Here is a 70,447-nt window from a genome sequence, read left to right as displayed (position 1 = left end):
TGGCTGGTCTGGTGGGCAGAAGCTACCGGTAGGAGGTCCAGCGTCCATGAGGGACGCCTAGGGCCCCCAGCACCCTGTGGCCTTGGGGAAGCCCAGGGAGGAAGCAGCTTCACCCCCCAGACAGGAGGAGCATCTTTCACGCAGACCCGCGTCCCCTCAGGCCGAGGTCTCCCCCGGGCCTTCCCCACCGAGGACCGGACGTGTCTGAGTTTGCTCTTCTCTGCAGGCCCAGGAGAGGGCAGAGGGGGCTGTCAGCCACGTGGGGTACGGTTTTTGGAGATGCTTGTTTTCAGCTGCGGGAGGCCCGAGTTCGGGCAGAAGGGCCTGGAGATCCTCCAAGGGCCGTGGCAGCCAGGAGGGCCGTGTCTGCCCAGCGGGACGTGCCGGGGCATGGGGGTGGGGGGAGCCTGGCTGACCTGGCAGCGGCTGACCTCCCTGTGGGGCTGGGGTGCAGGATCCAGAGTGTGTCCGGCTCAGGGTGGGGAGGGCTCTGGGTTCGGGCAGCTGCGAGAGGGGCTGCAGGAGCTCAGAGTGGGGCAGGCTGGTCCGAGGTCTGGGCTGCCAGCAGTGGTCAGTGCCTGTGGGCATGTCCGCAGGCCTGGGGTCAGCGCTGCTGGCTCTTGCAAAGGGTGGTGTGTCTTGGAGGAGAGGGTCCCAGTGCCTGTGGGGGTACTGGTTGGGGAATAAGCCCTTAGGAGCCTCAGATGGAGCCGGTTTCCAGCAGTACTCAGTGCTCAGGGAAGGAGGGCAGGGGCTGGGGTGAGAGGAGCTGCTGGCAGGGCCTTTTCTCCAAACCCTGGGGGGGCCCGAGCTACCCCGGTCCCCACACCCTCCATGGCTCGGCCGGGCAGGGGAGCCGGGTGACGGCCGCCCTGGAGCCACGCGTGTCTTGGGCCATCCAAGCCGCAGGGTGGAGGGGAGAACAGAGCAGGAGCCAGAGCACAGCGAGAAAGTCTCCTTTGTGCTCCGGCCAAGCCGAGCCCGCAGACGCGAAATAGCGAAGCCAGGCTGTGGGCTGCACCCAGGTCCTGCAGGCGCGGCCCAGACGCTGCGGCTCAGGGGGCCGCCTACCCGGCTCCCCAAAAGCTCCCAGCCTCCCAGACATCTGTGTGTGGTCGGGAAGGTGAGGAGGGGGCTGCCCGCCTGCCCCAGGGTGTCCTGACAGCCGTGTGGAGGCGTAGGGTAGACGGGGAATATGGCAGGGCACTGAGGTTCCCTCGAGGCGGGGACCCCCGACCAGACACACAGGCAGAACCCGGGGGACCCCAGCTGCCGCCCCTCTGCCCCGTCGCTGCATGACAGAGGCCACCAGCAGGAGGGCCGGGCCCCTCTCTCCCTGCTTCCCAGGAGGCGGGAGGCCCAAGCCGGCGGCCTTGGGGACCTTAGGGGGCAGGGGTGCAAAGGGGGCCTGGTGTTCTTGCTGGTTCTGACAGAGGGGTGGCAGAGCCCTCAGCGCGGCCCACCAGGGCCCCCGGCAGCACGGCCGCCCCCGTCTCTGGCTCCCCGGCCCAGGACTTGCACTCAGCCCCGCGGGCGAGCTGCGTCTGCTCTGGTTACCGCCTGACGAGACCCGGAGCCTTGGGAGCGGCTCCAGCCATCCTGTTCCGACCGCAGGCCGGCTCGCCGGGGAGCCTGGCTTTGCTGTGAGCTGGTGGGAGGGGACCGCGGGGTGGCAGGGCTGGCGCAGGGCAGCTCGGGAGGGGAGGTCAACCCCGTAGCCCGTGTCCCCAGAGGCACGCCCCTGCAGCCTGGCCCCAGTGAGCCCGGAGCACGGGAGGCGGGGCACGTGCTCTTGGGGTGCTGGGCAGTTTGGGGGTTCAGAGCTGGGCTGTGGCTGGACACGCACATCCCATTGAGGTGATCAGCAAAGCCTCTGGAAGCTCTCCCTGCCCACCAGCTGGGCAAACCTGCCAGAGTCACTCAGCCTCTCTGAGCCCACTTCCCCCTTGAAAACAGGGGTGTCCCTGCCTCTGGGGACGGGGCAGTGTCTCTGTGATCTGTCCCTCTGCGGCTGGTGTCAGCCAGGCCGGGAGGACAGAGGGACCTCACCAGGTTGGGGGAGAGGGCTCAGAGTCGGGTCTGGTGGAGGTGGCAGGTGGCAGGTGCGAGGCCATCCGGAGAGCACTGAGCATGTGGCTGGGGTGCAGGGAGGGAGGGTGGACCGAGACGCAGCACCCAGCTACTCACGGGGCCGTGGCCGTGGAGGCCGCCAGCTCCCTGCCCACCACTGCGCTGGGTGCCGGCCAGAGCTCTTAAGCTGGACACGCGGGTGTGGACTGGGTGGGGCTGCCCTGCAGATTCCTGCCGAGTGATCACCATCTCTTCTCTTTTTTATAAAAGCCATCTTTTTATTTTGTACTGGAGTACAGCCGACCGCCAACGTCGTGGCAGGGCACTGCAGAGCAGCTCAGCCACACGTGGACACGCATCTGTTCTCCCCCAGACTCCCCCTGGTCCAGGCCACCCCTGCTGTACGGGAGGCACTGTCTGTCTTCGGAAAGCAGAGGGGTCAGGCGGGGAGATCTTCCATGATGAGGGTTCACGGTGGACTTGGGGTCCGGGAACCCAATGAGCTCGGTGCTGGCAAGGACACCCTGTGTGCCAGCCGGGCTGGGGACTGGCAGGACGTGGGGTGCTCCAGCCAGCCTCTGAAAAGAGACCTTTTGAAATCTAAGGGCCACAGAGTAAAAGAAAATCAATTTCCAATTACGCTGAAGCCCCAAGCTCACACAGACAGACCAGCTCGGGGAGTGGCCTCACAGGAGAGATGGAGGCAGCTTCTCCCGGGCTCAGCCCTGCGTCCCACCCCGGGGACCATGGTCGGGGCCCTCCCCTCCTGTCCACCAGACGTTGGGGCTGGACGACAGCTGGTCGCTGCGGTCCCGTTCTCCGATGCTTCATTTAGCCTGTGATGGACGTCCAGCCTTGGTGGCGGGGAGGACCTCGGAGTGGCTCGTGGCCTCTGCTGCCCTCAAACCCAGCCTCTGTGGTGGGCAGTCAGGCTCAGCAGGGCCTCACTACTGGCAGGGACAGCAGCGTGATTTCCGGGTACATCTGAGCTCCAAATGGGCTTGGCTTTGGGGAAAACACCGTTTTGTTGGCCTCGGAAATCAGCCACATTTGCTGGGCAGCCAGTGCTCGAGGCCCTTCAAGTCCCTCTGCCAGGCCAGCCTCCCATGCGGCCGAGAGTCTTGCTGCTCCTCTTTCCTCCGAGGAGCCCCTTGCTGGGGGCTGAGTTGCGCCCGAGTCCCAGGCAGGTGCGGGCCCCTCGGTCATGTCTCCCTATCTGACCCGGCACCACCTACTCCTCATGCAGCCACGCGCCAGTGTTGTTTAAATGAGCCCCGGTGCTCAGTCTGTCGTCTCTGGGCACTGCTGGGGCACCTGCCACCTGCCGCATTCTGCAGAAGCGCATTCGGCCCCGGGCCAGCTGCAGACGGGCCTCAGGAAGCGCGAGGGAGTGAATGAGCAAATAAATGAATGGAAGGGTGAGGGAACCCAGGGAAGACCCCCAGGCCCCCGCCTCAAACACACACCTTGGAGGAAGCAGCCTGTTTTCTTCAGTGGCCGCTCTGCAGACATAGGTGATCCCACCGCCATAGCTGGGGGGCCTGGGTGTACCAGGAGGGACCCCGGGTGAATGGGCACGAGACAGGGGCCTCGAAGGGGCCCCCCAGGCTGCCCCTGAGGAGGGGGCAGCGTAATGCTCATTTTCCAGAAGTGTCCACGAGACACACAAGTGTCTGGGGCTCAGGCAGCCTTTCAGTGACAAAGCCCACCCTCCCACATGCACACCCAGAGCAGGGCGCCCCCGGGACAGTGGGAGGGGCCTGTAAGGTCACAGCCTGCCCTCCCCACACACTTCCTAGCAGCTCCTCCAGGGGGTCTTCACGCACTTGCTAGTTGGCATCTAAAAATCATGAGTTATTTCACCTGCGATTCCTTAAGTGTGGTTGGAAGCCCCTGCAGACAGCCTGCTCCCCAGGATGGATGCCAGGACCACCTTCCAGGCTGCCCTTGGAGGGGCGCATCCAGCGGCAGATCCTGGGCTCTCCTTGGGGACCCTGGGGTGTTGGGGTCCCCAGGGCGCCCCCAGCTGCAGGGACAGCCCGAGGGAATGGGGCTGCACAGTTCTGGCAGGGCTTCACCCTGAGATCCCCTAGCTGGCGCTGTGCTACCCAGGGGCCTGCGTGCCCCTCAGGCTCATGTCCTTGTCTGTCGGGAGGGAGCCTGGCTGAGGTTCCTGCCCCGAGGGGAGAGCACAGCCCTTGAGGACAGTGCCAGGATAGCCGGGCTGTGGCCCCACTGCGGCTGGGACACACAAGTATGCTGGCGGAGCTGGGCAGGCGGGCTTTCGTCCCCATGACTTCCCAGGCCTCTCTGACCCTTTGTGGGGCCAGGCAGGGTGGCATCGCTCTCTTAGGCAATTAACCCAGAGCCACAGGCCTGAGCCGGAGCCCTAGCCCCTGCGGGAGGATGGACAGATGGGACCCCACCCTAACCCCGTCGGATCCTGGGGAGATGTTCTCCAGACCCGCCTGACTCCTGAGTTCTCCTTATTCGTGGGGGCCCTGGATGTCCTCCAGTGAGGCCCCACTGCTGGGTAGCTGAAGAGACTTGGTTCTGGTCCCCCGGGGCAGCGTTTCAGCTCTTGCTGATGGCACAGAAGGGCCCCATGGGCCGGGGAAGCAGGTGTACACTCAGCCCTCATCTCCCCCACCAGAAAAGGGGGTGTGGGGTGAGCAGTCTCTGAAGGCCTCACTGCTGCATAGGAAAGCTGGTTCTTTGAAGATGGTCCAGCGAGAGGAGCCTGACTCCCGTGGAGCCACCTGACTGGTCCAGCCTCTGTGATCCGGCTTCTGGGGGAGGGGCAGGACCCAAAGATGCTCTCCTGTCTCTGCCCTCCCTCCAGCCGACTTCCGCGCACCAGGCCCGGAGGCTCAACAGATGCTTGGGGTTGAGTTTTTGGATGCAAGTCTCTGAATTCACAGAGACTTCACTTTGCCGACAAAGGTTCGGAGGGTCAGAGCTATTATTTTTCCAGTAGTCATGTATGGATGTGAGAGTTGGGACTATAAAGAAAGCTGACAGCCGAAGAATTGATGCTTTTGAGAGTCCTTCGGACTGCAAGGAGATTAAACCAGTCAATCCTAAAGGAAATCAGTCCTGAATATTGATTGGAAGGACCGATGCTGAAGCTGAAGCTCCAATACTTTGGCCATCTAATGTGAAGAGCTGACTCATTGGAAAAGATCCTGATGCTGGGAAAAACTGAAGGCAGGATGGATTGAAGACAGAGGATGAGATGGTTGGATGGCATCACCGACTCTATGGACATGAGGTTGAGTAAACTCCGGGAGTTGGTGATGGACAGAGAGGCCTGGCGTGCTGCAGTCCATGGGGTCACAAAGAGTTGGACACGACTGAGGAGAGCTAGAGGGTCGCCCCCAAACTCCTTTGCCTAATAATATGGCTTTGTCTCCCTGGGAGTGAGGACACTGACACTTAGCTTTGTCCTTGAGTTTATGTGGCTGTTGGGAGGGTCTTGTTCTCCTGACTCCAGTTCCCCGCTCTTGGGTGATGGTGATGATGGCTCAGGGTCACTTCTGGACCCGTGTGGGGGTTAATTTCTGGCCAGGAGTCCAGACTTGAGTGATTTGGAGTATGATCTAGCCAAGGCCTCTGCCAAAATTGCCAAGGACGCCCTCCAGGCTGCTAAAGAAGTTTTTATTTATTTTTTTTTAATTTAATTTAATTTAATTTTTTAACTTTACAATATTGTATTGGTTTTGCCATATATCAAAATGAATCCGCCACAGGTATACATGTGTTCCCCATCCTGAACCCTCCTCCCACCTCCCTCTCCATACCATCCCTCTGGGTCGTCCCAGTGCACCAGCCCCAAGCATCCAGTATTGTGCATCGAACCTGGACTGGCGACTCATTTCATATATGATATTATACATATTTCAATGCCATTCTCCCAAATCATCCCACCCTCTCCCTCTCCCACAGAGTCCAGAAGACTGTTCTATACATCACTGTCTCTTTTGCTGTCTCGTATACAGGGTTATTGTTACCATCTTTCTAAATTCCATATATATGCGTTAGTATACTGTATTGGTGTTTTTCTTTCTGGCTTACTTCACTCTGTATAATAGGCTCCAGTTTCATCCACCTCATTAGAACTGATTCAAATGTATTCTTTTTAATGGCTGAGTAATACTCCATTGTGTATACGTACCACAGCTTTCTTATCCATTCATCTGCTGATGGGCATCTAGGTTGCTTCCATGTCCTGGCTATTATAAACAGTGCTGCGATGAACACTGGGGTACACGTGTCTCTTTCAATTCTGGTTTCCTTGGTGTGTATGCCCAGCAGTGGGATTGCTGGATCATAAGGCAGTTCTATTTCCAGTTTTTTAAGGAATCTCCACACTGTTCTCCATAGTGGCTGTACTAGTTTGCATTCCCACCAACAGTGTAAGAGAGTTCCCTTTTCTCCACACCCTCTCCAGCATTTATTGCTTGTAGACTTTTGGATCACAGCCATTCTGACTGGTGTGAAATGGTACCTCATAGTGGTTTTGATTTTTAATAGGAAGAACTTCTTTCCATCTTACAAAAGCAACGTTTGCTTGTTTTAAACAAGGCAGAGGATACAGAGACACGTGAGCTGATGCTGCCCTGATCTTGGCACCTCCCAGTCCTGTTGCCGTGGCCCCTGGCACATTGCCCTCCTGGCCTTGCCGTGCTCCCTGCATCCAGATGAACACACATGAAAGCGTGATCGGATTGCATGTGCCGTTTCCCCAGCGTGGTGCCCGGGGGCCCTTCCGTGCCACGGTGCCCACAGTATTGCCCTGTTGGTGCCCGAGTGGCATCTGTCGCTGGCCATCCACTGCCGGGCCCGTTTCTGATAGCTGCCCACCAGGAGCTGGAGACGGAGGACACTCTTAGACACGATCTCTGCACAATTCTCGGGTGGTTTGCTTACAAGAAATTCCTAAAACTGGAATTTATGGGGCAAAGGGAATTCAACCTACAAAGACCTTTAACATTTTCTGCCAAGCCCCGCCCCCTGCTCCCCCAGAGCAGGATCAAACCTCAGGCCCCATGTGCAGGGTCCCTGGACCCCCCGCCCCCACCAAGGCCGTGGCCATCCTTGCCGTCCCATTTTCCCGCTGGCAGGACTGAGAGGACGTTTCGTGTGGCTCTGATTCAATTTGTAGAAGTCCTAGCAAGGGAAACATCCTTCTGGAAGTTTCTGACGTCCCTCACTGCCTCTGTCGCAGCAGTTTCCCTTCAGGCCCCTCCGCCTGGACGCCCCCGGCCTGCCCACTGTGGCCTCCTCAGCTCTGCCCAGGCTCGCGGCCGCACCCGTCTCTGTGGGCCTCTGGCTTCAGGGCCCGTGTGCACTCCTGGGGGCCTGCAGTCCACCTGCGTTCCTCCCCCTTTTCTTCAGCGTTTCTGGGACGCTGTTTTCAAGGACACATTGGGGTCACCCGCAGGCTCCCCTCCTCACATTTGGTTGCTGGTTTGAAATTCTAGGTTAGTTTACTTTCTTTCAGACCTCTGAAAACACTGGTTTGCAGAGTTTCGCCGGGCCACTGGATCATCTGATAGCAGCTGTCTCAGAGGTTAACAGATTTGCTGTGACCGTCTAGAGTTTTATCTTTCTCTCTGATGCCCCCGATCTCCTGGTGATGTGCATGTGTGCCTGTTTACCCTTCCAGCCCGAGGCCGTTCCTCTTCCCGCACGATGAAGGCATTCTCCTTCTCTGACTCTTGAAACGCGCTCCCCTTTGCGTCCCTGGCGATTCGGGGCATCCCGCCTCTGGCTCTGGCCCAGCTCTCCACCCTGACCCCTGTGTGTCTCGTTCCTGTCTCTGAGCCTTCCCCCCTCCGGTTTCCACTCTACTCTGGCCTTTCCTGGTGTCTTTGCTGCCTATCTCGACCTGGCCTCCCGTCTCAGGAGTGTGTTCCCTGAGTTCCTAGCCGAGGCCTCCCTCCGGTCAGATTCCTGCTCCGGGTGCCCGGGGCCCTCCCGGCTCGTGGATGGTGTTCCCGAAGCCGCCTGCTGGTTCTGGTTGCCCGGCGAGGGGGTGCTCCCTTGTTGCATCATTTCCCTGGTGCGTTTATATTCCCGGGGGTGGGCTGGGGTGGAGCCCTGTGGGGGCGGGGACGGGGGTGTGGAGGGAGGTGAGAGGGGCTGAGCTGCTGGCTGCTCCCTGGCCCCTCGCCCACCTGGGTGCCCTGTGCCCTGGACTCAGGCTGTGGCTCTGCCTTCGTCTCCCTCAGCTGCGAGGGCTCCCCACTCCTGGGATGTGGGCCCCCGCTCCTGCTCAGCCCCTCCCGCCCTTGGACACAGGACTTCCGCTCAGGTTGCAGTGTTCACACCGGGGAGGGCGCTGGTGCCTCCCCAGAATCTGCCCATCCGGCTCCTATGGCCCGCACCTCAGGTCACAGTCAGAGCCGCACGCCCCTGCCGCTGCCGGCGGGCTGAGGCCCCGGAGGTGGACGGCAGGGGATGGGGCGTCTGCAGCCGAAGGGCTGCCCAGAGACACTGGCTAGGGCTGGAGGACCAGCCTGCGGCGGCCACTTCTGGGCACTCAGCCTGCCGGCACCTGTGACCGCCTCCAAAAGCCACCTCACCTCCAGGGAGGGGAGCCTCAGGAGGGGTCTGCAGGGCTCACACGCAGTCCTGGCGATTCGGGGCATCTCTCCTCAGTCCTCAGCGCTAGCTGGGCTGCCCTCTCCCTCCGAGGCCTTGCAGAGCCTCTCCCCTTTGACCTCTGAGTCAGCGTGGAAAGTTCCCTGTTTGTATCTAACCCAAGGTTCCCCCAAGTGTGGCCTGGGTCATGGGGTTGGGTGCTGAGTCACAGGTTGGCCTCAGATCAGGACTCCAGCGGTCCTGGGGGATTCACACCGTGCCCCAATTCCCAAATGTCTTGGGAGAGAGGCTCTGACTAGCCACAGAGCTCAGGGATGGGAAGGTTCCCACAGGACCACGCGGAGATCCCAGTGACCTCTGACCTGTGCTGAGGCCTTGCGGGACCCCTGGGAGGAAGGAAGGTGGGGGTGCTCTGGACTTGCTCTCAGGGGACCCCAGTTTTCCTGGAGCAAGGGATCACTCACAGCACCAAGCAGGCCACAGCGGAGGCTGATCGCGGCCCGGGGCTGTGCGTGAGGACCCGTGTGGAGGAGGAGGTGTCTGGGAGGGCTGGGCCTCTGGGCAGTGCTGACCTGGACTGGGCGCAGCAGCATCGTGGCTCCACACGTGACGGGGGTCTGGGCTTAGGCAGAGGGCTGTGCTGTTGATCTGGGCTTGAGAAAGTCAGGGTCTGTGCCTAAGGCTCCAGCAAGGCCGCCAGGGCCCAGGGCTGGGAGGCCGGGGAGGAGGGGGAGGAAGGAGAGGATGAGGAGGGGAGGGGGATGGGGAGCCTCCTTTCCATCCCCTGGGGTCCCCCCGCTTCATTCAGAGAGTCTGCCAGGCGGCTATAACCTGGGCAGCCTTATGCCGGTGCTGGCTGAGGCTGGCCACCGAAGGCCTAGCCCACTGCCCCTCCGGCCCCTGGATAGTGGTTACACTTGCCGGGCATAAGGCAGGGACGGTGCTGGCTTCGCCACTGATGGCTCACAGCCGCCAGGGAGCTTTGCATCCTTGGAGAGTGGGCGACACCTGGGGAAACTGAGCTTGGGCACCACCAGGGACTCCCCAAAGCCTCCCAGCTAGTATCCCACCAAGTGGGCGGCCCGAGGTCAGAGCTGGGCTCTGCGCCTCCCACCCCCTCTCAGAGTGTGCTTGGTTATCCCGTGCTCACCAGGTCAGCGGGATGCAGAGAGCAGGCACCGCCTGCAGGGGACGCCGGCAGCCCCGTCCGTCCCAGGGATGCTCCGCCAGGGCACCTGGACCCTGTCCCGTCTGTGGCTGGTCCCTGCAGCACCACCGTCTGTGCTGAGGCCTCTGGGACGACCCCCAGGAGGCCGGTACAACCGGACCGAGAGCCGGAGACCATCCGCGTACAGCCTTACACGGGGCATAGCAAACCCCGGGGCCTCTCTGACCCTCGGTCTCTTCTTCCTCTTCTGGACTCTGGGAGGCTCCTATACGTGTGTGTGAGCCCGGGGCTCAGGACCCTGGTGGCCCTGCTCTGGGATCTGCTATCAAGTTAGCTGGAACTTGTAACCGTGGGCCCTGACTCATGTGGAGAATCATGTGGTTTCAGAGGTGATGCTTAGAGGCCTGGTGCGGGTCCTATGATCAACGCGAGGAGTACACACCTTCCTGTCTTAGAGCAGAAGGAGCAGTCACAAATTATCCAAGCCGTCGTAAAACAAGGGCATGAATTGGGCTGAGAAGACAAACGTTAACTGCTCTCTGGGTGCTTTCTGAGTCTTGTCAGGAAGGGGAGTCTGGCTTCAAGTCACACTGAATTAAGATGCTGAGCTTGCGGCGACCTGGTTACACGCTTGCACCAGCCACTTGCAACACGAAGCCGGATGACGGCGCTCAGATGGAGAAGGCTGCCTGCCGGCAAGAGGCCAGGACCGGGCCGTGTACGTCACCCAAACGTGGCCAGAGTCTCCAGCCCACCAACCCTGTGCTTTCTCTGCCTGTTCTGTGTGGGTGTCCCACCTTTGCATGCCTCCCTTGACGGTAGGCTCACTACTTCACAAACAATGCGCTTACGTAGGAGCCTCCCATAGTCGCTCCTCAGGGCTACTGGCGAGTCCAGCAGAGTCATCTGGACGCCAGCTGCCAGCAGGCTTCCCATGCTCTTCTTAAGGGTGCACCAGCGCGGTGGGGGAAGGGGGAAGCCTTGGAAAATGAAAAAAGCCTATTCTAAAGAGCCGGGAGCTTCTGATTACTAATCCCCAAAGCAGGCCTTTTACTGGTGGTAGGGTATTTAGAATTTGGCCCTTGGGAAGCACGCCTTGACCGCAGGCAGGGGAGCAACACCGCTTGAGTCTCATTCCAGTGTGAATCCTCTCTGCTCTGTTCATCCTGCGCCCCCAGAGCTCCTGCTCAGCACCTAAGCCTCACTCGCCCACTGGGCATGGCCCCCCACCTGTCTCTGGCCTCCCAGTCCGGGGCACAGCCATCCGCGTGCGCTCAGCCACATAGGAGCAGCCACGTCATGGGGAGAGACACACAGCCAGAGGAGCAGATTTCAGCAGAGAGACAGCAGCTGACACGAAACAGACGCGGTTTGTCTTCATCAAGGGCTTTGCAGAAAGAAACCCAAGCCGGATCGGATTCTAACAAGATGCAAACAGTTTGCACACGACCATCGGTGGGAGGCGCTTGACATGACAACAGCAGCTCACGAGGCCGGCTTGGGGGAGCCCGCCTGCAGATGGCCCGGGGGAGCCCGTGTGCAGATGGCTTGGGGGAGCCCGTGTGCATGGATGATCCCCCAGAGCCGGCCCTGTGCTGCTGAAGTTCATTTTTTCCAGAGTGGCGCATGGACTGAAACGATCTCAATTGTAAGCTACTATTAACATGCCACAGTCCCCACATGCCTTTTTTTTTTTTTTCACAAAAGTAATTCAGCACAGATGTGGCTGTACCAGGGGCAGGAAGCTTGCACGCTCGGAGGCTCAGCGGATGCGGAAGCTCCCAGTGCCGCCTAGTTCTGGTTACCGTGCGCTCATGTGAAATGCAGCCGAGAGACACCGCGGCTCCACCGCCCCAGAGTGTTCGAGGCCCTCAGGGCTCCGGTTTTCCTTCGGCGCCGTCCCCGTCAGGTGACCTGCAGGGTGCTCCTCACGCAGAGGTTTCCTGTGGCTCCTGTGACAGGTGGTCACAAATGCAGTGACCTGAACAACGTAAGTGTATCACCTTACAGTCAGAAGTCCTCAAAGCAAGGTGTCTTCAGCGCTGCCTTCCTCCTGCAGGCGCCGAGGGAGAAGCCGCTCCTTTGCCTTTTCCGGCTTCTGGAGGCGCCTGTGTTCATTGGCTTGTGGCTGCGTCCGTCGTCTTCAAAGCCCCTGGCAGGGCTTTGTCATCTCCCGTTCTCACCCCGGCTTCCGTTTCTGACTCAGACCCCCCACTTCCCACTTTCCCTTGGAAAGATCCTGGAGACAACACTGGGCCCACCCTCATAATCCAGATCTCCTGATCCTTCCCTTAGATCACATCTGCCAAGGCTTTTGATGCGGACGGTCACACGGTCACGGGTTCTGGGGACTGGCGTGCACACCTTGGTGGGAGGCATTATTCTGCCAGTTGTTATAGGAAGGGGCAGTGCGCTCACTGGACTCTCTGCAGCTTTGGGGCTGGTGTGTGCACTTACGTGCCGTGAGACTCCCTGATCACACAATGCGTCCATTCGGCCATTAAGCCACCGTGGATGCAGAGCCCTCGGTGGAGTGTCCTAGACCCTGGGTGTTACTCAGAGAGCACACAGTCTGCTCTCTGTGACCTGCGTGAGCTGGCCCACTGAGATCCCTTCAAGGATGACGTTCTGCCAAAGCCAGAGATGAGAATGCAACATTCAGAAATGAGGGAGCCATGGAAGTGTTTCAGTACAAAGAACAACCACACACTGTGATGCAGGAAATGGGCGGAAAAAAAAGCACCAAGTCAGGTGGAAAACAAAATGACAGAAGCGAGTCCCTGTTTATCAGTAATCGCTTTACACGTAAATGGTACTCTCTCCAATCAAAACAGAGACCGGCAGAATGCACAGAAAGTCACGATTTGACTATATGCTGTCTACACGAGACTCACTTGAGGCCTAAGGACACAAATATTAATAGAATGGAAAAGGATGGAGAAAGGTGTCCTGTGCAAGCAGCAACCGAAAGAGGGCAGGGGTCGCTGTGCCAGGGTCAGTCCCTAAACCCTAAACCACAAACACTGCAAGACACAAAGGACATTGCTGCTGCTGCTAAGTCGCTTCAGTCATGTCTGACTCTGCGACCCCATAGACCCAGCCCACCAGGCTCCCCCGTCCCTGGGATTCTCCAGGCAAGAACACTGGAGTGGGTTGCCATTTCTTTCTCCAATGCATGAAAGTGAAAAGTGAAAGGGAAGTTGCTCAGTTGTGTCTGACTCTTTGCGACCCCATGGACTGCAGCCTATCAGGCTCCTCCACCCATGGGATTTTCCAGGCAAGAGCACTGGAGTGGGGTGCCATTGCCTTCTCCGAAGAAGGACATTATACGTTAATAAAAGCTCAATAAGGAAGGAAGATTCAACAATTATCAACACTTATGCTCCTGACTGACTATAAAACGTCAGATGCAAAAACTATCAGACCTGAAGGAAGAAATAGACAGTTATACAATAGCAGCTGGAGACTTCACTATCTCACTCTCAATAACGGATAGAACAGCTGGACAGAAGATTCGTAAGGAAATAGAGGACTTAACAATAAACTAACCAGTTGCAACAGACATATACAGAACACTCCACCCAACAACAGTATACGAGTTCTTCTCAAGTGCTCATGGGACGTTTTCCAGGATAAACCATCTGTCAGGCCACAAATTAAGAATCAATAGGTTTTAAAAGATAGACATTATACAAACCATCGTCTCTGACCACGATAGGATGAAGTTAGAAATCAATAACAGAAGGTCAACTGGAACATCCACAAATTGTGGGAATTAAACACCACACAGTTAAACAACCAGTAGATGAAAAACAAGAAATCACAAGTGAAATGAGAAAATACTCAAAGATGAGAGAAAATGAAAGCTTGGCATGCAAAAACTTACAGGATGCAGTGAGCGCTGTGCTAAAGGGGACATTTATAGCCATAAATGCTCGCATTAAAAGACAGATCTCAGCATCACCAATCATCAGACAAATGCAAATCAAACATAATGAGCTATCACCTCACACTTAAAACGGTTATCACAAGCAAGAGAGGAGGTAAGTGCTGACAAGGATGTAGAGAAAAGGGAATCCTTACACATTGTTGGTAGGAACACAAATGGGTGTAGCCACTATGGAAAATGGTGTGGAGGTTCCCCCCCATATTAAAAACAGGGCTACCATGTGATCCAGCAGTTCCACTTCTGCTATATATCCAAAGGAAACACAGTTGCTACACTGACGATATCTGTGCCCCCACGTTTATTGCAGCATTAGTTGCAATAGCCAAGACATGGGAGCAACCTACGTGTCTGTCCAGTGGATGAGTGGATAAAAATGTGTACATAGTGAATATTATTTAGCCATAAGAGAAGGAGACACTGTCATATGCAACGATATGGATGGAGTTTGACGAGTTATGCTAACTGAAATGCATCAGACGGAGAGAGATGAGTACTGTCTGACCTCATTTATGCATGGAATCTAAAACATCTGGACTCCTAGACACAAGGAGCAGGCTGGTGGTTGCACAGGTCTGAGGTGGGAGCTGGAGAACGCTATGAGAGTGGCCACAAAGCACACACTTCCAGGTACAGGATAAATGAGCTCTGGACGTGTCGGGCACTGCACAGGGATTGTACTTAACACTGCCACAGTGTATGCTCGAAAGTCACCAAGACTGCAGAAGGGCTTCCCTGGAGCTCGATGGTCAAGAATCCACCTGCAGTGTGGGAGCCCTGGGTTCAATCCCTGGGTTGGGAAGATCCCCTGGAGAAGGAAATGGCAACCCACTCCAGTGTTCTTGCCAGGAGAATCCCATGGACAGAGGAGCCTGGCGGGCTGCAGTCCATGGGGTGGCAAAGAGTCGGACATGACTGAGCAACTGAACTGAACTGAAGGGACTTAAACAATCCCTGTTTTCAAAACTTACTATAAAGCTACAGTGATCAAAATAGTGCAACATTAGCACAAAGACAACTTATAGACCAATGCAGCAGGACAGAGAGCCCAGAAACTAGCCGTCATGTTGTTGTTCAGTCCCTGAAACCGAAAGTGTTAATGGCTCAGTCGTGTCAGGCTCTTTGCAACCCCATGAACTGTAGCCCGTCAGGCTCCTCTATCCATGGGATTCTCCAGGCAAGAATACTAGAGAGGGTTGCCAGTCCTTTCTCCAGGGGATCTTCCCGACCCAGGGATCAAACCCGGGTATCTCGCATTGCAGGCATGCTCTTTAGCATCCAAGCCAGCAGGGAAGCCCCATTCAGTCACTAAGTAATGTCCAACTCTCTGCGACCCCATGGACTGCAGCATGCCAGGCTTCCCTGTCCTTCCCTGTCTCCCAGAGTTTGTTCAGACTCATGTTCATTGAGTCGGTGATGCCATCCAACCATCTCATCCTCTGTCATCCCCTTCTCTTCCTGCCCTCAATTTTTCCCAGCATCAGGGTCTTTTCCAATGAGTTGGCTCTTCACATCAGGTAGCCAAAGTATTGGAGCTTCAGCTTCAGCATCAGTCCTTCCAGTGAATATTCAGGGTTGATTTCCTTTGGGATGGACTGGTTGGATCTCCTTGCAGTCCAAGGGACTCTCAAGAGTCTTCTCCAACACCACAGTTCAAAAGCATCAATTCTTTGTCCCTCAGTCATATTTATGGTCCAACTTTTACATCCATATACACGGTCAAATACATTTTGATAAGAATGTCAAGGTCATTTAATGGGGAATAGATGACGTTTTCAACAGATGATGTGAGGAATACTGAATATTCACAAAAGAATGACACTGGACTCTTGCCTAACACTGTACACAAAAAGTAACTCAAAATGGGTCAGAGACCTAAATGTAAGACCTAAAACTATAAAAACCCTGTGAAGAAATCGTAGTTCAGAAGCTCGATGACACAGGATTTGGTGATGAGACGTGACATGAAGAGCAAGGGCGATAAACCAAAAAAATAGTAATAGACAAGTTGGGTTTCGTGAAAGTTTTAAAACATTGTGCAGCAAAATATAATATCAACAGAGCAAAAAGGTAACCCACAGAATGGGAGAAAGCATTTGCAAATCCTATATGTGATAAAGGGTTAATATGTAGAACCCCTAAAACTCAACAACAGCAACAAAACAAACAACCCAATCTAAAAAGTGGACCAAGGAATTCAACAGTCATTTCTCCAAAGAAGATACACAAGTGGCCAGTAAGCACACGAGAGGATGCTCAGCCTCAGTGACCACTGGGGGTTCAAGTGGAAACTGCAGTTAGACACCACCTCATACCCGCTCAGATGGCCTCTGCCACTAAGACAGGGTAGGGAGAAGGTGGAGCACGTGTGCGCTGTTGGTGGGGGCATGAAACGGTGCATCTGGTATGAAAATGGCATGGTGGGTCCTCAAAAAATTAAAAGTAGAATTAACATATGATGCAGCCATTCCGCTTCTTGGAAAGGGCCAAAAGAATTGAAAGCAGGGACTCAAAGAGATGTTTGTACACCCATGGTCATAATAGCATTATTCACAATAGCTAAAACATGGAAGCCACCCAAGTGTCCACTGACAAGTGGACGCAGAAGCAAAACGTGGTCTAAACACAGTGGAGCATTATTCAGCCTTAGGAGTGAGGAAACAGGCTTCCGCACGGCGGACCTGAGTGAACTCAGCCATCCCAGAGACCAGTGCGGTCTGATCCCATACATGAGGCGCTGAGACCAAACCATAAAGGGAGGGTGGGAGGGTGGCTGCTGGGGGCTGCTGGGCAGGGAGTTCTTATTTAACGGGCACGAAGCTTCAGTTTTACAAGATGGAAAGAGCTCTGGAGATGACGGTGGTGACGGCTGTACGACAGTGTGACTGCACTGATGCTACAGAAAGTGAGAGCCGTTCAGTCGTGTCCGACTCTCTGTGGCCCAATGGACTTAGTCCATGGACTTCTCCAGCCAGAACACTGTAGTGGGTAGCCGTTCCCTTCTCCAGGGGATCTTCCCAACCCAGGGATCGAACCCAGGTCTCCCGCATTGCAGGCGGATTCTTTACCAGCTGAGCCACCAGGGAAGCCCTGATAAGCCACAGAACTGTGCACTTAAAAAGTGGAAGTGTTACCTGCTCAGTTGTGTCTGACGCTTTGCAGCTCCATGGAACCCACCGGGCTCCTCTGTCCATGGAATTCTCTAGGCAAGAATAATGGAGTGGGTTGCCATTCCCTTCTCCAGGGGATCTTCCGGACCCAGGGATCAAACCCCAGTCCCTCGCATCAGGGGCAGATTCTTTACTGTCTGAGCCTCCAGGGAGGCCCTAAAAGGACTAAGATGCTGAATTGCATCATATGTATTTTACCACAATAAAAAAAAGTAGGAAAGAAAATTTGGTGGCTTGAAACAACCCTGGGTTATTATTTCATGTGGTTCTGTGGATTTGTGCTGTTCGGTGTCCGCATGGGGTCTTCTCTTGCGGTTGTGTTCCCAGTGGCAGGAGCTGGAGGCGGCTGCAGGCTCAGCCGGGCCCATACGTCCAAGATTATCAACTGCTCGCCTGGCGCCTTGTCTGGATCGGAAGGCTGGGCTCCCCGGAGTCTACTGACGAAGCACGCACGCAGGGCCCCCCCACCTTTCCGGGTGGGTGGGCTGCAAGAGTCCCGGTGGAAGCTGTAAGCCTGCACGTCCCAGGACGTCTCTCCTGGCGCCTGCTCTCAGGCACGCAGGTCATGAGGGCGGCTCCGATTCCACCCGACAGCCTCAGAGAAGGCGTGGTTCCCTGGAATCTGCTCCGCCCCCCAGCCCACATCAGGGTCCAGCCGATGCCCTGCCCTGCAGCGCTCACACAGGTCGGGTGGGGTCCCACCTCCAGCTCTGGACGTGTGCTGGGCACAGGCTTCGCCCCGTTACAGTGACTAGGGGAACGGACAGTTCCTCCCGCCCTGATAAGTGATTGAGGTTAGAAAGTGGAGGGCGTGGCCTGCTTGTGTTTATGCCCGGACAGGTGACACGCTCTTCCTCTTGCCTCAGGCCAGGGCAGCCCAGGAAACAGATTGAGAGCCACAGGAGTGACTGACAGCTTTCTAGTCATCACATTAAAATATGGAAAAAGGAACGGACGAAAATAATCTTAATGTTTTATTTAAATTGTGGTGTTGGAGAAGACTCTTGAGAGTCCCTTGGACTGCATGGAGATCCAACCAGTCCATCCTCAAGCAAATCTGTCTTGAATATTCATTGGAAGGACTGATGCTGAAGCTGAAACTCCAATACTTTGGCCACCTGATGTGAAGAACTGACTCCTTGGAAAAGACCCTGATGCTGGGAAATATTGAAGGCAGGAGGAGAAGGGGACTACAGAGGATGAGATGGTTGGATGGCATCATTGACTCAAAGGACATGAGTTTGTGTGAACTCCGCGAGTTGGTGATGGACAGGGAGGCCTGGCGTGCTGCAGTTTATGGGGTTGCAAAGAGTTGGGCATGACTGAGCGACTGAATTAAACCCTAAAAATTATTATTTCAAAAGACAATTTGAAAATTGTGACTAAGATACTTTGCATCTTTTTACTACATCTTCAAAATCAGGCGTGGACTTTATTTCCCACACATCTCAAGTTCAGTTGACAAGCCTCATTGCAGCAACCAGTGGGGCCAGCGGCTGCTGTGGTGGACGGTGCCGCTTCCAGGGCAAGGGGGAAAGCTGAGGCTGACCTCACGGCCCCGGAAACATTACCACGAGCACAACAGAAAGGCCGGCAGAGGACCCGAGCACAGCCCTGTGCGACCCTGACCTGAAGGCCACTCTGAGTCTGGACTTTGCAGCAACACAAGTCAGTCCCTTCCTCGTTGCTTCAGCCCACTGGAGCTGTGTTTTCAGTGCCACACCCAGAGGCCCAGCTGTCAACCAGGCTCACTGGCTGAGAGGGTCACCCCTTTGATGGGGTTCTGCTGGCTTTTGGGGGGCCTCAGGCGAATTTACGGGGCCCCACTTCTTTCAGAGGAAAGAAAGACTACAAGTACAGATCAGGTGAGGGGCTCTGTGAGAGCTCTCTGCAAACGAGGCCCTGAGGCTGGAGCTGTGATACCCACGCACAGCACTCTGGTCTCTGGCCCTGGGTCTCCAGGCAGACCCGGGAGATGCTCAAGTCGCTCTGCCAGGATTTCTCCTCAACCCTCACCCTCGCCCGCGCCCTAACCCTAGAAGCTCTTTATGGCTGGCCTCTCAGTATCATCGGCGCACGGGGGGGTGACGTGAGGGGGGGCAGAGTCGGTCCAGGAGGAAGAGAGAGTGCGAAGCCACACCCCAGGATGGGAGGCCCAGCTTCCGCTGGACTGGACACTTCAGTTCAGTTCAGTCTCTCAGTAATGTCCGACTCTTTGTGACCCCATGGACTGTAGCGTGCCAGGCCTCCGTGTCCATCACCAACTCCGGGAGTCCACTCAAATCCATGTCCACTGAGTCGGTGATGCCATCCAGCCATCTCATCCTCTGTTGTCCCCTTCTCCTCCTGCCTTCAATGTTTCCCAGCATCAGGGTCTTTTCCGATGAGTCATCTCTTCGCATCAGGTGGCCAGAGTACTGGAGCTTCAGCTTCAGCATCAGTCCTTCCAATGAATATTCAAGACTGATCTCCTTTAGGATGGACTGGTTGGATCTCCTTGCAGTCTGAGGGACTCTCAACACCACAGTTCAAAGGCATCAGTTCTTCAGTGCTCAGCATTCTTTATGGTCCAACTCTCACATCAGGGTCACTTCAGGGCCCCCTGAAACCTGTAGCCTCTGGCCGCCTGGGTTTTGGGTAGAAGGTGGCTTCTGGCCTCCCTGGCCCTCTCCTGAGGTGGGGAGCCCCCAGAGGACTTGCTGCCACCCCCATTTCCTCCATCCCCACCAGACTGGCGTCCTCACTGGCGGGCCGGGGCTCGTTGGCCCAAACCCTAACCTGGCTAGGAGTCTTCAGCCTCTTTTCTGGCTGGAGGAGGGGCTTACCCACCGGGGGTGCTGACCCTCTGCGTGCCCCTTGCATCCTTGGGGCTGGCTTGCAGGCAAAGGTGACCAGCAGCCTCCTCTGGCTACACAGAGCCCTCCTTGTGGTGCCCAGGGCGCCCCCCGCTTGCCTCCTGGTTCGCTCATCCCCCCAGGCCCGCCCCCAGCCTCCTGGGACCCTGACCTCCTGGGCCTGGGAGGAGAATGACCACCACTGTGGCGCTGGGCACTGCTCCCAGGTCTCCAAGCCCCGCACGCCTGGGGGCCAGCAGCAAAGCCAAGCCCTGACGAATGTTCGCAGAGCGAGGGTCCAGGGGGGCGCTGGCGTCAGAGCACCTCCAGCCTGGGCAGCCGGGCCGCGGGGCTCCTGTCACCCAGCCTCCTGGTGGTGCTGGAAGGTGGGTCTGGGGAGGCGGGCGGCCTGGCGGGGGTGGAAATAGGAGCTGCCAGGGAGGCGGAGGGGCTGTGTCTGCCCCCCATCACTGTCCTCTCCCGCCTCCTGGGACACCCGAGCTGGACTCGCGTCCAGTTCTCAGTAGGAACCGGGACAGGGACCCGGCTCCCGAGGGGGCACCACCAGCCTGGCTCCTGGAGATGCCCGTGCTGGAGGGGTGTTGGGGAGGCGAAGTTTAAAACTGGGGCTCAGAGTCGTTGTAATAATTGGACATTTGAGCCATGACTGGAGGGGGGGTGGTTGTGGGGTGGGGGGTGGGCCCTGGCCGTGGTGGGGGCTCCTACTGTGTCCTGCTCTGTGTCCCTGTCACACGGGCAGTGATGGCTTAGGGGCCCAGTGTGGATCTCAGGGCTCATGGCCCCTGGAGGGGTGCAGTGTCAGGACTGAGGGCCTGCCCCCTTCCTGGGATGGAGCAAAGGGTTTTCAGGGAGTTGGAAGCCAGGGCACAGAGGACAGGCCTCCCTGGACCCACCCGCCTCTCTCCAGCCAGGCTCCTGTTCTGGTGCCCGCTGGGCTCACCTTCTCTCTGGTGAAGGGTGGGGACCCCTTGCCTTGGTGGGCATCCGGACATGCCCTGCCCAAAATGCCCAGTGCTTGGACCCTGAGAGGGTCTGGGTGCTGACCTGGGGTGGGGACCCTCCCCCCCTACCCGTCCCGCCAGGCAGGCAGCTCCCTCCTCCTGGGGCTGGCATGCCAAGGGCTTCTCACTCACCCTCACAAACCAGACCCCACAGTGGGTGGGAGGGGTGGCAGCCGGGGGCCTCCCAGGCCAGGTCCCTGGTCCCAGGTCCCCACCTGCGTGTCGCTGGGAGGCCTGGGGTGGAGACAGCTGCAGACACTGGCCCAGTGTGGCCCTGGGGCTGGCCTCACCCTGTGGGAATGTCTCCTGCCTCCTGGGGTCAGAGAGCCCTGAAAGGTCACATTCGCCTTGGAGTGTGGAAAGCGTGTTGGGAGGAGGCTGCAGCCGCAGGGCCGCCCTGTGTCCTCTCCCTGCTCACACAGAGTCCCATTCATCCTGTGCACCCGCCCTGGGAGGGCCATCTGACCACACCAGCCAGCCTTGCTCCCGGGGGCAGCGACCACAAGGTCCCTTTAAGAAGACACGGCTGGGCAGGTGCTGCCGGGGACCAGCGTGTGACCCTACCTGGCACCCGCGGAGGCCCCGCCTCTGGAATCTGCAGCTGCGTGGGCCACAGGGAAGAAGCCCTGTGGGGATGGCCCGCGCCCAGCCCCTCACCGTGTCTGACGGCCCTGCCCAGAAGCAGTACTGACCACCCCTGGGAAGGCCGAGTGTCTGAGCCCTGCTCAGGCCCCTGGCAGGGGCTGGCACTTGGTTCAAGGGAGGTGGCACCTGGACAGCACCCCCCATCCAAGACTGGGGCTCCCAGGCCAGGAGCTGGAGGTGTTGAGGCCAGGCACTGCCTTGCCAGACTCAGTGTCTGAGACCATGGTCAGCACTGAATGTGATAGCTTCTGGTGAACAGAGTCAGATTTGTGATCTCCGAAGGAGAGAACTTCACTCTGGGACCAGACACATGGCTCCAGGCCCTCAGAGCTTCCAGGAGTTTCATTATAGTGAAAAAGGCCAGAGAAAGCTTCTGACCTCTACTCTTACCAAGGCCTTACGCACTTTCTCAGTTGGTTACTAACAATAGAAAGGTCTTAGCAGACCCACTCCCACACATCTTAAGATAACAGGATTAGTCAGAAGCTTCCTGTTAAGAAGGAGAAACAGGTCCTCATTAGTACAGAGCTTAAGGAAGAACATAAGAGAAAGTGAAGTCGCTCAGTCGTGTCCGACTCTTTGCGACCCGGTGGACTGCAGCCCACCAGGCTCCTCCGTCCATAGATGGAGAATCCCATAGGATTCTCCAGGCAAGAATACTGGAGTGGGTTGCCATTGCTTTCTCCAAGGAAGAACATACCCTTGAGCAAGAGGAGTTGTTTTGTTGTGTAATCATTAGCTCTGGGCTTAAAGAGAAAACATGTGACTAAGATGAAAGAATGTAGAAAAAAATTTTGTCCCTGTCTCCTCCTTGAGGACCCTGGACTCCTATCAACCTGTCTAAGAATTAACTGTCTTAAATGGATGCTGGTGTTTGCTGTGTGGGCCCGGGTCTCAGCATGTCAGGGGAGGGAAGGGGGGCCAAGACGGCCTGAGAAATGAGGCAGAGGCGAGCCCTGGTCTGGAGAGCAGCCCCCACCCCCACCCCCACCCCGAGTCTGAGTGGCCCTGGCTGGAGCTGGGCTTGCCTGTGATGGGAAGACCTTTGAGCTTCTCCCAGGCATCATCTGAAGCTTCCTTTTTATCAACCAATAAACCTCCTCATCTGACTTTAGAATCAGCTCTCGGGCCAGAACAGCCCTGATCCGGCAGCACCCACGTGTGTTAGACTAGAGGGGGTCCTGCACACCCTTCCTCCTGTGACCTCCACCCTCACACCCCCCCACTGTAGCCCCTGAAGGACCTCCAGGCCACCTGCAGGGAGGGGCCTGGAGCCTCCACTGGACGGGGACCCCCATGGGGACCAGCCGACTGCATCACGAGCCCATGTGAAGGCCAGGTGGTTTCAGGTCTCCTCAGCAGGCTGAGTCCTGGCTCAGGGGGCTCCCCAGGAGCAGAAAGGCGCCTCCAGAGGGAGCTTGAGCCTGGGCCAGCCTGGCTTTTCCAGCCCCCAGGGCTGCGAGAGGGCGAACTCTTAGGGAAGGCCCCCCCTGTGCTGCTGTGTGCTGGCTGCCCTGCACGCTCGGCCTGCTCCCCGGGGCCCTGACAGGAAGCACAAAGTTGGTTGTGGGAGCCAGGACTGGAGGGACGTGACCACACACCAGTCTCTGCCTCTGCCTCCAAGTGGCTCCTTCCCTCCAGGTACTGGAGCCCTGAATTTCCTCTTTCTTCTCAGGTAACGACACCCCTGCTTCGGGTGTTGCTGTTGTTCAGTTGCCAAGTCGTGTCTGACTCTCTGCAGCCCCATGGACCGCAGCGTGCCAGGTGTCCAGCTCCCGGAGTCCACCCAGACTCATGTCCATTGAGTCGGTGATGCCATCCAATCATCTCATCCTCTGCCGTCCCCTTCTCCTCCTGCCTTCAATCTTTCCCAGCATCAGGGTCTTTTCAAATGAGTCAGTTCTTCGCATCAGGTGGTCAAATTATTGGAGCTTCAGCTTCAGCATCCGTCCTTCCAATGAACACCCAGGACTGAACTCCTTTAGGTTGGACTGGTTTGATCCCCTTTCAGTCCAAGGGGCTCTCAGAAGCCTTCCCCAGCACCAAGTCTGGAAGCATCAATTCTGCAGTGACCTGCCTTCTTACGGTCCCTCTCTTTTCGGTGCTTGGATTCAGGTCCCACCTAATCCAGGATGATCTTGGCTCAGGAGCCTTATGTTAACAATGTCTGTATGGTCACACTCCCCGTTTCTAGTGCCGAGGACCCACAGTTCAACTGACTTCAATCACCACCCACTGAAGCAGAAGGCAAGGCCCGAGCAGCCTGCCCCCCGGGCAGTGTATCCCCAGGTGTAAACTGAGTGGGGTTGGGGGCTGGGGGACCCCCTCTGACCCCTCTGCTGTAAGCCCCTCCCGCCCCCATCCTGCAGATGGGGATGTAGCCGGAGCTTAGAGACGGTGCCAGGTGTCCATGGCAGGTCTGGAGGACACGGGGCATCGGGGACCTCCTGGGAACCGCCCTCTGGGTGGGTCCCACACGGGGAGAGACCACGGGAAGTGGGGGTGGCCTGAGCAGGCGGCCACCGGGAGGCAGGAGGCGGGAGCAGGCCTGGAAACCTCAGGAAACCAGCACCACATTCGGGACTGAGGAAACAACAGGAGAAAGTGTGTAGCTATCTACACCCTGTAATCTCGGTGACTCGGAACACGGTGCACGAGGCTTCTCACCCCCGAGGGCGTGATCCCTGCCCTTCAGCACTGGTCCAGGTGTGGGCGGGCTGCAGCCGGATGGGCAGGGTTCTTCCACCTCAGGGCCTCTCGGTCAGCCCTACTCACACCCACAATCAGTCTGCTTGTTCTAAAATAACCAGGGTGGCCCTAAAAGCTCTCCCCGGGGTGACCCCCAAGCCTCCGTGGGGTCAGCAGAGTCCTCGGTGCGTCCAGAGCCGCAGGTGAGACGCCCGGGATCACGTTCACCTCTTACGCACCACCTGTAAGATGCTCCAGGTTAAGCGTGGCAGCCTTAGCAACATCACGGAATCTCAGGGGTTCAGACAGCACGCTGGCCTGTCTCATGGGCAGCCCTGGGACGCTGCGGCTCCCTGGGGACAGGGGGAGCTGGTCCCATTCTGCTCCTGCGTCCTGGGCGCTGCCTCTGCCTGCGTGGTCTGAGGCTGCTCACGCCCGCCCTGTACACCCTGGGTTGGCTCCGGCTGGACGGCCCTGGTGGGCAGGGCCCTGCTCTCAGAGGGCATGCTCTGGACCATCCACGTGCACTTCTGCTCACACCCTCGGGACAGAACAGAGTCACACGTCCACCCCAGCAGTGGTAGGGGTGCCAGGAAAGCCAGTGTTTCTTCTGGGCAGCCACGTGCCCATGATGGATGCTGCTCACTGGGGTGAGGCGAGGAGGAACGTGTCGGGCACAGCCAGTGGTCTCAGCCACACTCGGGCTGCCCTTCCCCAGTCAGAGGAGGCAACGTGAAGACTGAGGAAGTGACCGTCTTACTGTCCGTCTGTCTTCAAGACAGACTCTCATGTGGAAGGACTGCACATCCCGGGCTGTCCCCTCTGAGGCTGCTGCGGCGTCTTTGGCCAACAAACATGAGCAGGAGGAGCGTGGTCACTTCTGAGGTGTCCAAGGGCCAGTGGGACCCCTGCCCTCTGCTCTGCCATGACCGGCCGTGTTTCCCATGGAGGCAGCTTCCTGGGCGGCTGCCAAGGAGGGTGACGCAGAGCAGCCTCTCCACCGGCCCCGGTGGGCCTTGATGTGAAGGACAGGGGCTCTTGGCTGAGCAAGCCGCTGGGGTCTGGGTGTTGGGGGCTGCCCAGATCTAACCCAGCCTCTCAACGCTGGTGTGAGTAGTCCACTGTGTGAGATACTTCTGTGAGTGTGTGTGTGTGTGTGTAGACTTGACGGCATACACTGTAGGCTGTTCAGAATTGTGCTTTTTTCCAGTTAACTGAGTTCAGAACCTTTCCCGTGTTGCCCAAGTTCTTGAACCATTTTTAGTGGCCTGAGGACACTCGAGCGCCCAGATAGGCCCTGTGTTGTCCAACCTGCCCTGCTTATGGATGCAAAGATCACAATAGAGTTTGTGTTGTTTTGCACAATGATGTGGAGATTATCTTTGTATATATGTACTTGAATTTCTTGTTATTTGTTTAACTTAATTTCTGGAAACGGAATTTCTGGGACAAGGTATGTAAACAACTTGAGTTTCTTTCTACACATTTGCCAACTAGCTTTCTAGAAATACTGTGTTGATTCTGCCTTTAGGTGGCAAATATTAGTTGATCTTTCACCCCAAGCTCACCAACACCACCGTTGCTCAAAGTCTTGGCAATGTTGAGAGACAAAATGTGCTCTTTTGTTTGTATTCCATTGATTAGCATTGATTTTAAATGGATTTTAGAACTGCCTCTCATGTTTCTTTTATTGTTTTCTCTCTTGTTTGCCCATGTTTTCTATTAAAGTCCTAGAGTTGCAAAAAGCATCTGCTTCGCTCTGACATCAGGATGTTCACACGGTTAAGATGTGTTGACGGGCACTTTGAAGCAGGCTCTGGCTTACAAGTGCCCTCGCCTTGCTCCCACGAGGACGGCTTTTCACTCTGAACGCCTGGCTTTTGTCTGTCTGCCGATGACGTCTGCACTCTGGTATGCTGCGTCTGGAAACGAGGCGCTCACCCTGTGTGATGCCCGCACGCTCTGCCTTTCTGCCGGGCCCGCTGTCTTCCCGTGCCGCTGCTGGCGGAGAATCTGGGGGCTCAGGTTTCTTCTTTGGCTGCACTGCGAGGCTTGCGGGAATCCTAGTTTCCCAACCAGGGATTGAACCCCGGGTCCCAGCAGTGAAGGCGCCGAGTCCCAACCGCTGGGCCGGCAGGGAAGTCCCTGCTGCGCTCAGTTCTTCCACTCCAGTCCCCACAGGTTACGTTCACCGCTATCCCCGTGTACGCCCTACAACACGGATGAAGCCTAAAAACACTATGCGAACTGAAAAAAAGATATATATAAAGGCTACATATTGTATGTATATTTCCATTTTATTGGAAATGTCCAGAATAGGACAATTTTTAGAAACAGAAATTAGATTAGTGGTAAAGAGTCCGCCTGCAATGCAGGAGACCCCAGTTTGATTCCTAGGTCGGGAAGATCCCTTGGAGAGGGGATAGGCTACCCACTCCAGTGTTCTTGGGCTTCCCTGGTGGCTCAGCTGGTGTATGAACATGGTTGCATGCAAGTACTAATAGCCACTGAATAGTACATGTTGAAACAGGATTTTATAAAATGTAAATTGTATATCAATACCAATTAAACAAGCCCACATCTTTGTGTGATTTCCTTTTAAAAAAGGATCTGAGAACAGTCTCTGAGAACTCGTGTACACGTCTTTATTCTCCATTCAAGTCTACTGCTTGACTGATTGCGCTATATAAAGGCAACCTCCCAGACTCTCCCTGGTTAGTGTTTTCCTGGTAAATGCCTCTTGGATTTTAATAACAATTGGTAGAAAGTATGTATCTCTCAATACAAAGTTGGTGTTTGATTATATAGGGGAAAATCTGCATTACTAGCCTCAAAATGCAATACAATATTTTAAGCAAAACTACGCCTTCAATTACCCTCCATGCAGGTAATTGTCAAATGCAGGTGACTGTCAAACAGCTGGGTGTCAAATGTCAGCAAAGGGGTGCAAGGCTTGGGTGTCGCCGCCTCGAGGATGCTTCCCCGTTTTCCTGGCAATCGTGCCTCAGAGCCAGGCTGTTTCCCAGCAGGATGTGGCGCTAACATTTCCTTCACAAACAGAACTTGTCACCACACAGGGTCTCTTGCGTTTCATTCGATGCTGAGTGGGGATTTAGGGTTGGTGTGTAATACATATAATTGCCTCTTTTAAAATAGTGGAAACCTGTGCCAAGTGGCATTCCCAGGTGAAACAGCTGACCTTCAGGACCGCTTGTCGATGCTGCCTGTGAGACGTCTGTCCTGTGGTGGGTTCAGAAAGACCTTCCTCAGTCCGAGGCAGGGGTTACTCCGGAGTCTTCCCAAATCAGGATGTGGATGAGCTCTTTGCTGCAGGCTGATCTTTGTTCTTGTTAAGTGACCTACTGCCTGTGAGAGTTTCCAGAAGTTTCCTTCCCTTGCTGTTGTGGATGTTCACCTGTTACTCTGGGACCCGTGGACAGTGATGCTCAACCTCCCAGGGTTGCCATGACGATGGGCAAGGTGCCGTGCCTGCGGGGCTGCCTGTCCATGCCGCCTGGCCCCTCACTGTCTTTTGAGGTGGGCCCCGCTGTCCCCTGGTCCTGGTCTGGCAGAACTGCCCCCAGGTTGAGTCCAGAGGAAAGAGCTAGTGGAGGCTGTGAAGCCGGAAGGACAGCGGGGCTTTCCCTCTGTATTCATCTCTCATGTTCTCTTCTGCAGGTGAAGGGGGCAGGTGACTAGAGCAACACAGGAAGAAGACACAGAGCCCGCCAGGGCCTGGCAGGACCACTTGCAGAGGTTTAGGGAGCCCGGTTTAGCTGGGTGGATCCTCCCACCTCCCCAGGGTGGACCAAGTCCCCGGGAACAATACTGCTCCAACAGCCACTCCTGGAAAACTGGCATCTCAGGTACCAGCGCTGGGCCAAGCCTGGGTTTCCAGCTCCTGGGTCCATCAGCCACAGACCAGGGGTTTGTCCTGTCTGCTTACTCTCACCACAGAACCAGACAACTAATTAGCAGAGCCATGACGTCACGAGCAGAGGCTTCCCAGGACAGGAAGGGCCAAGTGATTTGGGTGGAACCAAGAAACCCATTGAGCGGATTCAGGATGCAAGGAGGCTGTGAAGAGTGGCCTTGGGAAGGCTCCGGGCAGCCTGGGGGGGCTCCTGCAGGGACCCCAGCTGGGGTGGCCTGTCTCTGGAGGGAAGCTCTAGACTGCAACAGGACACATTTCTGATGTGGTCAGCCACCCACCTTGTGGCCATTTGCTGTGGCGACCCCGGGAGATGAGTCCTCCCAGAGTCAGCATCAGCTCTGTTCTGAAGACAAGGAAGGTGTTAGAAAAACAGCAAGAAAATGTTAAAATGAGGAAAGTCATCATTTTCCTTAAAATTGCTACTTTGATAGCAGCTCTGCTGCAGAGCTTTGCAGACAGTGGGGGGTGATTATTACCTGCCTCGCCCCCTCCTCCCCGTGGGGACGCCCCTCTAACAATTGCAGGGACAGGTGGGCTTGCTGGAGGGTTTTTTGATTTTCTTTGATAAAGACCACGAGATCTTTTCAAATAATAAAAAAAGAAAAAGCCAATCCCTGTTACTTTCAAATGAAAAAAGCAAAATTTAACACTGCCTACCTGCTTGATTTTCTGTGCTTTTACTGTCAGGCTGATGAAAGTTCCACGACAGGGGGACTGAGTGGTCTTTCCCGTCACTCAAACTCTCAGCTAATTATTCTGTTGAATATCTGCCCTCTCCCTGCCCCTTTCCCACCTGCATTCACGTTACTAGATTTTCAAGTGTTTCATTTATACCCGACCTGTCGCTTTCATTTCATGAACTAGACACAGAAATGTCGTATCCTTAAGATCAACATCAGAGAATGAAGATGCCTCAGTGTCGCAGAGTCCTCCAGGGACGTGGATTCTCTCCTGCGAGGGGCCTCCGCCCTCCGGCCACCCCAGTACACAGCCCCACCCTGCTCCTGCCATGGTGTCTGCAGGGGTGCTCCACGGTGCCGAACCACAGACCTGAGGGGGCTTTCCTTCCACATCAGCTTTCACTGAAACACTCTGAAAGTGAGCAGAGATTTCTGCGGGGATGTCAGGTGACTTCAGAGGCGTGGACACAGGCCACGTTCAAAGAGTGTGGCCTGACATGGCTGCTGTGGCTGCTGCTATTGGAATAGGGGAGGGGGATCATGGGTGGGGGGATCACTGCCCGACTCCACAGGGTGAGGGGGTGCTGGGAGGCCCTGTGGGAGTTGATCAATCCCCACTTGTGTGCACAGACAGACACGGTGCCACCCTGGTGCACGCTGGCCTTGCAGAAATCCTTTTCACCTTTCTGATTCTGTCTCCTCTTGGCTCAGGTGGCCTGTCTCCCAGGCACATCGGGTCCCCACCAGTCTGGGTCCAGCCCGTGTGTGGAAAGAGTGTGGAAGACAGTGGGAGTGTGTAGGGACCTGCACACTCCATGGATGTGAGCCCCACAGCACCCCACTTGCCCCTCTGCTGCCTCACCCAGGGTTTGGGTTACCCCTCGTGGGTCCACTCTTCGCACGTGGCCTGAGCTCTGTCTGACCGTGTCACCTGCTGGCTCCCGCAGCCCTGGGCCCGGGGGTGGGAGGCTGGGCATGGGTAGAATTCGTCCTTGCTGCCCTGGGCAGTGGGTGCCCCGCCAGTCTCCCCGTTGGCATTCACACCGAACCTGCTAAGATCTTGTGTCCAAGAAGGTCCCTCCACTCCTTCCTTTGTGAAGAGGTCCGTCTGGTTTAAAAATTCACTCCATCATTTCAGCTCGTCTCTGGACCCAGAGGAGCTAACTGACGCTGGGCCATCTCTGATGGGAAGTCAGGAAAACCCACCCCGCACGCAGGCTCCCCACCCGGCTGGGGTGGGAGGCAAATTGAGGACCTGGGCTCACTCCTGTTCCCGGTGATCACACGGCAGGCTCACGGTCTCCTGTCAAAATGGCAAGGCTGCGATCTGGCCCTGCTGGTCTGAGGCCCTGCCGGCCGTTCTCCTAGGTCAAGGGCGTGCCATTTTCAGAGGCAGCCTGACTTAAAAAAGAAGCACCCCCGCATTCCCAGCCCTGCTGCACTGTGAGCAGAGGTCCTCTGGATTGGCAGGACCTCAGGAGCGCGTGGCGTCCTGGGTGGCACGGGGCACCTGGCTTGTCACCCTCGCTGGCTGCAGGCAGGGGTCTGGGCTGGTGCCGGGCCTTTTTTCTGCCCTGGGTCTCCCAGGCCTTGGAACAGGTGCCTGTTGTCTGCTGGGTGTGAGGGATCATGTGGACGCGGGGCCCCAGGGCAGTGAGTTACCGCAGTGTCGGGGAAGGCTCCTCGCAGCTGCTTTCCCGACACCTACTTTTAGCAGATTTCAAAGAAGCAAGAAGCACTGGTGTCTTCATGCCCCCTCCACGCGGTGTTGGGAGTGGGCACACACCTCCAGCTGGCCATCTCTGGCTGGGCTGGGTGAGAACGCCCCCCGCCCAGCACCTCCTTCCCGCTCCCCCCCACCCCACGTCCCATGAAGCAGGCACACACCTCCTCCTGGTGGGAATCTGAACAGAGCACCCCTCCCTCGCCTCGCCGTCCTCCCCAGGGCCCTTACCCCTTGGCTGTCCTTCCCGGCGGGCTCCCACGTGGCGTGTCTGTGCCTGTACAGATGGGGTGTGTGTGTGTGTTGATGGATGAGGCTTTAGTTCTCATGAACAGTCACCTCTAAGTGCTCACCCGCAACTTGCTTTTCTCGCTCAGCTGTTGCTGGGAGTCTTCCCGTCTCACACTTCCTTGTCAGTGGGCATTTGTGCTGCGGCCGTTTTTCACAATCAGTGACATGCTTCCTTCAGTGTGTGGGAGAGTCCCTCCCTGGAGAGATGCTTAGTTGTGGGATTTCTGGGACACCCCTGCAGACTTCACCCCCTCCCCACTTCCTACGTGAGCCCTGACTGCAAACACCAAATCTGCCAACTGAAGGGCAACGTGAAGAGCTGAGTAGGGACTGGGGCCACAGTCCTGTCTGATGCCAGCATGGGGTTCCCCCACGACCAGGGGCTCTGATGGTGCACCCCAGGGTCGGGCAGTGGCTGAGATAGAGAATGGTCACTGGGGCTCAGAGACAGCCTGTCCCACGGAAAGGGCTCCACTGAGGGGAACTTTGTAGGGTCTTCTCCTGTGTTAAGGGACTACACCCCGGAGACAGTGCTTCCAATAGGGAGCAGCCCAGCCCCCAGAAGCCCACCCCCAGGTGCCGGACTCTTCTTAGTTGGAGACCTGTGAAGGAGGACCTCGACGATGAGCTTCAGGGACCGGGGGTGGGGGCAGAGTGGGCTCTGCAAAGAGGGGGGCTGGCCGGACTGGGTGACAGCAGCTGGGGAGCAGGGGAGGATGGTCACTTTCCCAAGATCCAGACAGCCCAGAGGGAATGAAAACTCCTGTGGGGAAGTAATTGTCTTTGCATGTTGACATGGTTTTCCTGAGCCCAAGAAACGGGTTTTTCCACCCCCCAAGGTGACCTGGCAGCTCCATGGTGCCCACTCCCTAATTCCTTCTGGGCCTCAGTTTCTGCGGGGCCCCCTCCTGTCTCCCCTCTCCAGACCTTCCCCGTGACTCCTGCCATGGACTCTTCCCTCCCTTCCCCCTGGGCCAGTCTTTGACTTGGTGGGTGAACGGCCCCAAGCCCATCCCTGCACTCTCCTCATCGATGGCCCCTGCCCTTTCCTGGATACTGGAAGGAGGCAGAGAGAATGGGCTCCCCAAGACACAGCCCCAGCATGGAGCGGCCGAGGGAGGATGCCACCCAGGGCCACAGTAGAGAGAGTCCTCCCAGGCACAGACAGGGAGTCTTCCCAGGTAGAGTGAGTCCTCCCAGGTAGAGAGAGACTCCTCCCAAGTAGACAGAGTCCTCCCAGGTAGAGACAGTGAGTTCTCCCAGGTAGAGTGAGTCCTCCCAGGTACAGCGAGTTCTCCCAGGTAGAGTGAGTTCTCCTAGGTAGAGCCAGTCCTCCCAGGTAGAGAGAGAGTCCTCCCAGATAGAGTGAGTGCTCCCAGGTAGAGTGAGTCATCCTAAGTAGACAGAGTCCTCCTGGGTGGAGAGAGAGTCCTCCCAGATAGAGTGAGTCCTCCCAGGTACAGAGAGAGAGAGTCTTCTTAGAGAGAGTCCTTCCAGACAGAGAGAGTCCTCCTAGGTAGAGCGAGTCCTAGATAGAGTGAGTCCTCCCAGGTAGAGTGAATCATCCTAGGTAGACAGAGTCCTCCTGGGTGGAGAGAGAGTCCTCCCAGATAGAGTGAGTCCTCTCAGGTAGAGTGAGTCCTCCCAGGTAGAGATAGCGAGTCTTCCCAGGTAGAGCGAGTCCTCCCGGATAGAGCGAGTCCTCCCAGGTAGAGATAGCAAGTCCTCCCAAGTAGACAGAGTCCTCCTGGGTGGCGTGAGTCCTCCCCGGGGAGTGCTCTGCCCACGGTGAACCGGCTCAGGGCCTTCTGAGGGATGCAGGGGGGCACTCGGTCCGTGTGATGGGGACGTGTCCAGAGCTGCCTAAAACACGCAGACAGCAGCTCCTCTGTGTTCTGGGCCCAGCAGAGGCAGCTGAACATTCCTGAAGCCTGACCACAGCATCCGGCTGCCCCTCCCCGGGGCCATTGCTAACAGCTGGGCCCCACCCCCAGCCAGGAGGGCACAGGCCAGTGTGGGTTGGGCTGCCAGAAATAGCGCAAGGAGATGCGGACAGCCGAGAGGCTGAGGAACGTTTTCGACAGCCTCGTCTCCTTCAGTGCGTCTTCAGGGACACTCACCGAGTGCGGGGCTCTGGGGTGCTGGAGACCCGTCTGTCTGCTTCAGCAAGCACTCGTCTGATGCTTGTTCCGTGTGTGGCTGTGCTCTGGGCACGGGGCGAGGCGAGGACCAGCCTGCTCTCCTGGTTCTTGGGCTCATGATCTGGTCAGGGAGGAGGACGAGGGCAAGGCCGGGCCGCGCAGAGTCCAGGAAGGCCCTTGACTCCAGGGCCAGTCCTGTCCTTGTGTGAACCAGCAGAGGACGCCTCCATAAACTCTGGCCGTCTAATTGGCTGCTAAATTGCCTGTTTATTTCTTAATTTCAGTTACTGAACATTTCCGTTCTAGAAACAATTTAGTTCCATCTGATTCTTTTAAAATACATTCCAGCCTCTCATCATCTATTTTCTTGAACGTATCAGTTATTTAAAATTTCACCTATCTGACAAATATAATATCCAGGCCATCTGAATTTCTCTTTGTAATGTTTGTATTTTTCTGTTGGTTGCTGTTCAAATGATCTTGTCTTCTGATATCCCTGGTGATTGTTAATTAGATGCCAGATACTATGGTTTTTTTTTTTTTAAGAAGTGGATTTATTTAGAGAGAAACACACTCCACAGACTGAGTGTGGGCCATCTCAGAAGACGAGAGAGGCCCTGCATTTTTTAAATTACTGAGTTTAATTGAAGTTCTGGCTGGTTTTAACTTTGTGCAGACGGGACTTACTTTTGCTTAGGCAGGTACCTGGGTTTCTTCTGGTGAAGTATCCTGATGCTGTGTGGACTGTGGGTTGCAGTCGACTTCTGTCTTTGAGAGGCCTGGTCTGTTTCCTTCTGGGCACTGGGGCTTCTAGACGGTCCTCCGGGAGCCTGTGCAGGGTCCTCTGTCTGCCCCCTGAAGCTCCTCACAGGGACACGGAGCAGCTCAGTTTCTCCAGTCCTGCTCCAGCACTGGGACCTCTGCCTGGGTTCCCAGACTCCAGAGGTGCTGAAGTTGGGACCGTGTTTCTGAATCTGCCTTTTCTCTAGAATCTCTTCTCCTTGCTGAGTTAGCATGTCTCCCAGTGCCTCCAGACAACTGATCTTCTGCTTATTATCCAGACTTTCTAAGCTGTTTTCAGCAGAGTGGTTAGTCGAAGAAATAGCGCAGCCACCTGAAAGTGGAAAAGCGGCCTCACTTTAGTGAGTGGCCAGCGTCAGCACTGCCTCCTTCCTGGACGGCGCTTTATGGCGTTGCTGCGGTTTTCCAGGGACGCTGTTGCTGCCCCCAAGCCGTAAAAATGTCCTCCCCTGTTCCTTCCCAAAGCACCTTGAGCTTTTTCTTTTGTGTTTAATTATCTACACTTGCTTTTCAGTGTGGCTCTGGTGGGGAACTGGGAGGGTTCAGAAGCATGAAGACTGAGGACAGGAGCCATGTCACTGCCTTCAGCTGTCGCGAGGCCCCGATGTTTCTTGGCCTTTTGTTTTAAAAATACTAATTCACGTCTACAGTCCTCCCTGGATCAAGGCGTTTTTCCTTCCTGGCCTTTTGATGGACCATATAGAGCGCTTGTCATTCTTGCCACTCACCTGTCTGGCTGGAAGGTGTCCGGCCCAGGACCTGGCTGCTTTTGTTAAATCCTGGGACGAGGGATGGGGAGGAGCCCAGGGTGCTGTGAGCACTGGTCCGAAATGGGGCTGCTGTAGGCAGGGCCGGACCAAGCAGGTGGGTTCTCAGAACACAGAGTCTGTTCCAACCCAGCCCAGGCTCTGGGGCATGTCAGCTGCTGCAACGGGGGGTGACCCCCAGGCCCAGGGAGGGGACAGGGGCTGAAAGACAGCCAGGTGTGGGCCTGAGCCGAGCACCCAGAGGGAGTCCCCGTGTTCAAACGGGGCCTGTGGGCTTGGATAGGGCCCCCCCTGCACCCTTCCTCCTCCCCGAGGACCAGGTGGGCCCCACAGTCCCAGACAGCAGCCAGGACAGGCTGAGGACGGCGGCGCTGAGGGGCAGCGTCGGAAGCTGGCAGTTCTGCGGGGGCCGGCCTCCTCGAGGCATGTTGGGGGCCCCACGTCGTCTCCACTTTCCGGCCAAGAGCGCCAACAGCCAGTCCAGCCTCCCCGCCTCCTGCGTGAGAGCCGCTGTGACTGTGACGGCTGGAGTTCCCGTGGCGTGGACTCCTGGCCCAGCTCACATGGTGTGAACGGGGGTGACACACAGGTGGGGGGCAGGCAGTGGCCAACATGGCCAGTTTGTTCTTGCTGCTGGCCTGGAGAGCGTGGCCCAAACCTGCAGCCAGAACCAGGCCTCCAGGAACCCACCCCTGCCCTCACGGGCCACAGCGGGCTGGACTGGGTCAAAGGAGCAGATGGCTACCCTTTGAGAGCTGAGTTAAGTCTGCTTCACAGGCCTGCCTGGCTGAGAGTTCTCTGACCCAGAGCCCAGAGCCACGGTTCCAAACACCACTCGCAGCGAGAACCAGGCCTCCAGGAACCCACCCCCCTCCCTCCCCCCACCCTCCACAAAGGCCCTGGAGACTTGGGGCATGAGAAGGAGCAGCGGTGAGGAGGCCCTGCTCTGGTCCTGGGGAGACCAAGGGGCGTGTGGGGTGGGGAGGGGCCCGGGAAGGCATGCAAGGGACAGAGGCCCCATCCTGATGCTGCGTAGATCCAGCGACTGGACACAAAGGAGGCAGCTGGGACGGCCGGAGGCAGCTCCTCCTCACCGCGGGTGGACCAGCATCCTCATTCACATCCACGCAGAGCCTCAGGATGGAAGCCTATTTGGAAATAGGGTCTTGGCAGAGGTAATCACAGTTTAGGGTGAGGTTGTGCTGGCTTGGGGGGCAGTACAGGACCTGGTGTCTTCATAAGCAGAGAAGCAGAGACAGACACACACGGTGGAGAAGCCACGTGAGGATGGAGCAGAGCTGGAGCGGGGGAGTCTATCCGCCAAGGAACCGCACGGACTGCCTGCAGCCTCCGGAACCAGGAGAGAGGCCCAGGACAATGCTCTTGGGCGGCCGCAGAAGGAGCCGACCCTGCCGACGCCGGGATCTCAGACTGCCGGCTTCTGAACGTGAGAGAGTGAGTTCTGTTGGTTCCCCCAATCACCGTAGTTTGTTACGGCCACTCTCGGAAACAGTTACAGCCCCCACTGACCCTCACTGCCCCGTCTGCACCTGGAAGAGGGTCAGGACTGCCTGCAGGTCACCTGAGCTCCTGAGGTCAGCGAGGGGAGCGGGGACTTGGGCTTCTCGGGGATTGGTGAGGGCAGAATGCCGGGACAAGTTCAGAGACCCCAAGGAGACACTCGGCCTCTGTGTGCTGAAGGGCGGCCTGGGCTGACCACCTGCTGGATGGTCGGCTCGCAGATGAGAGTACCCCTGAGCTCCAGAGATGTCCTGGATGAGGTCTCCCTCGTAAGGCCCAGAGACAAGGGAACACTGCTTTGAAACGCCGGGGTCCCGTCTCTTGAGCAGTGAAAGGCAGGGAGAGAAGGGGGCGTGTGAAGCTGCACCCTGTGGTTCCGGGACCCCAAGGCCTTCCTGAGGTGGTCGGGGCCGGGCCCTTCCTGAGGGTGTGAAATAGCAGCAGGCCGAAGCAAGCAGACTAACGCTGCCCGAACTGAAGGCTGCGGGGAAACGCCGAAGCGCTGTGCCTACTACCCCACTCCACTGTTCTACTCCAGGGAGGAGAACTCGTTCTCTATTTCTCTTCTGTATTTTCTAAATTTTCTATAATGATGACGTGTCTCTTTGAAAATGAAAAAGAAAAATTCTTTGTAAAGGGTCTTGGCCTATGGGAACGAACACTGACTCGCAGGTCACAATACCCACAATTACAGGAACGGGACAATGGCCTGGCAGCCCTCCCGTATGGGGGATGACTTCCTGTCCGTTGCCAGACATGACTGAGCAGCCTGTGGGCAGGATGCAATTATGTGCTGGTTTGGAAACCAGTGATTCATGGTTTTAGATCAGCAGTTCTCAAAAATGTTCTCAGCTGATCTCCAGATCACCTCAGCATGTGTTTGGGGTCTATCTACCGTATTTATCCCACTAGAAATTAGAGTAGAAAAAAAATTAAAATCTTTACTTGTCAATTCATTAAAAATTAACCAGAACAAATCTACTACATGTCACCACAAATAATACTCTTGATGAAAAAGTGTCTATATTTCCCAAAACAAAGCAAGGGAGAAACTAGGCTTAAATTTTTTTTTTTTTTTTCCCAGATCTCTTTAGCCTATGACTTTAATAGAAGATGGTTGGATTTTCCAGCTTCTGCATTCAATCTCTTGCTGTATATTACCTGGGTTAAAGTATGTGAAGAAAAGCTGCCCTCACATAGATATGGAATTGGAAAAGAGAGGAGCATTTTATTAGCATTTTTCAGGCTTCCCAGGTGGCCCTAGTGGTAAAGAACCCGCTGTCAATGATGGAGACATAAGACATATGGGTTCGATCCCTGGGTTGGGAAGATCCCCTGGAGAAGGAAATGGCAACTCAGTCCAGTACTCTTGCCTGGAAAATCCCATGGACAGAGGAGCCTGGCGGGCTACAGTCCACGGGGTCACAGTCAGACAGGACTGAAGCAACTTGCACTATAGATATTGTCCTTTGATACTGGTCTAACTTGACAAGCAGGAGCTTCTTGAAATCAGCTGTGACCTGGATTCTGACGGCCCTTGGAGCACCTCACCTCTTGTTGTTGTTGCTCAGTTGCTCAGTCGTGTCTGACTCTTTGCTACCCCACAGACTGCAGCACGCCAGGCCTCCCTGTCCTTCGCTGTCTCCCAGAGTTTGCTCAAACTCATGTCCATTGAATCAGTGCTGCCATCCAAGCATCTGATCCTCTCTTGTCCCCTTCTCCCATCTTCAATCTTTCCCAACATCAGGGTTTTTTCCAATGAAAATACCCAGGGCTTTCCAAAGAAAAGACTGCATCAGGTGGCCAAAGTATTGGAGCTTCAGCTTCAGCATCAGTCCTTCCAATGAATATTCAGGGTTGGTTTCCTTTAGGATGGATTGGTTTGGTCTCCAGAGTCCAAGGGACTCTCAAGAGTCTTCTCCAACAGCATACTTTGTAAACATCAATTCTTTGGGGCTCAGCCTTCTTTATGGTCCAACTCTTACATCCATACATGACTACTGGAAAAACCATAGCTCTGACTAGACAGACCTTTTGTGGCAAAGTAAAGTCTCTGCTTTTTAACATGCTGTCTAGGTTGATCATAGCTTTACTTCCAAGAAGCAAGCACCTTAATTTCATGGCTCTAATCACCATCTGAAGTGATTTTGGAACCCAAGAAAATAAAGTCTGTCACTGTTTCCATTGTTTCCCCATCTATTTGCCATGCAGTGATGGGACCAGATGCCATGATCTTAGTTTTTTGAATGTTGAGTTTTAAGCCAGCTTATTCACTCTTCTCTTTCACCTTTATCAAGAGGCTCTTTAATTCTTCTTTGCTTCCTGTCATTAGGTTGGTGTCATCTGCATATCTGAGATTATTTATGTTTCTCCCAGCAGTCTTGATTCCAGCTTGTGCTTCATCCATCTGAGCATTTCACACGATGTACTCTGCATATAAGGTAAATAAGCAGGGTGACAGTATACAGCCTTGACGCACTGCTTCCCAATTTGGAACCAGTCTTGTTCCATGTCAGGTTCTAACTGTTGCTTCTTGACCTGCATACAGCTTTCTCAGGAGGCAGGTGAGGTGGCCTGGTATTCTCATGTCTTTCAGAATTTTCCACTGTTGGTTGTGATCCACACTAAGGCTTTAGTGTAGTTAGTGAAGCAGAAGCAGATGTTCTTCTGGAATTCCCCAGCCCTGCCCCATTCTAACAGCATGGGAAGTCAGGGCAGTGAGCTGGTCTGTGGGATGCTGCACTCTGACGGCGCAAGGGCAGTGGGGGCAGCTGGTCATTTTCAGGAGCCCTCGGCTATTGCGTTGACTACCTAATGAGATAGGACAGCCTAGGGAAGAAAGGGCAAAATGTGCTAGGGGTTGAGTATTCTCAGCTGCAAGTGGACAGTGTCACAGGTGAAATTCTTGCTCCTTGCTTGGAGAGAAAGCTCCTAACCTGGCCTCAGAGCCCTGATAACTGGCAGGCCATCAGCATTACTGAGTGAGCAGTGGTCTCTGGAGACTCAAGGGTGACTGATGGTGGTCAGGGTGGCAGGTGAGGTGGGAGGGCATAGTGCCCAGGGTGTCTGTGCCAAGGAGGGGGACACCCCTCCCTGGGGGCGGGGGAGAGAGAGGAGCCCGAGAGGCAGGCAGCCTTCCTCCAAGCCTGCTCCCATCCCGGCTGGAGTCCTGGTCACCTGAGCACAGGGAGTCCCGGGGTCTTGTTCCCCCGCCCCACCTGGGGACCACATCAGTCTGTCGAAAAGAGGGATGAACAAACAGGTAAGTGACTCTTGAATAAGTTAGGAGCTTGGCGGCCGGAGGGCTGGCCGGAGCAGGCTGCCCAGGTCCGGGGCCGGGGCTCCTTGAACCCGTCAGAAGGGGCCTCCTGGGAGTCGCGAGCCGTCTCCTGGTGGACTCCGCCCACCTCCTTGACCAGAAGAAGGCAGTACACGGACATGGCAGAAGGTAAGAAAGGAGGGAGGGAGGCGTTAAAACCAGGAAGCATGCAAGCACACCCGGCTCGGACCCCTCTCAGTCCCGACCTCCGACCTCCGACCTGCGACCTCCCTGGAGGCCGTGCCTGTCTGTAGCCCCTCGGAGCACGAGGTGGTTTGCAGCGAGCACACTCGCGTGTTGATCTATTGATACGTATGAACATGTAGAGCTTTTTGATCTTCGGGGCCTCCCTACGCCTGTTCTGCCTCTGGGCAGGTTTCCCAGCAGCACGAACTGCTCTAAACCCGTGGAGGACAATTCCAGCATGGAGTTTTTGTGACAAAAACACGGAGATAATGAGAGAGAATGCTGCATCCTTGGGCTGCGTCTTTCAGCCTTCTTCTCCTAAGAGGTTTCGGCAGCTGCGTTTCCGGGTCAAAGGGCAGAGGCCCTGAGGCCCTGGGTAGTGGCCACATTGTTGGACGTGCCTCCCTGAGGCTGTGTTCACAGGCGCTCCTTGGCATCGGGGTGCCCAGCGACTGGTCCACTTTGCCTGGAGCTCCGATGTGCGTTGTCACCCTGACGGGGTCTCTGTGGTTCTGGGTAAAGCTGAGGGGTTTTCCATGTTCACTGCTGGGCTGAATTTCAGTTCCCATTTTTGTTTTCTAGACTGAGACAGCCTCCCTCCAGGGCAGGACAATTTAATTAAGCTAATTGGAGTGCCTGGAGACATAGCTTTCTGGGATCCAGAGCTGAGGGGCGTGTTCATGCGAGGCCCCCTGCCCCAGCCCCACTGTACTCCTGAAATTTCCCGAGTGAGGCTCAGCCATCTATCCGCTCGTGCGGAGTGAAGGTCCTTGGGGTCACAGGCCAGCCTACGGGCCCTGACCCTGTGGCAGACGCCCTCCTGGGTCCCTGGTGGGCCATGCTGCAGACGGCCCTCAAGCCCCCAGGGCCCTGCCTTCCTGCAGGTTTCCGTGAGTTCTTGCAGCTCCTCGTGGCCCTCTGCATGGGTGGGATGTGCCGGGCAGCCTGACCCGGTGCCCGCCACTGGGTCAGCCAGACCCCCGCTCTCGTGGCAGCTGCTTTATTCCACATGGACAGAAACAACCCAAGAGAATCCAGAGTGCTGTGCCTCCCGCGATGAGGGCTGTCATGACGGGAGCTTGAGTCACTGGATGGCTACTGCCAGGCAGTGGCTGCCTGCCTCCCGGGCTCCTCTCGTGCCCCCATCCCCAGGGAGGGGTGTCCACCTCCTGTGTGAACTCCTTGAAAGATGGCAGAGGAGGTGATGCCAGCTTCATCCTGCAGAGGAGGAAACAGAGGCCAAGATGGAGGAGGAGGCCTCTGGACTGCAAATGGGGCTTCGAAACGGGGCTCTGGCACAGAGGGTGCTGTCACAGCCTGGCAGGGAGGGGTGCTGGGATGTGCCCCACCGCAGACTGGGTCCTGGCAAGAGGGGGCTTTCCCCGTGGGCCAAAGCCCCTCTCCTTGGAATCACCAGAGGCGGCTCCTCAGGGTCGGGGGTGCGTTTGGGACAGGAGCGGGGGGACACGCATCCAGCCCCCTCCTCACTGTGAGCCCCGGGCTCTGTCCTCTGCATTGGGCACTCGTGGACGCTTCTAGAAGGCAAGTGGTGTCTTTTTCACTGATCTGGGAGGGAGCGGCTGCCCCAGCAGTGAGACCCTGGCCAGGGCTCTTAAGGGGCATGGCCCACCCAAGCCCTCCCTGTCCCCCTGGCAGGGCAGGGCAGCCCTGAGCAAACCTTTTCAAACAGTGGGAAACAGAGGATCCCTGAAGGATGGTAGCCCGGCCCCTTCTCATGAATATGCATCAGCGAGGTGGCTCGTTGGGTCTGGCCAGCCCCCCGCCCAGTTCTCACCAGCTCCCCCCACCAGAAATGGCACTTATCTCTGCTGGTGAATAGGGTGCTATTGTGGGCAGGGCTTCAGAATTTTAATGACTTGCAAAATATAGTTAATTATGTAGAAAGACATCTTCTGCACTTTTTCATGTAAATGAGACAAATTAATTGGTGCTCAGTAGCTGTGAGAAGGCGCCGTCCCAGGAGGGGCGGAGGGGGTCCTTCGCGGCTCTGAAGTAGGTGCCCGCCAGAGAGCAAGGTGAAAAGCAGAAACAGAGCTGGGTAATTTCTGATCCGTCCAATTAATCCGAGCGCCGGCCGCTCAGGCTGTAACCCAAACCGTGAGAAAGCGCCGCCTGAAGGTTCTCGCCGCCGCCACCGCCACTGAGAAGCCAGGGAACCTGGGGCCTGTCCCCCTCCCTCACCCCACTGGTCCTTAGCCAAGTTCCTGAAAATGGTCCTGAGGGGCGGGTGGGAACTGTCGGGGGGGCAATGTCCATACTGGCTCCTGGTCAGTCAAAACATTTGAGCAAAAAATCTGCCACTTCAAAGGACTGGAATCAACCTTTCTCCAAGGAAGGCATACAAATGGCCAGGGGCGGACAGATGCTTGGCATCATTAGTCACGAGGGGGACTAATCAAAGCCACGGCGGGCTGAGAGGCTGCCTCACACCCACTGGGACTACTACCATCACAAAGCCCAGTGATAACAAGTGTTGGAAGAGATAAGGAGACACTGCCAGACTCCCACGTGGCCAGCGGGGTGCTAAGATGGTGCAGCCAGTGCTGAGAAGAGTTGGGCAGTTTCTTAAGAGGTGAAAGATAGAATCCCCATAGGATCCAGCCATTCTGCTGTGGGCACGGACACCCGAGAGGACTCAAAGCAGGATCTCGAAGAGACGTCTGCACAGCCCTGTTCAGAGCAGCCTTCTTCACAATGGCCAACAGGCGGAAGCAAGGCTGGTGTCCACTGAGAGACAGAAGAGCAGAGAAGATGTGGTCCGTCCACACGGTGGACCGGTGCTCAGACATCACAGGTGAGGAAGTCCTGCCGGCTCCAGCCAGGATGAACTCCGAGGACGTTATGCTAAGTGAGATAAGCCACACACAGAAGGGCAAGTACCACACGATTCCATCTACATGAGGCCGGGACGGTCAAGTTCATCACGGCAGAAGGTAGATTAGAAGGTACCAGGGCCTGGAGCAGGTGTGTCCCTGTCTAACGGTTTCTGCTGAGTGTGCATTATTTGCGTGCAGATAATGACCACTAGGCCACTCAGGGATGACCTAAACCAAATCCCTTACGATTATACAGTGGAGGTGACAAATAGATTCAAGGGATTAGATCTGATAGACAGAGGGCCTGAAGAGCTGTGGACAGGGGTTCATAACACTGTACAGGAGGCAGTGACCAAAACCATCCCCAAGAAAAAGAAATGCAAGAAGGCAACGTGGTTGTCTGAGAAGGCCTAATAAATAGATGAGAAAAGAAGAAAAGCAAAAAGCAAGGAAGAAAGGGAAAGATATACCCAAATGAATGCAGAGCTCCAGAGAACAGCAAGGAGAGATAAGAAAGCTTTCCTCAGTGATCAATGCAAACAAATAGAGGAAAACAATAGAATGGGAAAGACTAGAGATCTCTTCAAGAAAATTGGAAATACCAAGGGAACATTTCATGCAAGGATGGGCATGACAAAGGACAGAAATGGTAATGACCTAACAGAAGCAGAGGACATTAAGAAGAGGTGGCAAGAATGCACAGAAAAACTGTACAAAAAAGGGCTTTATGACTTGGATAACCATCATGGTGTAGTCACCCATCTAGAGCCAGACATCCTGGACTGTGAAGTCAAGTGGGCCTTAGGAAGCGTTACTACAAACAAAGCTAGTGGAGATGATAGAATTCCAGCTGAGCTGTTTCAAATCCTAAAGGATGATGCTGTTAAAGTGCTGCACTCGATACAGGACTGGAAAAGGTCAGTTTTCATTGCAATCGCAAAGAAGGGCAATGCTAAAGAATGTTCAAACTACTGGACAATGCACTTATTTCACATGCTAACAAGGTAATGCTCAAAATCCTTCAAGATGGGCTTCGCCAGTACTTGAATCAGGAACTTCCAGATGTACAAACTGGGTTTAGAAAAGGCAGAGGAACCAGAGATCAAATTGACAACATCTATTAGATCATAGAGAATGCAAAGGAATTCCAGAGAAACATCTACTTCTGCTTCATTGACTATGCTAAAGCCTTTCATTTTACACAACAAACAGTTGAAAATTCTGAAGGAGATGAAATTACCAGATCATCTTATTTGTCTTTTGAGAAATCTGTATGCAGGTCAAGAAGCAGCAGTTAGAACCGGACATGGAACAACAGACTGGTTCCAAATTGGGAAAGGAGTATGTCAAGGCTGTACACTGTCACCCTGCTTATTTAACTTATATGCAGAGCACATCTTGAGAAACGCTGGGCTGGATGACTTACAAGCTGGAATCAAGACTTCTGGGAGAAATATCAGTAACCTCAGATATGCAGATGACACCACTCTAATGGCAGAAAACCAGGAGGAACTAAAGAGCCTCTTGTTGAAAGTGAAAGAGGAGGGTGAAAAAGCTGGCTTAAAACTCAACATTCAAAAAACTAAGATCATGACATCCAGTCCCAACACATCATGGCAAGAAGATGGGGAAAAAGTGGAAGCAGTGACAGATTTTCTCTTCTTGGGTTCCAAAATCACTGCAGATGGTGACTGCAGCCATGAAATTAAAAAATGCTTGCTTCTTGGAGGATAAGCTATGAGAAACCTAGACAGCATATTAAAAAGCAGAGATATCACCAGACCAACAAAGGTCCATCTAGTCAAAGCTACAACTTTTCCATTAATCATGTATGGATGTGAGAGTTGGACCATAAAGAAGGTTGAACCCCAAAGAATTGATGTTTTTGAACTGTGATGCTGGAGAAGACTCTTGAGAGTCCCTTGGACTGCAAGGAGATCCAACCAGTCCATCCTAAAGGAAATCAGTCCTGAATATTGATTGGAAGGACTGATGCTGAAGCTCCAATACTTTGTCTACCTGATTCGAGAAGCCAGCTCATTGGAAAAGACCCTGATGCTGGGGAAGACTGAGGGCAGGAAGAATAGGGGATGACAGAGGATGAGATAGTTGAATGGCATCATCGACTCAATGGACATGAACTTGGGCAAACTCCAGGAGATAGTGAAGGACAGAGAAGCCTGGCGTGCTGCAATCCATGGGATTGTAAAGAGACACAAGTTAGTGACTCAACAACAACAACAAGATATGGTGTTTGCTCAACATTGCAAATGTATTTGGTGCCACTGAACTGCACACTTAGGAATGCAATCATTTTTAAAAAAAACTTCCCTAGTCAGTGTTTGCTGAGACTCCCCTTGTCCAGGCCCATGCCTGGCTGTGCAGGTGGGAGGTTAGGAGGAGGAAGTGAAGACCCCTCGGCCTTCCCGGCTGAGCTCACCGTGGACCTCTGGCCTGGGCAGCCGGGAGCAGGGCTGCTGCCCAGTGGCACCCTTGCCCTCGGCCCCTCCTCCTCGCTGCTTCCAGAAGCCAGCAAGGGTCACTTTACCGCCTCCGCAGCTCCCAGTTAAACCAGATCTGTCCCACTTGGCTCATCTTTCTGAAGCCCCCGAGGCTTGCTCAGCCTGGGTAGAGGTGCTGTGGCCCCCAGAGGCCCTTGCTCCCTGGGAAGCGCCGTGGGAGAGGCGGCCGACAAAGGGCCTCTATCTCCAGGGAGAAACTGGACCCGGCCGGGCCAGCAGCCTGCAGCAGCACTTCCTTATCAGGCCTGGCGGCCCAGCGAGCTCCACTTAGGAGGAAACCTGACCTGCCCACGGCTGTCGGTGTCCCCCAGGCTTTGAAAGTGAGAGTGTGTGACGGGACAGCCTCTCAAAGCCCGGCGGGCACTGTGACTCCCTAGTCTTTCCAGAAAGTTCCTGAAGACCCTGGAGAGGGTCGTTGGGGGTGATAGGGGTGGGGCTGGGGGCCTGGGGATCTGCACTGGTCCTTGGAGATGCTGTTTCCTGGCTGGGTTCTTGGAGACGCTGCTGCCTGGCCAGGGCGCAGGGAACCTGCTGCAGTCTCTGGTTTCCAACCAGAGCCTTGGAGACAGGGCGGGCTCCCGAGCAGCGGGCCTTGTTGCCACCCAGACTCACAGACCAGAGCCCCGGACAGAAGCCGCAGCCAGCCCTGCGGTGGCCCCATGGAAGAATGCAAAAGCAGCCTCATGTCCCAAAGTTGCTGCTGTGCACCTGCCTTGTGTGTGGAACACGCTCCCAGCCAAGGCCCTCACGGCCAGACACAGGGCCCTCCCTGAGGGCATGGTGGCTCCTTCCCCAGGACTCGCCTCCATGCCTGGGTCCCAGAATAGACCGCCGGACCTCACGGCCAGATCTGCTCAGGACAGCCTGGCTCCAGGTCCAGAGCTCAGGTCACTGGAGAGCGGAGCTGACCAGGCCCATGTGGGCACAACCCCATGGGTCAGCAGTACCCGTGACTCAGTTTATTTAGGAGGAGCCATGCCCCGGGTGTGGTCCCTGCCTTCCTGGGCAGCTAGATGCTGAGATGCGGTTGGAAGGGGTCCCCCACAGCTGGCCCTGGGCCCTGTAGCCCTTGAGACCACAGCTGTCCCCAGCACGGCCCGCCAGGAAGGCTAGGAGCACAGGCTGTGGGACAGGGTGTCCTCACCTGGGCCCCGGGCACACACCACAGCCCTGCAGAGCCGGCCATCCAGAGCCCTGCAGGCTGAGGCCAGCCAGCTGAGGTGCCCTCCCAGACCGTGGCTGCTCTGCCGTGGTGAGAGGTTTACGGGTCTAGACAGGGATTAGCCGTAATTGCACTGATTCCTTTTGTGTGATGCTCCTGGCGTGAAATCAGGCAGTGCAGAAGTCAGAAACAGATCCAAAGGAGGGACGTTTATGTGGATGGAAGATACTGGAAAGAAGTGTGGTTTCTGGAAGCCCTCGGGGTTATGGGAACCCAGCGAAACGTAAGCGTGCTTGGTTAGGACGGCGGAGGCCCACCTTCAACTGAGAGGCTGTGGGGGCCCCTGGAGCTTTCTCTTCCATTAATCATGGCCACGAGTCCAAGGGGCTTTGAATTTTGACCCACTCCAGTGTTCTTGCCTGGAGAATCCCAGGGACAGGGGAGCCTGGTGGGCTGCCGTCTATGGGGTCGCAGAGTCGGACACGACTGAAGAGACTTAGCAGCAGCAGCAGCAGAAAATATCACTCTCCACTAAGAGTTAGATTACTCCTGTTAGAAACAGTTCTCACCATAATGATTACCTTCTGTGCTAATCAAACGACAACAACCCAAGGTAGTTTTTTTTTAAAGGGTTTTGCAAGAGGACTTGCCACAGACCTGCAGCTCCAGCCCCGGGCCCCCAGCCCCAGCGCTGACCCGCCTCGTCCTGGACCCCCCATCCCACCCCACCCCACGTGGAGGTCCCCCGTGGACTCTCTGGTCCTGGACACTGAGGTGAAGCCTTATGTCTCCCTGGGCAGTCCCTGTCTACATGGGACTGGGGGTTCTTTTTGAGGCCTGGCTGGGTCCATTCATCTTGGGGTCCTCAATAGGCCAGCCCCTGGAGGCACCCAGAAAATGAGACAAGGGAGAGAGAGAGAGAGTGTGAGCCCTCAGACTGGCTGGGGACTGGGCCTGGCCGGTGCTGGGTGCCCATGGCCTCTGGGAGGAAAGGCCCCCTGGGACCCAGACCCGTTTCTTCGTCCACAAATGATGACCAAGAGCTGGGGCGGGACGAAGGCTGCAGGGTGGAGCTGGCCTGCCCCTGTGGTCACTGAGAGGGTGGGGGGGCGTGGAAACATGGAAATATGTCCTGGGGGGCATGTAGTCCTCCCCTGACTTTCTTTAAGTAAAAAGGCTTTTAATGAGCAGTCACTCTGATGGAGAATTCTGCTGTTGCTGCAAATGTTCAGTGGCAGGTTTTTACTCCGAGGGACAGTAAAACCTCAGCTCAGAGCCACCTCCTTCTGTCGGGAGACCCTGTGAGTGGGGGCCCCTGGGGTGCGGCCGCTGTTCCTGGTCCCGGCAAGGGGCTGCTGTGGGCATGATGACAACCGGCTGAAGTCACGGCTCAGGAAAGGGCAGCGAGAGGTGGAGGGCGCGCGTGCAGGGTCAGCGGGACTGAAAGGGGGCGCTCCCCCTTTTGAGCTGGAAGGTGTTTCATGTCCTAGAACAGTGACCAGCCACCAGGGCAGGTCGGGGCAGGAGCCTTCGGCCTGGAGTTGTCCCCCCAGGCCGAATGGGGACACCTCTGAGGCTTCAAGGTGTGTGATCAGAAGGCAGGGGGGCCTGGAGTCTGCCTTGGGGAGGGCGGCAAGGACCCTGCAGCCTAGGCGGAGACCCACTGTCTGGCAAGACTCCCAGTGCCAGGCCAGTGGGCTCGGAGCCACCCGCACAGAGGGACCCCGCTCGCTGCAAACAGGATCCACATGGACGGGGACAGAAGGACAAAACCCACGATGGCCCCTGGCCCCCCCGGGCTCACTCTGTCCCCGCAGGCAGCGTCTTTCCCCGAGGGCTTCCTTACGCCGGCGCCTCTACGCCCGCTGAAGGACGTGGGCACACAAGCAAGGTCTCAGTTCACATCGATGGTCATACTACACACCTGCGTGTGTGGGGGCCGTCTTCACGTAGGGACGTCTTAGAGGTCTGGCCCTCACCTGTGCCGTCGGCTGTCTACACGTCGGTCAGCCCCGTGGCTGGCCAGGATGGCGGCTCCAGCTGCGTCGTCCACACTGTCCGGGGGCCCTGGGAGAGTCACCTCCTGCCGGTGTCCCCGGGCCCTGGCCTTCCTCCCCGTCAAGCTCCCCCCACAGCCCCCCGCATCTGGGTTCCTCACTCTTTCTTTGAGGATTTTTCTAACTGACAGGAGGGTGTCTGTGTCTCCTGGATGCTGACCTTCTGTTTAATCCTCACAGATATTTCCGCCTGCTCTGCCACCCACCTCTTCACCCGAAATAGCCACCTGTGGATATTTCTCAGCCCTGAAGTTGTTAATATTCAAGAGGCTGAAGCTGGTCAGAGTCTTTGGGCCCCTCAGCACGTGGCATGGGTCACCCGCACCCGGGGTCACGGGCATTTTCTGAGAGGTCGACCGTGCCCGCGGCGTGCGTCCTGGGCTTGGCCCCGAGCATCCCTGTCCTCCCCTCTCCTTCTGGTTGTAGAGCCTGTGCGCCCTTATGGCTTCTCTGCTGGCTCCCTGTGAGCTCTGACCCAGCCTCTGGACAGACTCAGGAGCCCCCAGGTGCAACCCTGCAGAGGGAAGGGTGGCCTGCAGCCCACGGCATTCACTGATTGACTCGTTGATTCATTCATTCATGGGGTCACCCCGCAGTCCAAGTCACACCACATGGCGAAGAGCTATCGCAGCCACAGTTCTTACTCCAGGTCCTTGTACCATGAAACCAGGCGTCTCCCACTCCAGCCCTGGGCCTGGCACACAGTCTGCATGTGGAGGATCAAGTGCCCACCCCCGGGCAGTCTCTGAGCACTTGAGGGCCCTGGGTTTGTTGTCTGACTTGGGAGGAGCCAGTGACGGAGCACGGTCACCTTGGGTTGGGGTGCTGACAGAGGGTCCCGGGGGAAGCAACCCCTGCCCCCAGCCTGATGCCTTCAGGAAGCAAAGGGTCAGATGGGAGGACAGGGCGTGAAGGAGTGGGGAGGGCCTGTGGGTCACGCTGGAGCACTGGCCTGGGAGCCCAACCCGCGGGCTGCACACGTGCCCTCCTGGCCCTGCGGTCAGCCCCTGCTCCACTCAGCACCTCCGACTCCCCGCACCCTGACCACTGGGGAGATGCCCTCCTCTGGTCACCCAGGCTGGGCTGTCCCCTTTCTCCTCAACCCCCGCACGGGGGGCTCTCAGCTCATCCCACCCGCCTCGGGGCAGCTCCCTGAGGTGGACACTTGCCATGGAACCATTCACAGAGTTCACAAGGACTTTTACAGAAGAATAAAAACACTGGAACACCAAAGCCAAGGTGATTCATCTCACGAAGAGAATGCTCTTCACTGGCAGACCACGAGTTGGCTAGATTGTGCAAGTGTGATCAGAGCACATACTTTTCTTGTGTGCCGGTATGAGTAATACTGACCAGCCAGCGAGGGGAGGTGTTACATGCCTTTCCCAGTGTTCAGAGGAGTTACTGACCCTTTAGGGCTTCCCTGCTGGCTCAGAGGTAAAGAATCCGCCCGCAGTGTAGGAGATGCGGGTTCGATCCTTGCGTCAGGAAGATCCCCGGAGGAGGAAATGGTAGTCCACTCCAGTATTTTTGCCTGGGGAATCCCATGGACAGAGGAGCCTGGTGGGCTACAGTCCGTGGGATCACAGAGAGTTGGACACGACTTAGCGCGCACATGTACACAAACGTGTGTGTGCACGCATAGGCACCCGCACGCGCATGCATGCACACACATGTACACACAGACGTGCACACGCACTCACGTGCAAACACACAGATGAAGCAAAACTCTCCACCCTTTTGCCGGACCTCCCCCCATCTCCCCTCCCCCAGGCCCTGGCAGCCACCATTCTCTGAGTTTTGTTTCAGATTCCAGATACGTGAGATCATGCTGTTTGCCCCTCTGGGTCTCATGTGACTTATTTCACTGGCCGTGATGTCCTCCAGGTTCATCCACGTTGTCACAGACAGCAGGGCGCCCTTCTCTTTTAAGCCTACCTCCACACGCTGTGTTTTCCTCATCCATCCGGCCTTCTCGCGTTTGCTGTGGCGTTACTCACGGCCACCGGGAAGCGCAGAGAACCAAGTGCAGGTCCCCCGTCGCCTTGGCTTCTCTCCTCCAGCCCGCCCCCCTGTCTGCACCCGCCCCCGGGGTTTCTGGGCACTGCTGTTGCAGTCTGGCCTCCCCCACTCCAGTGGGGCTCCTGAGAGTTCTCCCTGCCGCTCACCCGGGCCTGGGGACGCACGTCGCCTCTGGCTCGTATCACTTTGTGGCCCCCATGGTCTTGGTCTGGGAGGGGAGCCTTCCCTGAATACCTGGCTGGGTCAGGCTCTGGCGATGCAGGCCGGTGGGGGCAGTCACTGGACCAGCCCCGGATCTGGGGGCTCAAGGTTGTTGTCCCTCCCATCCGGCCGTCACCCTGCCCTGTGTTAACCTGAGCAGCAGACCCTTTTCCAAACAAATGCACCCCTCAGAGCAGAGGGACTGGAACCCTCCAGGGTGGAGGCGGGGACACCTAACCAGAAAACTCGCCATTGCCAGCCTGAAGTCCTTTGGCTCAGATTAGATTCCTTCCAAATGGCCTGTCAAGTCGGACTTTCAATCACTGCAGGGCAGCCAAGCTCAACTCATATCTCACCGAGCTGTTCGATAATGGCACTGCCAGCCTGCCAACCCGCCCCCACGAGCCAGGCAGCAGGAGCCCTGCAGAGTAAGGGGTGGCCAGCAGGCCTGGAGGCGCAGAGCCGGGCATGAGACTGGGGCAGCCGGTGGGCTCGGGGAACGCGCCCATGTACAAGCTGCAGCCTCTAAGTGGTGACTCCGAAGGCCTGTCGGGTCCTTCAGCGGCTCACTGCTGCTCTTTGCTTTCTCACCCCCTTCTCGTGGGCATCGTCGCACTGAACAGCCCCCATCCCCACCCCAGATGCAGGCCAGCCCCACGGGGGCCTTGAGGAGCCGAGGGTCCTCGGTCACTCCCTGTCTGCGGCATGGCTCTGCCCTGTGGTTGAATAAACGCTGGGTGCACGGTGTTAGTCCAGGCTGCAGGCAGATGTTGCGTTCTGCAAGCGGAATGGTGGGGTCTGCTGCGGCTGCTGCTTCAAATTCAGGAGGATTAGCCAATGTTTTCACACGGGAATTCAACAGAATCTTCCCCGGGCTTGAGCATAAATCAGTTTCCCCCAGTTGTTGGAAAGCTTTTCATTTTAAGTTTCTGAAGTGGATTGTACACACAGAGGCACACAGAGCAGAGGCTTCACCTTACCGCAGGCTCACCAGTGACGCGTTCGCGTAATAGCGCCCAGGTCCAGACAGCAGTGCAGGTTCCGGACCAGAGTCCTCCGCCCTCCCCAGTCAACAGAAACTGGTCAGAGGGCAGGCACGAAGTTCAGACAAGGCTTTACTGGGGACCGGCTGCAGTGGAAGTAAGAACAAGTAACAGGTGTCTTTGAAACAACTTAGTACATTGTTATTATTACTAATTTCTTTGGTTACATTGCTCAGGTTTTTCTTGCTCACTCTTTTCTTTATTTGAATTTTGAGACTTGTTTTTCTACGAGTGGCTACCTTAAGGTTTAACCCACATATTTATGCCCTATTTCTCTGCCAGCATTAATACTATATCAATAACTGAGATGTTAGCCTGTTTAATTTTCTTCTACTTCCAACTCTCACATTATGTTTGAATAATGTGATCCTCTCGATCTTTACTTTGTGAATGTATTTTATTCGTTATATGTTTTGCAGTAATTATTTTGACGTTTTCATTCTACTCCATGAGCATGTTCATGATCTAGACATTCATGTGTGATTTCTGGTTTGGGTCCCTGCTGTCTTGCTTTTTGTACCATATCTTCTCTTACCTGTAATCCTCATTTTCATCCATTTCTTGTTCGTCTCACCTGAGCAGCGTTTTCCAGGATGCTTTCCAAATCCTGGCGTCTGTGCACCTCTCTCTGAGTCACCTCACTGGCCCGAGAGAGCAGAGAACTCCGGGGTCACTCCTCTAAAGACCAAGTTGCCGTCTGGCTGCCTAGTTGCATTTGGAGCCCTGGGTGAGAGCTGAGATGCGGACTCTTCCTGCCGTGTGGGTAGCCACGGAGGGTACCCCAACCTTCTTCGCAATTCCTGGACTGTGAGCTCTTCAAGGCTGCCTTCCCTGCACCTCGGCCAGCCCTGGCGCCAGTCAGGGGCCAGCGGCCACCTGCCGTCTCTGCTGACGTCGCGTGTTGTCCAGTGCTGGGCCCCGGGTGTGTGTCTTCCTCTCCCCTTTCCCTCCTCAGCCTGTGGTCCTTGCCAAACTTCTCTGCCCCCATGAGGCTCTCCTTTCTCTTCTCCTACCAGGTCTCTGGGAAGTAGAGAGATGAACCACTTGGGTCTCCTGAGCCGTGTTCTCTCTCCTTTCCTGCCTCCTCCTGCTCAGGGCTGTGGGCACAGGCTGGGGTTGGGGTGAGGGTGGTTCTGGTTCACTGGTCAAGGCCAGAATCACGGCTCCCTCCCCACAAGGCTGTCCAGGGCCCCTTTATCCGCTGCTGAGATCTGGCTCCCGTACAGCTCTCGAGGCCATTAGAAACATCTCTGCAGCTCAGAATCCTGATTGTGGACAGAGTGACCTTGCTCTTGTGATGGTTCCAGCCCCATAAATTAGAGGCTGTGGTAGGAGTCCTGTGTAGTAACCTGTGACTGTCTGATGAAGCTGTCCCCAAGAAGCACGCAAAGAAATGACCTCAGGGTATTAGAGTCAGGAGAGGGGGAGGGGCAGTTAAAGAAGAGGAGCCTCAATCACAAATGGTCCTCTTACAATGAGTGTTACCTGATGAGTCCATAAACCCAGCCAGGATATCCCATTCTACATACTTATGAGAAAAGTGATGAAGTCTGGTAATGGTGAAATAGCTTGTATTAGACTCACTTTCCTTAAGAAAGTGATGATAAACTTTGAACGAATAAGTACACAGAACACCCATGTGTTTCAAGCATTGAAGCACAACCTCAAGTAGATAGAAACTGCAGATATTCAGGCTGAGGGCGCCCTCCAGTCTCCACCATGCAGGACACGTGCAACTCGAGCAAATGCTGTGTACTCGGCTTGGAGAGTCAGAAGGTGGCGTTTGGGCCCCGAGAGCTGTTGGAAATGAAGGAGGGAAGTCTAAGAATATAGGGAGCCACAGATGGGGTGGCCCCAAATCTTATATGAACCTCCCTTGATCCTTGATGATACATGGAGGATACGTGAAGGAGTTTGGTGGGAAGTCACAGATGGAAGAGTAGAGTAGAAAATTTCACTGCTGCCCACTCCAGAGGAGTCAGAATTTAGAGCAGAAAGCCTGCCCAGTTACAGGGGCTTGGGAAAAACCTTACACTTTCCACTGGAAATCCCAGAAAGGTCACAACCAAGGAGCAAAGACTATGTCCCAGGACTAAGAATTTTCCCTAAAACTAACGCCAAAATACATTTATCCTAAGAATTTAAATGAAGTCTCCCCAAGTTCAAGGTGACTATCTAGTAAATTACATTTTTATGAGAATTAAAATAATCTTCAGAGAAAGATAATAGATCCCAGAGTCTGAACAACACATCGTCAATATTATCCACTAAACAACAAAAGCTACTAGACATGCGAAGAAACAAGAAAGTACGAGCTACGAACAAAAGGCAAGCGATTAATATAAGTATACCCAATTTGCACTAAATCTTGAAATTAGCAGAAAAGCACTTAATATTGTCATTAACACATTGTTGATTATATTATATTAACACCATAGCTGTTAGTTTCTGCAAAAATTCCCCAGTCAATAATGTGTTATTGTTCAAGGCATTATGTGAAAATTGGTCAAAATGAATGAATAGATGGAAGAAAGTTCAACAGAAAAAGGAGACTATAAAAACAACCAAATAGATATTTTAATACTAAGATGTAACGTCTAAGATGAAAAAGTTACTGGATAGGCTTAACAAAGGATTGGAGTTGTAAGAAGAAAGCTATGCAAACCTGAAGGCAGCTACTTAAATGACCAAATTTATAGAAAGAGAGAGAAAAATAAAATAATAGTGCGTCAGAGACCTGTGGGATGTCATCAAGCAGTCTAAAAGACTTGTAGTGGGAGTCACAAAAGCAAAGAAAATAGGGAATGGGATGGACAAAATATATGAAAAAAAAAACCCAACAAATCTGGTAAAAAACACAGATGTACAGATTCAAAATCAGTGAGGTTTAAACTGGATAAATGCAAAGAAAACAACCCCTAGGCACAGCACAGTCAAATTGCTGAAAGCTAATGATAAGGAGAGACTCCTGAATGCAGTCAGAGCAAAAAGTTCACGCAGTCAGGAGAGACACAAACAATGCCTGACTTCTTATCAGAAACAATGGATGCCAGAAGACAATGGAACCAAATATATGAACTATTGAATGAAAAACCGTCAACCCCAAATTCCCTACCCATCAAATTAAGAGACAAGAACAATTCCTTCAAAGACCTAATTTACCCACTCTGACACTTAGATGACTATATATATATATATATATATATATATATATATATGAATGAATAGCCCTACATATATCAAGTGACAGAATGTGGTCCACTGGAGAAGGGAATGGCAAACCACTTCAGTATTCTTGTTTTGAGAACCTCATGAACAGTATGAAAAGGCAAAATGATAGGATACTGAAAGAGGAACTCCCCAGGTCAGTAGGTGCCCAATATGCTACTAGAGATCAGTGGAGAAATAACGCCAGAAAGAATGAAGGGATGGAGCTAAAGCAAAACAATACCCAACTGTGGATGTGACTGGTGATGGAAGTAAAGTTTGATGCTGTAAAGAGCAATATTGCTTAGGAACCTGGAATGTCAGGTCCATGAATCAAGGCAAATTGTAAGTGGTCAAACGAGAGACGGCAAGAGTGAATGTTGACATTCTAGGAATCAGCGAACTAAAATGGACTGGAATGGGTTAATTTAACTCAGATGACCATTATATCTACTTAGAATCCCTTAGAAGAAATGGACTAGCCATCATGGTCAACAAACGAGTCTGAAATGTAGCACTTGGATGCAATCTCAAAAACAACAGAATGATCTCTGTTTGTTTCCAAGGCAAACCATTCAGTATCACAGTAATCCAAGTCTATGCCCCAACCAGTAATGCTGAAGAAGCTGAAGTTGACGGTTCTATGAGGACTTACAAGACTTTTAGAACTAACACCCCAAAAAGATGTCCTTTTCATTATAGGGACTGGAATGCAAAAGTAGGAAGTCAAGAAACACCTGGAGTAACAGGCACATTTGGCCTTGGAATACAGAATGAGCAGGGCAAAGGCTAATAGAGTTTTGCCAAGAAAATGCACTGGTCATAGCAAACACCCTCTTCCAACAACACAAGAGAAGACTCTACACATGGACATCACCAGATGGTCAACACTGAAATCAGATTGATCATATTCTTTGCAGCCAAAGATGGAAAAGCTCTATACAGTCAACAAAAACAAGACTGGGAGCTGACTGTGGCTCAGATCATGAGCTCCTTATTGCCAAATTCAGACTGATATTGAAGAAAGTGGGGAAAACCACTAGACCATTCAGGTACAACCTAAATCAAATCCCTTATGATTATACAGTGGAAGTGAGAAATAGATTTAAGGGACTAGATCTGATAGACAGAATGCCTGATGAACTATGGATGGAGGTTTGTGACATTGTACAGGAGACAGGGATCAAGACCATCCCCATGGAAAAGAAATACAAAAAAGCAAAATGGCTGTCTGGGGAGGCCTTACAAATAGCTGTGAAAAGAAGAGAAGCAAAAAGCAAAGGAGAAAAGGAAAGATATTCCCATTTGAATACAGAGTTCCAAAGAATAGCAAGGACAGATAAGAAAGCCTTCCTCAGTGATCAATGCAAAGAAATAGAGGAAAACAACAGAATGGGAAAGACTAGAGATCTCTTCAAGAAAATTATAGATACCAAGGGAACACTTCATGCAAAGATGGGCTCAATAAAGGACAGAAATGGTATGGACCTAACAGAAGCAGAAGATATTAAGAAGAGGTGGCAAGAATACACAGAATAACTGTACAAAAAAGATTTTCATGATCCAGATAATCACGATGGTGTGATCACTCACCTAGGGCCGACATCCTGGAACGTGAAGTCAAGTGGGCCTTAGAAAGCATCACTACGAACAAAGGTAGTGGAGGTGATGGAATTCCAGTTGAGCTATTTCAAATCCTGAAAGATGATGCTGTGAAAGTGCTGCACTCACTATGCCAGCAAATTTGGAAAACTCAGCAGTGGACACAGGACTGGAAAAGGTCAATTTTCATTCCGATCCCAAAGAAAGGCAATGCCAAAGAATGCTCAAACTATCACACAATTGCATTCATCTCACACACTAGTAAAGAAATGCTCAAAATTCTCCAAGCCAGGCTTTAGCAATATGTGAACCGTGAACTTTCAGATGTTCAAGCTGGTTTTAGAAAAGGCAGAGAAACCAGAGATCAAATTGCCAACATCCACTGGCTCATTGAAAGAGCAAGAGAGTTCCAGAAAAACATCTCTTTCTGCTTTATTGACTATGCCAAATACTTTAACTGGGTGGATCACAATAAATTATGGAAAATTCCTGAAAGAGATGGGAATACCAGACCACCTGATCTGCTTCTTGAGAAACCTGTATGCAGGTCAGGAAGCAACAGTTAGAACTGGACATGGAACAACAGACCAGTTCCAAATAGGAAAAGGAGTATGTCAAGGCTGTATATTGTCACCCTGCTTATTTAACTTATATGCAGAGTACATCATGAGAAATGCTGGGCTGGAAGAAGCACAAGCTGGAATCAAGATTGCTAGGAGAAATATCAATAACCTCGGATATGCAGATGATACCACCCTTATGGCAGAAAGTGAAGAAGAACTAAAAAGCCTCTTGATGAAAGTGAAAGAGGAGAGTGAAAAAGTTGGTGTAAAGCTCAACATTCATAAAACTAACTTCAGAGCATCCAGTCCCATCACTTCATGGAAAATAGATGGGGAAACAGGGAAAACAGTGTCAGACTTTATTTTTGGGGGCTCCAAAGTCACTGCAGATGGTAACTGCAGCCATGAAATTAAAAGACACTTACTCCTTGGAAGGAAAGTTATGACCAACCTAGACAGCCTATTCAAAAGCAGAGACATTACTTGGCCAACAAAGGTCCATCTAGTCAAGGCTATGGTTTTTCCAGTGGTCATGTATGGATGTGAGAGTTGGACTAAGAAGAAAGCTGAGCACCGAAGAATTGATGCTTTTGAACTGTGGTGTTTGAGAAGACTCTTGAGAGTCTCTTCGACTGCAAAGAGTACCACCCAGTCCATCCTAAAGGAGATCAGTCCTGGGTGTTCATTGGAAGGACAGCTGAAACTCCAATACTTTGGTCACCTGATGCGAACAGCTGACTCATTTGAAAAGATCCCGATGCTGGGAAAGATTGAGGGCCTGAGGAGAAGGGGATGACAGAGGATGAGACGGTTGGATGTCATCACTGACTCAATGGACATGAGTTTGTGTAAACTCCAAGAGTTGGTGATGGACAGGGAGGCCTGGCATGTTCATGGGATCGCAAAGAGTCAGACACGAGTGAGCGACTGAACTGAACTGAACTGATATGTATCAAAGAAATTGAATGTATCATGAAAAACATTTCTACAAAGAAATGTTTGTAGAAACAAACATCTACAGGCCCAGATGACTTTATTGTTAAATTTTACCTAATATTAAAGAAAAAATAATATCAATTTTACACAAACTCAGAAAATTGAGAAGGATGGAACACATTTAAAATTATCTTATGAGGCCAGGAAGATCCTAACATCAAACATGAGAATGATCTTACAAGAAGTGACGTTTACAGACCCGTATCCTCCTGAACACAAACGCACAGTTACTTTTTAAAAATTACAACATCAAGTGCAGGGACATATAAAGAGAACAATGTGTTAGGACGAAAGAGGTTTATCACAGGAATGCAAGGTCAATTCACCATTCGCAACCAATCAGTGCAACTCAGCACATTAACGGATAAAAGGAAAAAATATATTTATCTTAATAGATGCAGAAAAAGCATTTGAGAACACTCAAATCCTCGTATGATAAAAATTTTCAGAATCTAGTGGTGGGAGGGAAAGTCTTCAATCTGATAAAAGCCATCTACGGAAACTTGCAACTCCACTACAAATTCTAACTCTGTTAGTAACTTCCGTACTAATAGTGAAATAGTGAGTGGTTTACCCTGACATCAGGAATAGTTCAAAAATGTATGTTTCACCACTTCTGTAGCATTGTCCTGTGGGTCCTGGACAGCAGTGGAGGGCAGTCAAGGACATAACAGTCATGAATATTGGCACGAAGGAAGTAAAACTGTCTCTATTCACAAACATCACCATTGTTTATGTGGGAAATCGTAAAAAAATTAACCACAAAAAAACCCTAATCTAGATATAAATAAATTTGGGAAGTTCACAGGATACAAAGCCAACATGAATAATCCATTGTACTTTCATATACTAGCAACACATTCTTAGAAAAATAAAATTTAAAACTCTCACTACAATAGTAGTGTCAATATAAAACACAGAGGAATAAATTTAAGTACATTAAAATCTGTCTGTTAAACACTATAAAACACAGCTGAGAGAAATTGAGGATGTAAATAAGTTTAGACACACACCCTGTTTAGGGATTGTAAGACATGCATTTGTTAAAATGTTAATTCTCTCCAAATTGATCCCTTCCCAATCAAAACCAGGAGTCATTTATAGAAGCTGACTCAATTCTGAAAGGAACATGAAAATGCAAAGAATCCCACACAGCCACGTACTCTTGAAAGATAACAAAGTTCCAGGATTCACACTACTTACTTTCTAGACTAAGAGTACAGGGGCAGGAATTGGGAGGGTGAGAATTTGGTGTAAGTACAGACGTTTACATCAACAGAACAGAACGATCATATATGAAATTAATTTTTTAAATTGAGATGAAATCCACATAACATAAGAGAGGCCATTTTCCTACAGTTAAATGACATTTACGACTGAAGCGACTTAGCAGCAGCAGCAGCGCTTTATAATGTCGGGAAACTACTGTGGTTAATTGATTTTCTAGGAGGTGCTGAGGCGCTTCAATCAGGAAAGGAGACGTTTCTCCACAAATGATTGAAACAAGTAGATAAACAGATGGAGAAAAAAATCAATGCCAACCCACCCCTCCCACTGCGCAAAAAGCTCTGAGCTGCACCACAGACCCATGCACTGCATATAAAACTTAACCTGGAAAACTAGTAAAAGGAAACAGAGGAGATGAATTTCTTAGGGAGGACACAAAAGGCAATAAAGCCAAAGGAAGAACTGACCAATTAGTCTTCATTAAAATGATAAGCATCTGCTCATAAAAAGACACTGCTGGAGATGCATTCTACAGACTGGAAGAAAAGATTCACTCCATACACCCAGCAAAGGACTTTCGTCTTAAACATCGAATGGGTCCTACTAGTCAGTAATAAAAATCGGCACCAGTAGACATCATTAGTCAGTAGGGACAGGTAATGAAAACCACAAGGAGATGGCAGTTCCCTTGCACCGGGTGGCTGGAGTTACAGACCACAGACACCACCTACCAGGTGGGGACGGGAGCAGCTGGACCTCTCCAGTACTGCTGGGGGGACTGCAGAGCTGCACAGTCACTCTAGAAAACTGCTTGGCCATTTCTTATCAAATTAAACATACATCTGGTTTATAACCCAGAAATTCCATTTACTCAAGAGGAATGAAAACACATGTCCATAAAAAAGACTATAAAACAACATTTATAGTGGCTTTGTTGATAATAGCTAAAAACTGCAAAGAAAAACAAAACCTCGAATACCCTTCAACAGAAAATTGGACAGAAAGTCAGTGCTATAGTCACACAGCGGAATATTACTTGGCAATGAACATGGAGTATGTATTCAAAACTTAAGAGAAAGATCAGATCAGATCAGTCGCTCAGTCGTGTCTGACTCTTTTCGACCCCATGAATCGCAGCACACCAGGGCTCCCTGTCCATCACCAACTCCCAGAGTTCACTGAGACTCAACGTCCATCGAGTCAGTGATGCCATGCAGCCATCTCATCCTCTGTCGTCCCCTTCTCCTCCTGCCCCCAATCCCTCCCAGCATCAAAGTCTTTTCCAATGAGTCAACTCTTCGCATGAGGTGGCCAAAGTACTGGAGTTTCAGCTTTAGCATCATTCCTTCCAAAGAAATTCCAGGACTGATCTCCTTCAGAATGGACTGGTTGGATCTCCTTGCTGTCCAAGGGACTCTCAAGAGTCTTCTCAAACAACACAGTTCAAAAGCATCAAATCTTCGGTGCTCAGCCTTCTTCACAGTCCAACTCTCACATCCATACATGACCACTGGAAAAACCATAGCCTTGACTAGACGAACCTTTGTTGGCAAAGTAATGTCTCTGCTTTTGAATATGCTATCCAGGTTGGTCATAACTTTCCTTCCAAGGAGTAAGCGTCTTTTCATTTCATGGCTGCAGTCACCATCTGCAGTGATTTTGGAGCCCAGAAATATAAAGTCTGACACTGTTTCCACTGTTTCCCCATCTATTTCCCATGAAGTGGTAAGAGAAAGAAGAAGGATACAAAATATTGCCTTCTGCGTAATGCGATGTACGTTAGGTTCAAGAAAAGGCAAAACTAATGAGTGGTTACAGAAATCCACAGGGGCTGCCTGTGGGGGTGGGGCCTGAGGGAACTTTCTGGAGCCTTGTCTTGAATGTGGTGGTGGTCATGGGGTATGTCCAGTTACTGGCTCATCAGATTGTGCTCTGAACATGCGTGCATTATGCCCTGTGTAGAAGTTACTTCCAGAAAAGTGAGGAAGATGAGGTCACTGTGTATCTCTGGTGTCCTGCAACGTCAACCGGTCTCTCCATGGTGTATGGAGGGTGCTTGCCGTGCTGGGACCTGGCCTGTCAGCTTCCTCCTGGGCGCCAGCTTCAGAGGCTGGCGAGCGCGCCCACGTCTGTGTTTGGCACACTGCATGTCGCCAGCCCCAGGACGGCTTTGGGGCCTGGCATGTGAGCTGCCTTTCCCAGGGTCACGTTCATGGGGGCGGAAGATAGCCCAGACTGCACGGCCGGCTTTCTATTTATGGAAGTCTCGAATGGGCACCTGATGTGAAGTGCCCTTTTCCTGTCTGCGACCTGATTCAGAAGGTGGAAGTTGTGGACCACTGAGGGTCACCCCTCCCCGTGGACCCGCGCAGGAGGGGCCTGCAGCCAAGCCCCGGGTCGGGCTTTGTCAGATGAGCAGACAGAACCCTTGCTGCAGAGCCCTCTGTAAGACCACAGCCACCCCCGTGGGTCTCCAGGGGGCATTCTCAGCTGCAGTCTTGGGACCGGCCAGGACAGTCCAGGCAGGAGGTGGCAGCCAAGGGCCAGCAACCCTCAGAGACTTCAGTGGGGTCATCTGGTCACCTGGGGTCATGGAGGGCCGCCGGGTGGCGTCCTCCACCCTGCCTGGTGTCCCGGTGGGCCATGGGGACAGGGCCATGTCATCTGAGGAGGGCGGCTGGCTGGCGCCTGGGGCTGTTTGGCTTCCAGCAGGCTCGCCCAGCGCCTGCAGAGGGCTCCTGCTGGTCGCAGAAGGCCGCAGAGCAAGAGGTGGGCCCAGGAGGGCGTCCTCCAGGTTCTCATTTCTGCGCTGACGTTTGTCACCTGCCCAGGGCTGGGAACAGCTGGGGTGGCCTTGGGAGGCCCCCCAAATAATACTGGGTGACAGTGCCTGAGGAAGCAAGGACCCTACATGGGCCCCACATGAAAAACATCTCAGGTCAAGAGGCTGGCTGGCAGGGGTCCTGGGGACTTTCTAGGGGCTGTTGACTCAGGCGCCTGGGCTCCCAGGGTGGGGGAAGGGGCTCCCCTGGGGGGAGGGCGTGGAGCCCGAGGGTACAAAGCTGCCTCTGTGGCCGTGCCCGTGGGCGGCAGAGATAAGTCACAGCGGCTGCCTGTGTTGTGTCGTCAGAGAGCAAAAATAGACCGCAGGCTCTGCGTTCCAGCAGGGCCCTGCACGGGCCTGGGCCAGGTTGCTGTCTGCCCTTGGCTTGGAGACGGCCGATGCTGACCGTGTGGCTCAGAGCGTGAGCCGGCCAGCCCTCTACCTCTGCCGCCTGAGACTCTGTTTCATCAGGAGAGAAAAGGCTGGCCCAGCAAGTGGTTGCTGGGCCCCACACCCCCCGCTGGTCCTCCTGGGGTCTCAGGCTGTGAGAGCTGTGGGGACTTTGCAGAGCAGGTCCCCCACAGGTGCTGGGCAGCGGGGCCCTGGGACTGAGGGTCCAGGGCTGCAGGCTCAGGCTCAGGCTGACCTGGGCCGATGCCAGCCAGCACTCAGCCAGCCCTGGAGGTGACCTTGGGCACCAGCCGGGGGCAGTGGCAAAGGCTTGGCTCCTGCAACAGGGCAGGTGTCCAATCGCAGGAGCAGCCCGGACTCCACTGGGCTGGCCTCTGCCCCATCCCTTCTTGCCCGGGCTGAGTTATTCAGTCTCCCGGCCGGTGGCCTTCCCCGCCCCCAACCTCCAGGCCGCCGCACACACACCGCAGGCTCGCGCTGTCCCCGACTGACCCAGAATCTCCCACCGAGCTCAGGACACAGGATGACCCGCATCTCCTGCTGCTGCCCAGGCCTGTCTGGCTCGGCCCGTGAGTACCGGCCAAGGATGGGAGCGAGCCACGCGGGCCACATCTGGCCCTCCAGCTCCATCTGGTCCCCAAAGCCAGGAGGCAATGGGAGTTTCTCCTAGGCCGTGACCGCAGCTGGGTGCTCGGGGCTGGACCTGGAAGTGTCCATGGAGGACACCCGAAAGGCCGCCTGACATTGGCTGGTGAGGGCCCCGGTTCAGTGCCCAGAGCGCCCAGCTCGGGGCACCGCTCTCTCCAGGCCATGGGCCACCACCAGGCCTTGGAGGGGCACCCGGGGGTTCTGAGGCTCCTCCCCCATGGAAGGAAAGGAGAGGGAGTGTGGGTGCAGGGCCTGAAAGCAGGGTGCTCACGGTCTGTGAGGGGAGCCGGTTGAAGGCCCGGGGAGCTTAGCTGGGAGCTGCTGGAGGCTTCCTTCTGGGACCGGCCACAGCAGGAGTGCTTCACTAAGAGACGTGTAAGTGGTGCGTGTGTGTGCATGTGTGAGCGTGTAAGGGACAAACAGTCTCAGTTGGTGTGAGCAGCCCTAGTTCCTGAGTTCAAAGGGAGACATTCCAGTGCGGGGGAGTTCTTCTGGAAGGCTTCCCGGAAGAGGCAGCCCAGGCAGGGAGGAGCCGAGATGGGGATTCAACCAAGGTGGAGGTGTCGCGATGCATCCCCCAAGACTCAGGACCCCAGCAGAATCAGGGGGTGGGGGACACTGGTGGGCTGAAGTGGGGATCCTTTCCCAGCAGGAAATGGAGGAACAGATGGATGGACTGAGCCACGTGCCAGGGGCTGGGTCCAGGGGAGCTCTGGGACCCCAGAAGTTCAAAATACCAGTGAAACAGGAGGCTCTGTGTCTCAGCACTGTCCCCCACCCACAGGCGGGGCTGCTCTGTGCTCCTCACCCTGGACAGTCTGTGGGGATGGTCAGCGGCAGGTGGTCAGCTTGGAGGAGTGTTCCTGGGAGGAGGCAGTGGGCTCCCTCCTGGCTTCCCCAGGGCCTCCTTCCAGGAGGGCAGCTGGAGTTTAAGGGGTTCCTGGGTTCTAGGCGGGCCTCTGTTGGGTGGGATGGAAGGTGGAGAGGGAGTACACTAGGCTTCCTGGCCAAGGGGTGGTCAGGAGGAGCCAGCTGGACTCTCTGGTGGAGGGACGAGGAGACAGACCAGCTCCCTCCCAGGGCCACCACTCTGCGGCCATCCAGTCCCCTGGGCCGAAGGGAATGGGGCTCCAGCCCTGTGCGGCGGCCAGTGGGGTGATGGCTGGACTGGGGTTTGCGGGCAGGCCGGTCTGGATTTCAGACTCTAGTCCCAGGTGGAAGCCTGGTCACCCCAACAGTCACCTGGACAGGCTCGCTTGGCCGGGGTCTGGGGTGAGGCTGGCAGGGGCCCTGGTGCAGGACAGGGACACACAGATGCTGGGCTCTGTCAGCTGGTGAGGGGGCTATCCCACCCACCGCTGAATCTCCCAGAGGAGCCTGATGCAGAGACAGGCATGGGGGCCGGGGCCCCCAGAATGCTGCTTCTCCGTCATCCCGGGCCTGGAAATGAATGTAGGTTCCAGTGAACACAGGGGCTCTGACTGATCAGAAGCACCCCAGCCCCACCCCAGTGAGCACATCCTCCTGGTTTTGCCCACCGCCCCTCCCCCACCTTAGTCTGTTTACGGCCCATTTATTTCCTGCAGCACATTTCAGAGGTGGATGTAAAGAAAACTCTGATCTTTTAAAATAGATTTCACAGGGGAGTGGAGAAACAGGAGGGGAGGGGTGAGTTTAATGTGCTTTGGCTTCTAAAATAGGTCAGCGTGAGCCTTGGGTGTCCACGGGGGCTGGCCACGTCACCAACCCCCAGGACAGCCACTGCCCCTCAGCCCACACGCTATTCCCAGGCTGGCTTTCAGACCTGAGGGCTGCGTGGTCGAGTGGTATTTGTGGTTGGGTGTGTGTGTGTGGTGGGGCGAGAAGCGTGAGACAGAGCTGGATGGATGCGGGAACCCAGTCAGCCTGGGACCAGTGTTGGCACATCAGGCAGCAGGGCGGGCGCTGCCCTGAAAGGCTGCCCTGGTGTGGATGGAGATGGCCAGGCAGGGTCTGCTCAGCATCTCAGGCCTGACCCCCTGTGCCAAGGTAGCTGGGCTGACCCTTGCACACATGCAGCAGTTCCCTGGACCTGAGGGCCTCCTGAAGAGAATGTCCAGTGGAGGCTGTGGCCTGTTCCCAGGCTCAGTCCACGCAGACCGACTTAAACCGCGCTGCCCCGTGGAGTCATCCGGGGCAGTGGTCAGGCCCGAGCACCGTGGCAGTGCCTCATGGGGAACCACGTTCAGGCAGATGAATCTTCCTTCTGGAAGGTGCGTCCACCTGTTGTGGTCTCCGGCCACGACCTGCTCCCTGTAGCCCCGGGACCCCAAGCGGACACTGCAGGGCATGGTGCAGCCCTCCCAAGCACCAGTGCCCTGGCAGAGGGGGCATCTGAGGCCGGGGGACTTCCCTTCACTGTGCTGTCCACCACTAGGTGGCCAGAGGGCCAGCTACCTGCTCCGAGTCTGGCTTATGTGAGAGGCTGGTGGCCTGGTGGTCAGGCCCCCCTTGTATGCAAGCCTGCTCAAAGAAACAGGGTGGGATGGGGAGGGAGATGGGAGGGAGGTCCAAGAGGGAGGGGGCATATGTGTACCTCTGGCTGATTCATGTTGATGCTTGACAGAAACCAACACTGTAAAGCAATTATCCTTCAATTAAAAATAGATAAATTTAAAATGCAAAGAAACCTAACTTCTAAACATAGAGATTAAAATACTAATATTTTTAAAGAAAAAAAGAGAAAGAAATAGGATGCCTGACTGGAGTACAGAACTGGGATGCGTGAGGGGTGGCTGACTTCAGGCATGGCTGGATCCAGGATGTTGGACAAGGCTACTGGAACCACCCCACTCTCCCTCCCTGCTCTGTTTTCCTTGTGAGGCATTATTCTCAGGTAGACTGTTTCTCCAGCTGAACAAAGATGGCCATTATAACGCCAGGCATAAAATAACTTTTTTCAATAAAATTCTAACCCCCCTACAGGACTCAGGTTGGTGGCCTGGATCAGGTGACCATCGCTGTCTACTCAGGGTCTCAGAGGCTGGGTGATGCTGATTGGCTGACCTGGGTCATGTGACCATCCCTAGCTAGTCAGGGTCTCAGAGGTTGGGTGATGCAGATTGGCTGGCCTAGGTCATGTGACCATCCCTAGCTAGTCAGGGTCTCAGGGGCTGGGTGATGCTGATTGGTTGGCCTGGGTCATGTGCCCATCCCTAGCTAGTCAGGGTCTCAGAGGCTGGGTGATGCTGATTGGCTGGGCTGGGTCATGTGTGCAGTGTCACACTTACACTCCCATCAGAATCACTGGACTGGGGAGAGGATCATTTTCAGAGGAAATCTGGGGAACAAAGGGTGGTCCTGCAGACCCCACACATGCCTCATACATGTGATCATTCCAGGGGTGGCCAGTGAGGGCTCCCATGTAGAAGTATTTACAAGGGTAAAAGCCTGCTCAGAGGCCTTGGGGCTCCACCTGCCAGCCTCTTCCTTTGGAGCAAAACACTGTGGCTGCCAGGACCTGTGTCTCAGAAAACCCCAGGAAACTTCAAAGGGGCCTGTCCACCTCACTGGCTTTGATCTCAGAAGGGGACTTGCTAAGAAGCATGATCAAAAGGAAAATGGACGGTTCCAGGTATGCGCAGACACCCCCTCTGGGAGGAACCAAGGCTCTTTCATCCAGGCTGCAGGAGTCGCCGTCTAACGAGACTTAAAATAGCCTTAAAAACATTTTTCTTTTTATGTTAGAAATGAGCAACAAAACATGCTCCTGTCTTGCTCACCTGGACGTCGTAAGGACGAGAAGTGGAGGCTGTCATGGAGCCAGGCTGGGGTCTTTGGATACAAGAATACTATGAGGATGGTGCTGACCCTAGGGCATCAGGACCACAGGTGCCGTGTGTCTTTGCAAGCTGCTGCCCCTCTCTGGGCCCCAGTTTGAGCTTTTATAATAATAACTGCCCTCACTCTCTCCTACTGCACAGTCACATCACATGCCATGGCATTCTGGGCCAGATGGTCTTGGCAGATCCTTTCCAGATCAATATTTTATGGATCTGAGTTCCAGGAGCAAGATGATCAGTCAGATGAGACAGAATTCACACTTTAAAATCATTTCTAAAAGCCAGCTGTCCAGATTCCAGATTCTGGTATGGGAGCAAAGAAAAGGATGCTTCTTGAACAGGGAAAAAAACAGGCATGAGCCCCAGTGAGGATGGCAGGTGGGTTGCTGGGTCTTGAGTGACCTCAGCAGGCTTTCCTGGTGGCTTAGACGGTAAAGAATCTGCCTGCAGTATGGGAGACTTGGGTTTGATCCCTGGGTTGGGAAGATTCCCCTGGAGGAGAGCATGGCTACCCACTCCAGTATTCTTGCCTGGACTCCATGGACAGAGGAGCCTGGTGGGCTATGGTCTATGAGCTCGCAAAGTGTCAGACATGACTGAGTGACTTTCACTTTCACTTTGGCGAGTGGTTACCAGGTGGGAAGAGAGAAGGGGCAGCAAACACAGTTCCTTCCTTTAAGGCTCCTGACCTTGAGGACTGAGGGAGGGGTGAAGACATTCGTGGGGAATGCAGGTTGGGGGGCAGCACTGAGAACGGTACCCCTGGGGCAGTGGAAACGCCAAGGGCCAGGGAGCCGGGAGAGACTGGGGTGAGGGCATGGGATGAGGCTGTGACTGATGGTGGGGCTGGCCTTGTCGGGGAGCATAGACCCTCTTCTGCCGCCTGAGGTGAGGAGGGTAATGCAGGCGCAGCTGGGCCTTGATTGTCTCGGCAAGTGGGAATTGAGTTGTGCGTGAGAAAGGGAGGCATGGTGGGTTTCTCAGCACAGCTGAGGGCCTGGTCCTGGAGGGACAGCGGGTCTGCCGGTGCCAGGACATGCAGGGCATGGAGACGGGGTGAGGAAGCAGACCTGCCACTTATGGGGCCTGGGCCTGGGAGGAGCTGGCGTGCCCCTGGCAGGTGGAGACTGGCCGCTGGGAGTTGGGGTCGAGGACCACACAGGCCCTCTGAAGCTGCGCATGCTCCCTCCAGGTGCTCCCCAAACATGCCTCTGGGGGTCTGCCTGACGTCCAGGGGCTAAGACCTCGCCTTCCTATGCAGGGGGTATGGGTTCCACTCCCGGTCGGGGAGCTGAGATCCCACATGCCTGGGGGCCAGAAAAGGAGAACATTAACAACAGTGGTAATATTGTAGCAAATTCAATTAAGACCTTAAAAAAACAAAACAAAGCCCCCATACTTCAGTTTCCAAGTCATCCTCACAGTGGGAATGCTGCAGTCTTCCCACAACAGGGCGGCTCACTCTCCAGGAGGTGCCAGAGTTGGAAGCAACCTCCTCACTCCTTCTAGAGGGTACATGACTGCCCCGGGCCCCTCTTTCAGAATGTGCTGTTAATCACTCTGGACTTAGGAGTCTGAATTCAGGGGAACATTTACTAGCGTGTGGGAGAAACACAGGTTGGAATAAAAGGAGAAATTAGATTTCCTTTGCAGTTTGGAGGGTAAGCTCGGTAATCACCAAGAGACAATGAGAAAAGCTGACCTCATCAGGAGGAGCTGGTGTAGGGCAGAAAATTAGATCAGATACAGTTATGGGGCGATCAGAACACAGATTTCATTCTCCTTGCCTTTCATCATGGAGGGGAAAGCACTCAAAGGGCTTTAAATTAAAATCAATTCCTGTTAAGTCTTCGGCTAATTTGGTTTGCGATCTCTTTCAGCCTGGATGGAGGTGCAGGAAAGAGAGGCCGTCTTAGTTCGTGACCTGGACATGTCCTTGGAAGCACCCTTGTCCCACCTCCCTCCTTAATGTGTGTGTGTGTGTGTGTGGTGGGGGGAGGTGCGGCTTCACTGGGAAGGACCTGTCACCTCTGCCCAGGGAGGCCTGGACCCTTGCATGCCTTCCAGGCCCTGGTTGCATGGGCAGCGTCTGCTGCCACCCAGCTGATCCAAACTCTTCGTGTGAATTCTGCCTCTTAGTGGATGCCCACTAACAGACAGGTGACCCGTCTGGTCTGTCCAGCATCCTCTGAGGGAGCGTAAGGAAGCAGAAGCCCAGAGAAGGAGAGCGACTTGAGGTGAGTAACACAGCTTAGGGGTGGAACCCCTGGGACCCGTGCAAGTGACCTTATTTGGTATTTGCAGATGCAGCTGATTCAAGGATCTCAAGATGTAACTAGCCTGGACTAGGCGGGGCCCTGAAACCCATGGCTGGTGTCCTTAGGAGAAAGGAGAGGGAGATTTGAGACAAGGGCACACAGGGGAGGGGCCATGGGAGACTGGAGGGATGCAGCCATGTGCCAAGGAAACCAGGAGCCGCCAGACGCTGGAGAGGCAGGAAGGACCCTCCCCTAGAGCCTCCAGAGACAGTATGGCCTGCTGACATCTTGACTCCAACTCCAGCCTCCAGAACTGTCATTTAATCCCCCCAGCTTGTGGTCATTTGTTACGGCAGCCCCAGGTCACGGATGCAGGCCCTGTGACCATAGACTTGTTTCTATGGAGACAGCCAGTCTCAGGGCTCCTGACAGGCGCTGCCAATAGTAGGAACTTCCGCAGGCACCGATGGCTGTCCCAGGCGAGAGGGTAAGGTTGGCAGGTGTGTGCTGCTCCCTGACGGACACCTCCAACCTGTCAGGTGGCTCCCGCGTGGGTCCCTCGACGCCCCACCCCACCCCCGATGGCTGCTCACCTGTGTACAGGGGCCCCTCCTGGAACCGAATTCTGGTGCTGGAGAAGTGAAAGTGCAGGGAGCTTGGCGCTGGGCCCACTCACACCTGATCCTTGGCTGTGGCTGCCCCCGCGACTCCTGCCTCTGCTCCTGCTGAACCCAGTCTCCCTGTGACCTCAGGTCACCTCTGTCCATCAGCATCAGACCCGAGTGGGTCCCCACCGCGAGGCTCTGCAGCACGGCCCCAGTTCTCGCTTCCTCCCAGTGTCCATCTCATTCAGGGCTCATCCAGCCTGCCCCTCGCAGTGTCTCCCATCCAGGCCACCATGGGCGGGGCCAGACTCACGCACTTCCGTAGGTCCCTTGTGGACCCAAGCCCAGTTCTGGGGCGTGGGAATGAGGCACCGCCACAGGGCATGTCTGGGCACGGTGTGGGCCTGGGGTCAGAAGAAACTGTGGGGCCTCGGTCAAGACCACTGAGAATGCCCAGACGGTGATGGCAGCACGTCCACCGACAGGTCCTTCCGGGGGTGGTCAAGTGACCACACAGGAGGCGAGCCGTGGATGCTCAGCTGCAGGGGGGCCTTCTGCCTCACACTGGGGCCCAACTCAGGGGCCTCCCTCCCAGCCCGCATCCCGGCAGCGCCCCCCCGCCACCCTGCCCACCTTCTTGGGACACTTTCATTTATGCATCCTCAACAGAAGTGTGAACTCACACCACTCGGGTCACTGACTCACCCAAGTGCTGTTAGCTGCTAATTATAATCACATCTTTGATGAGCTGTATTTCTTACCTTCTTAATTAAAATAATGCTGATTAATGGAGTGGAGGGCATCTAACTCTGCAGTTGTCCCGGACAGTTCTGCGGAGCTCACGCCCAGTTCCGGGGCAAGCCCCGGCTGAGTGGGCAGTCAGGATCCAGCTGACCTAGAATTTCTGGTCACCCACTGCTCACTGCTCC

The 70,447-nt window shown here is 54.6% G+C and overlaps 2 long non-coding RNA genes across 2 annotated transcripts; one reads left to right on the top strand and one right to left on the bottom strand.

Moving 5' to 3' along the window:
* Positions 1–26,427: 26,427 nt before the first annotated feature.
* On the bottom strand, positions 26,428–33,961 carry LOC133244972 (uncharacterized). The gene is made up of 2 exons (XR_009735573.1): positions 32,898–33,961; positions 26,428–30,974 (listed from the first exon to the last, which is right to left on the bottom strand). It is a non-coding gene; the product is annotated as an uncharacterized LOC133244972 (long non-coding RNA).
* A 31,405-nt stretch (positions 33,962–65,366) lies between these two features.
* LOC133244971 (uncharacterized) lies at positions 65,367–70,310 on the top strand. The gene is made up of 2 exons (XR_009735572.1): positions 65,367–66,447; positions 66,561–70,310. It is a non-coding gene; the product is annotated as an uncharacterized LOC133244971 (long non-coding RNA).
* Positions 70,311–70,447: the final 137 nt, after the last annotated feature.

Source organism: Bos javanicus, chromosome 3, assembly GCF_032452875.1.
Source record: "Bos javanicus breed banteng chromosome 3, ARS-OSU_banteng_1.0, whole genome shotgun sequence".
Classification (NCBI taxonomy): domain Eukaryota; kingdom Metazoa; phylum Chordata; class Mammalia; order Artiodactyla; family Bovidae; genus Bos; species Bos javanicus.
This window is presented reverse-complemented; position numbering and strand designations above follow the sequence as displayed.